At 38.5% G+C, this 72,089-nt stretch overlaps 3 protein-coding genes across 3 annotated transcripts; 2 read left to right on the forward strand and 1 right to left on the reverse strand.

The window, feature by feature from the left end:
* Nucleotides 1-20,830: 20,830 nt before the first annotated feature.
* On the reverse strand, nucleotides 20,831-23,957 carry LOC113359015. The gene is made up of 6 exons (XM_026602715.1): nucleotides 23,892-23,957; nucleotides 23,392-23,458; nucleotides 22,674-23,239; nucleotides 22,345-22,624; nucleotides 21,225-21,865; nucleotides 20,831-21,094 (listed from the first exon to the last, which is right to left on the reverse strand). Exons 1-6 carry the CDS (start codon nucleotides 23,955-23,957, stop codon nucleotides 20,831-20,833), a joined length of 1,884 nt encoding a protein of 627 aa, XP_026458500.1.
* A 1,172-nt stretch (nucleotides 23,958-25,129) lies between these two features.
* Nucleotides 25,130-29,060, forward strand: LOC113355314 (indole-3-acetic acid-amido synthetase GH3.6-like). The gene is made up of 5 exons (XM_026598144.1): nucleotides 25,130-25,193; nucleotides 25,270-25,467; nucleotides 25,549-25,642; nucleotides 26,882-28,309; nucleotides 28,409-29,060. Exons 4-5 carry the CDS (start codon nucleotides 26,986-26,988, stop codon nucleotides 28,966-28,968), a joined length of 1,884 nt encoding a protein of 627 aa, XP_026453929.1. The 5' UTR covers nucleotides 25,130-25,193; nucleotides 25,270-25,467; nucleotides 25,549-25,642; nucleotides 26,882-26,985; the 3' UTR covers nucleotides 28,969-29,060.
* An 842-nt stretch (nucleotides 29,061-29,902) lies between these two features.
* LOC113360926 (purine permease 3-like) lies at nucleotides 29,903-31,082 on the forward strand. Its single transcript, XM_026604348.1, has one exon. It carries the CDS (start codon nucleotides 29,911-29,913, stop codon nucleotides 31,021-31,023), a length of 1,113 nt encoding a protein of 370 aa, XP_026460133.1. The 5' UTR covers nucleotides 29,903-29,910; the 3' UTR covers nucleotides 31,024-31,082.
* Nucleotides 31,083-72,089: the final 41,007 nt, after the last annotated feature.

Consider the following 72,089-nt stretch of genomic DNA (forward strand, 5'->3'; position numbering starts at 1 on the left):
GGGTCGTAGAAACTCTTAGTTGTGGGTGAGATCAGCTAAGGCAATCAAGTGCGTAGAGTCCTCCTGAGATCCAGAGACTTAAGGTGCGCAACTGTACCTTGATTAGTGTGAAATTCGTTAGGACTCAACTACATTCCAGTCCGAAGTTAACTTGGAGTAGGCTAGTGTCTGTAGAGGCTTAATACAGTGTAGTGTTCAGATCTGGACTAGGTCCTGGGGTTTTTCTGCATTAGCGGTTTCCTCGTTAACAAAATTTCTGGTGTCTGTGTAATTTCTTTTCCGCGTTATATTTTCTTATATAATAGAAATATCACAAGTTGTGTGTAGTTCAATCAATTAGAGAATCCAATCTTTGGTTGTTGATTATATTGATTGACTCTTTAAAATTGGTCTTTGGTACCGTTCAAGTTGTTTCACATAATAATCAGGCTCACGGATTTCTATCTGTTTGATTTGCTGATTAAATTGTGAAACAGAGATACAACTCTTGGATATATTTTCATTGATTGAGTCTGACTATCTAGTTGATTCTATTGAAATTATTTTGGAGTTTGTCCATACATATTGCTAAGCGAAATATTGGGTGTGGTTGTTAGACCCCCGTTTTTCAGCCTTCGATTGTACACATTTGATATTTCGAGTTGAGTTTAAGTCGCTTACATATTTCTCGAAATATGTGTTGGTAAGCTTTCGCTTTAACCAAGTTCATCTTATATTCTTGAGGAAAGTCAAAAGATGATCATGTGAAAATCGCCTGGTAACATCTTACATGATTTGTGTGAGACAGTCATTTGATGTAGACTCGGAATATTTCGTATTGATCATTCGATCACTTGAAAATTTCTCTGAAGCTAATAGTTTATATGAGACAGCTATTCCCGTCTTCCGAGAATATTTCAAATGGTTGAAATGAGAGTTTAGAACAATTGGATTTAAGCATAGTATGCGTACTTGCATATATTTAATCCATGTCCGGGAACCATGGTATGCATACCCGTATGCGTACTTGTTGGTTTTAAGAAGTCCGGGAACCTGGTATGCGTACCCTTACGTGTACTGGCGTAAGGTTCAGGTCCGGGAATTTCTGCTGAGTTTGGATGGTATATGCATACCAGTTCCCGTACTGGCGAAACCCAAAATTGGTCCGGCTACTTAGGTACGCGTACCCGTATGCATACCTAAGTGGATGATGTTCTTAAATCGGTTTGTTCATGAACTAATACATTTATATATTAAGGAATACAATCTTTTGCAAACCGTGGATATAATGTTCATGACTTGATTCGATTAAATCAAAACTGATTTTTCTTCAATTGTGTCTTGTATACTTATATGAGAATATAAACAATTGAACAACTCTATAAATAGTTTTATTTGAGTCATTTGAACTAGTTATGGTTAAGATGAATGAGGTTGATATGAAAGTGTTCATACGGCTAACTTCGGTTAACTATTGTAGAGCCAACAAGGTGTACACGTTTAGGTACGGTTACTCATATCTAAATGAAGTCCCTTTTCATTTGTGTGTAACAAGCTAAGTTCGATCTAACGGTTGAAACATATTAGCTTGAGTCTAATCGGGTTTTCATCTAACGATGAATATTGAATGCTTTGTTACCAAGGTAACATTGATTGCAAACCCTGATTTGTAGACTATATAAAGGAGAACTCTAGCAACTGGGAAACCTAATCCCCACAGCTCTTGTGTGATACTAGTTGCGACTAGAGTCGATTCTTCTTTAACCTTAGGTTTTTCACGAAACCCTGTAGGTTAACGACTTAAAAGACTTCATTGGGATTGTGAAGCCAGACCCAACTATTTTCTCTGTAGTTGCATGATCTGATCTTGTTGTTTCCATCGTGATTGAGTGTTATCTTCTCTAAGATTGGCTCGAGAATTAATCTACGATAGGCAAGATAAAAAGTATTCACAAACATCTTCGTCTCATCGTTTGTGATTCCACAATATCTTGTTTCGCTACCATATGATTAAGATTATTGTGAGGTGATTGATATTTCTAGGCTGTTCTTCGGGAATATAAGTCAGGTATATCAATTGGTTCCTTCTCACCTTGATTTATCAAAAGACAGAACAAAACTCATAGGTTTATCTGTAGGAGACATATTTATCTATACAATAGACTTTTCTGTGTGAGACAGATTTGTTTATCAAGTCTTCTAATTTTGGGTCGTTGCAACTCTTAGTTGTGGGTGAGATCATCTAAGGGAATCAAGTGTGTAGAGTCCTGCTGGTATTCAGAGATGTAAGAGCGCAATTGTACCTTGACCAGTGTGAGATTGGTTAGAGCTCAACTACATTCCAGTCCGAAGTTAACTTGGAGTAGACTAGTGTCTGTAGCGGCTTAATACAGTCTGGTGTTCAAATCTGGACTAGGTCCCGGGGATTTTCTGCATTCGCAGTTTCCTCGTTAACAAAATTTTTGGTGTCTGTGTAATTTCTTTTCCGCATTATATTTCGTTATATAATAGAAATATCACAGGTTGTGCATAGTTCAATCAATTCGAGAATCCAACCTTAGGTTTTTGATTATATTGATTGACACTTGAACATTGGTCATTGGTACCATTCAAGTTGTTTCATATAATAATCAGGCTTACGGATTTCTATCTGTTTGATTTCTGATTAAATTGTGAAACATAGATACAACTCTTAGATATATTTCAATTGATTGAGTCTGACTGTCTAAATGATTCTCTTGGAATTATATTGGAGTTTGTCCATACAGATTGCTAAGCGAAATATTGGGTGTGGTTTTTAGACCCCCGTTTTTTCAGGATTTTCCTCATTCTAGAAGTTTTATGGAAGGACTTCAAGTTAACTGTGACTTTGTTCTTCCTTTTATTATTTTCATGCCCTGACTCTTTTCTGAAAGTGACTTTATTATGATTAATGTTGATGGGTCTATGTAGATGGTGGATTTTCGACAAAGGCTAAATTCGTAAACTCATAATTATACGAAGCTCTGATTCAGCAAATCAGACGTGAGTATCGAGACACGGGTCTCTCATCGAATTCTCAACGGAGAGTACTTTCTCTCAGAGTACATGTGGATATGTAGTCTCACGACTGGACAACGACATATCTCATGAATACTGAATACTTTCAGTGATTATTTCTATATAGCATCACGTGATGGATGGCTCCTAGACAGCTTGCTCTGCTAGTATAGAGCGATAACGTCTTCAGGAACAAACAACAAGTTTACCCTGACTGTATAAAGGATATGACTTACCGGCAAGATCGTATTAGGATAATTAATGCTCCTAGACAGCTTGCTCTGCTAGTATAGAGCCACAAAGTTAATTATTCCTAATTACAATCGCTCATATTCCATGGTAGAATCCACGACTGGTCTTATGGAATCACAATAACAATTGTTCTCATTCTATGATCGAATCCACAGCTTGATCTCATAGAATAGCAATATTATCTCATTACTCCGATTTCATGATCGAATCCACAACTGGTATCATAAATGGTAATAGATAAACCTTAATTACTCCGATTTTATGGTCGAATCTACGATCCCATGGAATGGTAATGCTCACTTTATTATTCTGAATTCGTAGTCGAATCCTCAGCTAATCCTATGAATTAATAATAAACATCTTATTACTCAGTTTTGTGAATTATTCTCTACTGAATTCCGTAATTAGTAATAAATAATCAACAACCGGGCGTCTGAGCTACCTCTAAGTAAGCCCCGATTCAAATGGTGAAGGTGTATTCAACGATGATACACTAACAGTCACCGCACGAACGAGTATTTCAAAAATACAACGAAACGATGAACCTATGCAAAATAGAGAAGAAAATAATAAATAACTAAAAATATTGACCAGGGTGCTGGGAGCACGGACACACGACCGACCGACCGTGTCATGGTCAATCCCACTCCAGTTTTATATTTTTAATGCATTTTTATTATTTTCCATGATTTGATGAAAATCCTCTCATTTTATCAAATCTCCTTCGTCTCGAGGAAACTCCTCGATTTCATGGTACTTCCATAAATCCATAAAAATAATATAAAATTAAGAAAAGGAGTGTGGGGTGTGACCATTGGCCAACCGGCCATGCCTTGGTCCTAACCGGCCCCACCCACGGTTCCTTATTATTTTATTATTATTATTATTATTATTTCTCTAATTTCATGAAAAAACTCCTTGATTTCATGGTATTTTTGCACAAATCATCAAATAATAATAAAATAAAATAAATTATGAAAACTTGTGGGACCGGGCCTTGGCCGGCCGGCCATGCCCTAGCCGGTCCCACACGCCCCTTTGTTTTATTATTTTATTATTAGTTTTCCTTGAATTCATCAAATTCCTTGATTTCATGGTATTTCTCTCAAATTAGGAAAAATTCCCTCAAATCATCAGAAAATACCTAAAAAATATTAAAAAATTAAGAAAACTCGTGGGACCGGGCCCAAGCCGGCCGACCATGCCTTCCACGGTCCCACACACCCTTGTTTTATTATTTTAATATCTTTTGCTTCCTTGAACTCATGAAAACTCCTTCAATTCATGGAAACTCCCAAAATTCATCAAATTTCTCAAAATTCATGAATTTTTCATAAAATCATCAAAATATTATAAAATTAAGAAAAAGGCACCACAGGACCGTGGTCACGACCGGCCGACCATGCCTTGATCACGGCGGTCCCACGCCTCCTCATTCCTTATTTTATAATTATTTTTCATCATCTCATGGTGTTTTTCTCAGTTTCGTCGAAACCCTAATTTTGGCATATTTTCTCGAATGGATGCTCAATTGCACGCCAGAAAATATCAAAATTCTCAGGACTGAGACACGGACGCCTTGGGGACACGAGCACGCTATCTTGACCGACCAAGATTGTCTCTTTGGCTCACGGAAGCCGGTCCCATCAATTTTCATAGTTTTGACCTAATTTTCACAATTGCTCGTATTAGGTCCAAACTCTCCCAAACACTTTGGATTTTCATGAAGTGATCGTCAGGCGGTCACGGGACAACCCAGGGACGGTTTCATGACTCCATGGTCGGTCCCTAGCCTTGTCATAATCAATTAGGTTTTCTCACCTAAGGCTCAGACGAGCATTTTCGAATAAATGATTAAACAAGCATTTAATCATTCTTTCACCAACAAATCGTCAACTCTTCAGGAGTTCTTCGTATTCTCTCACGTGAGCATATGGACACTACATGGTTGATCCACGATCCCACGTAGTCGCTCCCTCCTTCGTCCCATGGTTGAAATTCTGACGAACCATGAATTGATCATCAATTGATCAAATTAGGGTTTCTGAATCCAAGGATCATCATTCCAGATTCTAACCTTAATAATTTTACGACGACCTCATGTTCATTAATTTTATTAATTATGCTCGGTTCAACGACCAGTATTCTAATTAATATTTTTGGTACGCTGCCAAGCAACACATGCTCAGACGATCAAATATTCAACAATTCATCACATGAGCAACACTTGCTCAGATGATAAATATTTGTTCAAACCAAGGAATATTGGTTCAACAATCAATATTCAACTATCCACCGAATGAGCAATACTTGCTCACTTCATCGTAAGAACTATACCTCTATCTCATGACATGTTCAAATCAAGAGTTTCATAACATCATGTTCAACTCAACGACTACATGGACTCATCGTCGCATCAAACCACAAAGTCATCAATTGACTAACAAACCACGAGACGTCAATCGTGTCATTTGGGGGGATATCACTTAGGGTTTTGGTCTGGCGGTCTACGGCACGTGTGTTCAAAAACACGATGGAATGTGAGCAAGTCGTGCAATCAGTTGAAGGAATTCACGAGGTAGTGGGTGGAAAATCGACCAAGTCTCCACACGTTGAGAAACTGGTTTCAAACACGATCTCCACTTCCCCACTCCTTGATTCCATCAACTGTCACACTTCATGGAATCATGGTGTCTACAATTCCAGCAATATAAATACGTCTCTGAATCATGATCAGCATCATCAATCTCACGTCAAACTGACAACACGAGATCATCAACTCATCAATTGAGCAACTACTCTCAATTGAGCAATTTCAATCACTCAGAGCTTATCGTATTCAGAATTCACACACTCACAATATTTGATTACCATTGATTCTACATATTCCTCAGCTTCCCTCCTAATGATCAACCCATCCTCTCTTGTGACCGAATTTACTCTGGAACGGTCATTGTCTTGATTTAGGCCGGACACTACAAATTGATCTCTCGAATCTAAAGCACTCCCTTTGCAGCGGTGCATCTGTGTGAGGTTTAACATTTCGCTCGGTTCGAGGAGTCTCCTCCGTACGGTCGTCTCCTCAATCCCTTAAAAACCAGCAAATCGTTTTTCCCCATCTACAGTCTAAAAGACTTCTTACTGGTGGGGATGTTCTTGCTACTTCCAAGGGAGCTGGACCTTCTATTTCTGTTAATGCGCATGAACTGCAGGGTGTTGAGCTTGGATTTAATCTGGCCATTGTGAGGGGCTTTAAGAAATTACATTTGGCTATTGATTCTATGTTCATATACTTCTTACTTACTAAGAAGGATTGTATTCCCCCTGGAACTTGATCCAAATTTGGAGAAGAGTGGAAAAACTAAGGTCTTCCTTCAAGGTTTTGAGGACTTCCCATGTTTACAGGGAAATGAACAGGGTTGCGGATCTTTTAGCGAGTTACCATCCGCCTACCAAATGGGTTGATGTAGGAATTGAAGACTATTCTCCTGAGTTTTGTGAGATTATTAGGGAGGATAGAGAGGGGAAGTTGTACCCCCGTAGTTATCTGTTTTTTGTTTTGCTTTTGTTTTTTTGCTTCGGTTTCTTGGGGCGGGGTCCCCTTAACCCCGACTAGCTAAAACGGGTATCTAGCTCAGCTGGTCATCCCCGTTCCCCAAAGTTTCATGCGTTTCAGGAGGTCCGAGGTTCGATCCCTCGATGGCGTGATATTGCAGAAATTAACATGAAAGGTAAAGTTAGTTTCCCCCCTTGTGACACAATCTCATCCCCTCATCCGCTTCGGCTCCCTTGGGTAGGTTATCCATGAGGGTCGCTGGTAGACTAGCACAACAACCTGTTCAATTAATGTAGTCGTACGTTGTTGGAGCTTAGCTTGGAGTCCTGTTAATAAGAGGGAAATAATTGATTTGAAGAGGGAAAGATTACGAGGAGGGAATTAGAATTTTAGGGGAGGTATTGTCTTTTTAAATAAAATAATAAATGTTCAATGTGTCCTTGAAAAAAATTCATTTCCTTCATTGTCCGATCAAAACTAACCTAAATCCCAAGCAAATTTATAAACCCTAAATTTCTTATCTTCATTGTAACCATGGTAACAGCAAATAACACTAAGAAAACGACAAAATAGACACCAAATATTCTTTACTTTGTTGTTAATTTTGGCGAGGTTGGTTGTTGTTTCTAGCAAGAAGACTAGTAAAAAAGAAGGTCTAGAAAAAGGCCATGACTGTTTAACAAAAACAGTCTCTAATTGTGTTAAAAGAGACGTTATATACATTGTAGAATAATGTTTTTCTTTATTGTAGAAAGAGGCCATGACTGCTTAACAAAAACAGTGTCTCTAATTGTGTTAAAACAGTCTCTAACTAGTTAATGTAATACTCTTTATCCAATAATTAAAAATACTTTGTAGTAGAATATTAGGGAAAGAGAAAGAGGCGGGGAAAGAGAAGCATTTCATTCATAAGAGTTATATATATTACATGGATAAATTATCCTTTATATACATGGAGAGGGGAAAAACAAAAGACTTCTGTTTTGGACCGCACATCCATGGGCATGGGCCCTTTAACACTCCCCCTTATACGGTTCAATAAAACTTCATATGCAGTGCTTCACATATAGGCTTCGAATGTTGATCTTCAAATGTATTTTTTATCTCCTTTATGAAAATTGTGTCAAAATCAATTGCCTTACTAAAACTTTGACAAGGAAAAACCCAGTGGGATAAAATCTTGGTACAACTCTTCACATATAGTACTTCACATGTTGTCTCGTACTTTACATGCAGTTCATCACATGCAATACGATCTTTAAAGATCGACGATTCTAAGTTAATTTCCTCGTTAAAACTTCGTTAGGCTAACCCAGAGGGACAAAACCTGAACTAAAGTAAAAGAGTACAACATTAAGCAAACTTAGGACAGAGTTGGACTCGAATATGTTGCACCATTAAAACCTTGACAATGAAAACCCAGTGGGACAAATCCTTGACGAAGGGAAAAGAGTACAACGTGACAGATGCAAGTAAAGGTGATCTGTTACAGATGATCACTTTGCTCCGTTGAAGTTGATTAGTTGCTTCACAACTCCTAAGGCAGAAAATCCATGTGGGAAAGAATATATCCTTAGTTGGGAAATTACTTCCCAGTGTTTGTTGTTATCTCATTAAAAACCTTGCCGCGTAACAAAATCATGTGGGAAAAAGCAACCTCGGTGAAGGAAAATAGTTCAACGCACCATTAGATGCTCCCCCTGATATCAGACAGATTTCATTAGTCTAATGCAGTTGCAAGGAGTTTATCACACTTTACTTTGGTGACTTGAATATTTATAAGACCATGTTGTTGATTCTGGAAGTTACGTTGCTTAACAGACTATCGCGTTTCATTTCTTTGATCCAGATATTTTCAGTGATATCAATGCGATCTTTATGTCTTCAACGTTCAGCATACTTGATGTTTTTAGTGTTGTCTCACTAAAAACCTTGTCGAGTAACAAAACCCTTTGGGAAAAACTATTCTCGATTGAAGGGAAAAAGAGTACAACACAGCTTCAATTTCGAAGTAAAATATGTCAACATCATATCCTTGGATCCTCCCCCTGATGTTGGCATCTCTCTCTGATTAAATTCAGAGTTGTTCCAGACAGTTCCTTTAGTCATGTACTTTTCGAAATTGAATATCGGTAGTGACTTAGAAAATAGTCTATCATATCCCCCCCTTATTACTTTCTTTGGAAAATAGATTATTGTTCCTTCATAATAACAACTTTTGGATTGCTTAGCATTCCTTTTTATGTCTTTGTAGAGATAAAACAAATTTATGTCAATGGTTACTTTTAAGTACATGATTACATTTACTATACCATTTCAATGACATTGCGTTGGCGCTGAGCTATATCTAGCTAACAAGTTCTCTGAGGATGTAAAATTTAATCGAGTACATTATTATACTAAGTACAAAATTGCGTCTATTGTACTTAGATATGGGAATTTCATCTCCCAACACATCTTCGTCATCTTCCTTTAGACAAAATGGTCTCTTACTTACATTTGAACCTCGACTAATCATGGGGGTGCTATCAAGATGAATGTTTTTGTTAAATTGCCTGACAACTTTCGACATATGCAAACTGGTGGAATAATATACCCAAGCTCATTATTCGGTCGAGCTTTCCCCAGACTTTTCATCTCAACTTCGAATTTCAAATAGCTTTTAAGTTCTCTTATTACATCAAGAGTACCCATCATGTCTGTACCATCGACATAGATAGCTACAATTCCAAATCAGGAACTTTCTTGTGAATATGCAAGGAAAAATTACCTTACTTGTCTATCCCCTCCAAATCAAATAGTCACTTGGACGGGTATACCACATCCGCCTGATTGCTTCAATCTATAAGTGAGCGTTATATCTAACTGTAAACGCACTGTTTGGTTTAGAGTCACTTGATTTGAGAAACAAAAGTCTATCAAGTACTTTTGTAAATATCTGTTATCTCTTGATTCTTTCAGAGATACTTAACAACTACATACATATGTTGCATTTCAAGTCCCTTTGAAATTACCAAGCTAACTAAGTAGCAGAACGCTATAACGTTCATTACAAGAGAAAAATTCCAAGGCTTTGTGAGAAACCTCGCGCCACAAGGCGAGTCTTTATCCTTTAAGACTGATTTCTTGTCATTATGCTTTGTGAAAAATTAATCATGTATGTCCAATAGGATTTACACTTGGTTGGTTAGAACTACCATACCAAATACCTGTATATTTGTCAAAGAACTAAGTTCTACTTGGGTTGTATAGGCGAAATATGCTCTTCGTGGATATTAAGCAACAAGGAGCTTGGTTCGATCTTATCTTGATCTATTTTCTTAAGCAAGTGTATATGAAATTAATCATAAATATGCTCGCATGATCTTTCCATTGATCCGTGAGCATTCTCATAATCCATTTGGGATGTCAATGTTCTCTGGAATCATTAAACTTCGGAGCGTCCTCCAGTTTGATTCATGTACATATTCAAAGAAAATCTTATGAGATGATTTCAGATGATATAAATAAGTTGTTCATTGCTCACCTACTTCCTTTCTAGGTGAGGATTAACCGAACCAAGTGGTCTCTCCAACTTCCTTTATGGAGCCACGGCCTCAACCAAACTTCCCCCAAGTGTAGTTGCAATACCTTAGTCTATGGTGTATATCCTTTATTGAGGTTTCCTAACCTTGCGCAGGTAGGTTTGCAGCTGGTATGTGTGATCTCATCACTTTAGCAACATCAGTGTACATTCTGAAAATCGATTATTCTTTGTTACTTCACATTTACATTTGTGGAGTACATGAATCAATATGAGACATAGTGGGAACATACCACGACAATTCCTATCGTTCCCTTAGAAAATACTTTTTCTTATCTCCCCCTAACGACGGGAAGACTGTCTCATTAAAGGGATAACCCGCAAATCTAGCGGTAAGAGATCTCCTGCCAAAAGGTTTAAAATGCGAATAATTGTTGGGAACTCATTTCCAATATAACTACTTAACAGTTTTAAAGACCCATCATAGTACGATGTAGATTCGTAATGGCACATATATAGTGCAACCAAAAATGCGTAAGAACACGAATGTCAGTCTTAAATCCAGTTACCAACTGGTACACAGAAAAGGTTGACTAATATTGGCTTTTAAAACGAATTAAGTAAAGATGCGTGTAATATTGCATATCCCCAAATCAATAAAAGGTAGGTTGGTACGCATAACCTATTCCTTAGACACCATCTGTAACCTTTGATGGTAGTCTCTGCGACACCATTGGGTATAAGATGCTCTATATTTATCCTAATTAATAAACATGCAATATTCATCAAGTCCTTTTGATTTAAATTCTCTAGAATTAACAAGGTGGTGAGCCTTTGCCCTTTGCATTGTGTAATATGTGCTAGGAGTTTTACAAAAATTAAACGCATCGTTTGTTGTGAGCAATAACTGATTCATTGCATCGAATCATCCACCATACCCATAAATCACTTGAATGGTCCGCATTCTGCATGGATATATGTTCAATAACAACATTGTATTTCTTTGAAGAATGAGTTATTTACCATTTGCATCTAAGTAAAATAGGATGGTCTAAATCATGTTTTACTAAAGAAAGACTTTGTAAGATGAGTGGTGTGCTTTCTTACTTTAAAGCATAATGGGGAGAGGCAGTGCAATTATAGTAACTTTTGAAATCACTAATTGTGATAGATGTCGTAACTTCGCATTCTATTAGTTCATTGTCTTGTACACTCAAATAATCGGTGATGCCCGTGTTAGTACTTTCAAAGCGGAACATCGTTTGACAACCAATGTGCCTTATAGTTATGTTAAAGTCTTTATGAATTAATCTCAGTCAGTTAGTTGTTGAGGTTAATATGGATTCATTAATTCAAGTTCAAGTGATTTACAATTCACTAGATTGACACATTAATTTTCTAAGAATATGCTTCCTTCTACATTAATTAGAAATAATTTATAGATGCAATCAACTCCATTCTCACTGTAAGTTTCCAAAAAGGTAGGCAATAGTTCACGCATGAATACCCTTTGCACTTAATAAGATGTGATTATCCCTTAGTACATAGAGCTTCGACATTGAGTCTTGAGAGTTTTAATAAGTGGTGTGGCCTTATTACGTAAAAAAATTCGGATTCAACTAAATTACTTTAGAGTAAATAAATGTTACGTTTCATACAGATGTATATCAAGTGCTTTAGAGAATTTATGTCTCGTGGGAATGATGTATTTTTCATTCCATAAGCGCGTACATTTGATCTAGTTCAATTAAATAGTCAATTGGCCAAGCAAAGTTCTTCTTGTCATTAAAGTTGATGTCTAAAGTATGACATCCTCTAAAAGTTGGTTGCTACTATGATACACACATTACATTGTATATACCAACACCTATGACCAGTTGCATTTCCAACTCTTTCATTTATGATGGGAGCTAGAATTACATTTTAGTTGATCTCATGTTCAATTGATACCTGTACTTTGGTATCATTACTGCTGGGAAAAAAATACATTTTTGTTTCATGATATATATGTCCCTTTTCACATGTTTTATATGAGTCGGTACGTTTAACCCTCATTACTTCGGGGTTCATTCCATTTTCAATTTTGCTACATTTAGCTTAATTTGAGAAATTTCTTTATCTCAACAAGCCAAGAGAATCTCACTACACATGTCAACCACTTACTTTAGGTTGAATATATTACTAAAGACAGTTCTCTTGTTGTCATACTTCAACATATACTGGTTCGTTAGTATCATGGATGAAGTAGAGAAATAGAAATTTTCTGACTCATATCATCTTTTGTGAGTTCTTCCACAAAAATTGGAATACATGTGATTTTATTTGAACGTATATTTTGAAACTACTGACAGATTAATAGTCGAGAAAGTTGATTAAATTCCACGGAACATTCAAATTTTGGGAAGAAAATATCAAGTACGCAATAATGGTGTTCAAATACTTCTAAACCCCAAGTAAATATATTTTAATTGAGTTGGTACAATCAATTGGACAAAAGACACAATTGAACTATAGCCGATATCATATTAAAGAGAACAAAATAACTAAGACCAAAATTCTCATATTTTAAGTTGACCGTATATATGATATGAGCTTATCTTAAGACAATAGAAAAATAACTACACATGTTCTAAAAAGAAAACAAATAACTAAGCCCAGTAGTTACATACCTCGAGTTTTGGTTCCCCCTGTACATAGGCAGGACAAGAACAGGCTTGGTCGCGCACCTCCCGGATCCAGAACAGAACATGACAGGAACCACTCGACCATGACAGCAGCAGGAACCAGAACGGACAGACGCGGATCAGGCAGGAACCAGAACGGACGTACCCGGATTTCACTTCACCTCTTTGGATTACGGAAAATTTCATTTTTCGCATGAATGGATTTTCACAACCGACCTATTTTCATCTTTCTCTGTTTATCACAGCCGACCTTTTCTGTTTATCACAACCGACCTGATTGGGGTTGGCTTTCCTTCTTCTGCTCCTTTCCCAGAGAATTACACGGACGAAGATCATCAACCGACACACAGAAAATTGTGATCAGAGTCGAATCAATCCTTATGCCCGAACACATATGAATATGAATATATTATTTTAATTTCATTTATAACATAGGAATACGAGTAGAATAAATTATAAACAAAATATAATCACTCCCTCAATCATGGTATGGAACAGATTTCAATCAATTTTCAGAGTATGCCCAAATCAAAAGATGGGGTTAAAAAAAAATTATAATAAAAAAAATTAATAAAATACATATGACAAAACAAATCCAACTTTTCTGATTTGATTCCAGCAATTGCAACACTAACTTGATGTTAATCCGTGTAGGAAAAAAAATAAAAATCAATCAATTCAATCTAACTCTACGGTATAGCTTCGTGCATGATAATGTTTTGTAGTAGAATATTAGGGAAAGAGGCAGGGAGGGAAGCATTTCATTCATAAGAGTTCTATATTGTCCTTTATATACATGGAGAGAGGAAAACCAAAAGACTTCTATTTTGGACCACACATCCATGGAGATCATCCACGTTCCCCAAAGTTTCATGCGTTCCAGGAGGTCCCAGGTTCGAGACCCCAATGGCGTAATATTGCAGACATTAAAATGGAAGGTAGAGTTAGTTTTCCCCCCTTGTGACACAATCTCAGCCCCCATCCGCTTCGGCTCCTCTGGCTAGGTTACTGTCTAGCACAGCAACCTGTTCAATTAATGTAGTAGTATGTTGTCAGAGCTTAGCTTGTTAGGCTTCCAACTAGTTAATGTAATATTCTTTATTCAATAATAAAAAAAAATATTTAAAATAAAATAAGATAATACCAATGTATTCCCTTGGCTTCTGTCCTCCAGCTCTCTCTAGAAAGTTAGAAACCCAATTCTTTTGGGGAAAAATATCATTTGGTCCTTTTATGTCTGGGCCCACATCAGTTTGGTCCTTTTAGAAAAACATTTTTCATTTGGTCCACAATAAAAAAAACACAAAACAGACAATAATACCCTTACCTACCTGTAACCGCCCGTCATAAACACACGTCTACCTAAAAACGCGTTAACCTTCTCTCTCTTCCGTGTTTCCATTTTCAGAGAAGAAACTGTTCGTTTCCATTTCAGAGAAAGTGCTTCGTCTTTTTTTCTTCAAGATCCAGAAAAACAACAAAAAACAACTGCAAAAAGTACAAAAAAAAAGTAAAATCATTTCAATCTTCACAATCGAAATCAAATCAGTCTTCAAAATCAGTAGAACAAACCCCCAAATCAAAAACCCGAGAAAAATTAGAGAAATCAAAACCCTAAAATGAGGAGATCGAAGGGCAAACAAGTAGTAGAATCATCTTCTGACGATGAAGTTGAACAAGTTGAAGAAAGAAACAACCAATTAGTTTAGTTTGAAGGAGTAAATCAAGTTGAAGAAAACCAGTTTCAAAGAAATCCAAAGCAAAGAAACCAGTGAAAGGTACAAAAAAACCCTAATTCGAAGTACTAGAAGTCCATTTTCGATGTTTATTGTTCTTCTGAAGTTTATTCTTAAAATGAATACTCGTCGTGTTGCATGTTGATTTTGTTAGGCATGAATGTTCTTGTCGGAGTTTATTTTGTTGAATGAAGTTCTAAATCGCATGAATCTTTTCAGAAATGAAGTTGTAGATCTATTTGATGTTTGATGTTTGACTGAGTTCATTTTCTAGCATGAATGTTCCTTCTTTGATGTTTTGCTGGACTTCATTTCTGGAACAAATTCTAGAAAAACTTGTACAGTCCATGCCATAAAATGGACTTCATTTCTGGAATGAAGTCTAGAAAAACTTGTACAGTCCATGCCATAGAATGGACTTCATTTATGGAATGAAGTCTAGAAAAACTTCTACAGTCCATGCCATAGAATGGACTTCATTTTTGGAATGAAGTCTAGAAAAGTTCTACAGTCCATGCCATAGAATGGACTTCATTTCTGGAATGAAGTCTAGAAAAGTTCTACAGTCGATCCCATAGAATGGACTTTATTTTGTAGAATGAACTGTAGTATTGGTCCTTCAATCTATACTTTATCTTCTTTATATCACCTAATATTTAAAGAACTGTAGAATGGACCATTAATGTTTTTTTGTTTTTCTTTTAAAAAATGTAAATAAGAAGATAAAGTGTAGATACGCTGGAGGAATTGCACTTGTTCAAAAGATTAAAGCACTAAAGGATGAAGAGGCTTTGAACGCATAACGGAGAAGTGCTTTGTATAGGAGTCCATTGGGTAATGTAGCCAAAGTGTTTCTGGAAGAGACCATTGTTGCTACTACATGGAATAAGTCACTACCTTCCTTCCAAATTATATGCAACACACATCAGTTCATTCCTGAAACAAATGATCATGTGTTCATTTTCAAAGTAGGGAACAAACATATGTGCTAAGATCCTCACCTGAAGAGTTGTCATTAATATTTGGAATACCATGCATCCCTGGAGGTGGAATAGAAGAAACTTTCTTGGACTCAAAAAACCAGACAGACTACACTTGTGGAAGGTTCTGGAAAACCTACAAATTTGATCCACCAAAAAAGAAACCTTCTGATATAAAGAATACAGAAATGAAAGATAAAATCATTGAGTTGATTAAGAATAAAGGACCTATTGAAGATCTTGTAACCATGTTTGAACTTTTCCTATTGTCTACCATCTTTGTTACTACTGGTGATGGAGGTTCCATACACTCCAGGTACCTAGCTTGCCTAGAGTCAGTAGGTAGAGTATCTTTGCCGCATCTCATACACAAGCATTTGATGGAAAGCTTGAAAAGAGGTTCTTCTGAAGGATGTTACCTTTACTTGTTGGTGAGATGAAAACTGTTAGATACTTGTATATTTCATAATTATTTTGGCAGTTCATTTGTATATTTCTTCATTTTGGCAGTTCATTTGAAAACTATTGATAACTGACTAGTGTAGTTCTTGTTTTTACAACCATGGTTTTCTGAGCATTCAAAGAAAATAGGACCCAGGTGGAAAGTGCAAAATAGAGTAGGCTACTGTCCAAGGTTTGCAAGGTGGAACATTGAGAACCTTTGCAATCACATAGAAATGAATGTTGATGATTTTGGAGAGGTAAAAAACTAGATTAAGATGATACTGTTATATTGCATTCAATTCTGTAATGAAAATAAGCAACTTTAAAATTAAAAAATTGTTAATTCATTATACAAAATGAACTCTGACTGTTAATGTTGATTGCTCTGAACTTGTAGTTCATTCCTTTTAATGAATTCAAATTATGAATGAGGAAGCAATTAGGGTTTCATTTTGTGAAATGAAAATCTAAAAAAATGTTGATATTATCTGAAAATTTGAATTTTGTGTGTGCAACTATCAGAAAATTCATGGAAGAATATACTAATGCTGAAAACAGGCTACTGCAACAACAAAAAGCCAAGACAAGAGCTGAGTTGCTCGAGGAAGAATTCAATATTAGTCTGAAATCTACACATGTTGGTGAGATGGAGAACCTGAGAGTTAAACATACTCTAGAGATTAAAGAGTTGACAAGAAAGCATTCAGAGGAGATGGGGAATATTTTGTTAAAGCAACAAGAACTTGAGCACTCACTTGCAGAAGCAACAACTTCAAAGACACTTATTGACAGGAAGATGGAATCCCTTGTAGAAAACTTGTCTTCTAAGCAACCTGAGGTTGATGCATTGCTAGCTAAAGGTGGAAATGTGGAGAAATTCATGGCAGAACAAGCTTGTGAATACATGCGTACTGTTTTCCCTGATGAGTACAAGAGTTCATTGTTGAGTGATGAAATAAACAATATACTGAATCAACAAGTGGATGAAGGCATGGAATCTGGTGGAGGGAATGTGAATGAAAATTTTGTAATGGATGAAGGAATGCAAGCAGTACCAGATGCTGCTATGGATGAAGAAACGCAAGCAGTATCAGATGTTGCTATGGAAGCTGCTAGAAGACCTTCTCATATCTTCCCCTTCTTAACTATTGAGAATACATCTACTAAAGTTGATACAAGTAATATTCAGGAAAAACTACTTGATAAGATGGCTGAATAAGAGCTACCTTTATTTCCAACAGACAGCGCCGGAGTTCCTTTAAATATGGATCAATGTTTGAACCTAGGTAAATATTCCAACTATTCATCTCCCTTTTGTAAAAAAATTATGCTTTAGAGGTTGGACTTAATTTTTGGAATGAAGTCTAGAAAAACTTTTACAGTCCATGCCATATAATGGACTTCATTTCTGGAATGAAGTCTAGAAAAACTTCTACAGTTCATACCATAGAATGGACTTCATTTCTTGAATGAAGTCTAGAAAAGTTAGGGTTAATATCATTATTCTATATTGAACTTCATTTTTGGAATGAAGTCTACAGATTGGACTTCATTTTTGGAATGAAGTCTACAAAATGGACTACATTAATCTTGAAATAAAGTCTACAGAATGGACTTTATTTTTGGAATGAAGTCTAGAAAGGTTGGAGTTAGGGTTCATTCTGAGGGGTGAACTCTGACTTTTGATGCACAATACCATTATTGAATTGTTTTTTATTTATGTTTTTTGAATTATTTTTAGCAGCAAGAGACAGAGATGATATGTTCGTCAATGAAGAGCATGTGAGTCTGCAGCTTATTGATGACAAGAATGAGAAGAATGAAGAATTGAATGATGAAGAAGCTGACACCATCATCAAAACTAGAGTAAATCAAATCAACTGTATTCCTCCTAGTTTCTCGATTGGGATGACACATATAGTTGTTGAGCCAGCAAACAACATTTGAGACAATATCACAAGATTTGAATGATGAAGAAGTTGTTGAGCCAGGAAACAACATTGAGACAGTATCACAGATAGTTGCAGATTTGAATAAACATGGTCTTGGTTCTTCTTCCACTGATAAAACCCCAATTAAAGTTGTTGAAAAACACAGGATGACTACAAGGAGCAAAAAACCAACAAATGTGCTTGGAAAAGAGTACATCAGTGGATCAGATTACAGTGCATAGAAACTGAAACTGAAACTGCAAAGGAAAGAACAACTAAATGAGGAGAAGCTTGCTGAGCAGAAGAAAGTTGAGTAGAAGAAACCACGGGTGAAGAATCAAGCAAGCAAGAAAGTTGTTTCAAAGAGTCCTCCTAAACCTGCTGACCAGGAGAAGAATGCTGAGCAGAAGAATAGAAAGAATATACCTGCTTCTATCGAGAAAGAAAATCAAAAAGCTGCAGCAATCAAGAAGAGAAGAGGAAATGAACTAGAAAATCCTCCAGCAGAGAAGAGAGAGCAAGAAAAGCAGCTGAGAGCGTACATGCCCATTGTTCCATATATGGGGGACCTGAAAAAGTCTCCATACTTCTCCAAATTGGACAGAGGTCAAAAGAAACTGTCGGGTACCTTCTACAAACACGCTATGCAAAGGTAAGAAACACACAGAAAATGAACTTCTATTCATTTATGTTGAGGTTTTTGTTTATATGTTGATATTATAAATGAACTTTTATTCATTAATGTTGAAGTTTCTTTTATCCTCCTATAGTCAAGCGGCTCGGGTTATAGATGATGCAGCTAACAAGGCTCAGTTCGGTGTCCAAGGAGAACACATTAATGATCTAATGTTCAATAAAGACCTTGATGTCCTAATTCTTTTCTACTACTGCTACAAGAGGAAGATGGCATCACAAAGGGAGATAGCAAAAAAGGATAGCAAAGACAGCCAAGATCCACCGAAATACATCCACTTTGAGATGATGGCACCTACTGCATTTGTAAGTCCTTACTTCCAGAAATTTAGTGGCAACTCTTCATTATAACTATTGATGATACATAGTGATCTAAAGAAAACAGTTGATTCATTTAGCAAGATTTTAACCTGTCAGTTCATTTCATAATATGAAGTAGTTTGACAAAAACTATCATTCCATATTGTTATTCAACAGTTCATTTTTATGATGAAACTGCTTTCTTGATGGTATTGTGAAGTTGAAAATTTATATATATCTTTGCAGACATATTTCCATGAGAAGAAAGTCGATGATAGGGCAGGTGAAATTGATAACTTCATAGCAGATATGCATAGCAAGATTCAGAAGATAATCATTCCGATGAACCTGCCTGCTGAAGGAAAATTAGAAGGGCCTATGGGTTTACACTGGCACTTGCTTGTTTACGACATCGGAAACTATCAGTGGGAGCATTACAACTCACTCAAAAAGTAGAAATAGGAGAAAGATGTTCAAAGAATGCAAGAAAAATGGCCACCTACTGTAAACCACACATTGATAAATGGCTGGTGAAACATGATCAAGAAAGAGGCGCTGACTTAAACATTGAGCAAATGCAGGTACCTGATCAGGGAGCACATACAGATTGCCTTCTCAATACATGTTATTGGATAAAGCGAAGTTGCAAGCCATTTCTCCTGAAATCTCAGCATATGATTCCAAGAGATGAAATGATAAAAAAGATGCAGCGGTGGAGATACAGAATGGCGTGCAAGATTCTAGATGATGAGAAAGATGAATTAAGTTGGAGTGAAACAACTAATGAAGAATATCTTAACAATAAACTGATTAAAGAAGGTTGCAAAGACTTAAATGATTAAACCTTAGCTTCTCTAATGTCATATATAATCTGATCTGTTTACTCTTTTAACAATAGTATTTTGGACAGTCGATTACTTCTTAGTGCAACAGAAAACTTTTCTAAATATGGTATTTTGGACAGTAGATTAGCTTCTAATGTAATTGATACTCTAATATGTTTTATATTTTCATCTATAATATTTTGGATAGTGGATAATATCAATGTTTTGTCTTATCTTTTGTCTTACTCTCTTATTTTCTTATGAATTTTGTAGCATGAATGTTCCTTCTTTGATGTTTTGCTAGACTTCACTTATGGAATGAAGTCTATAAAAACTTCTACAGTTCATACCATATAATGGACTTCATTTCTGGAATGAAGTCTACAAAACTTATACAATTCATACCATAGAATGGACTTCATTTCTGGAATGAAGTCTAGGAAAACTTGTACAATCCATACCATGGAATGGACTTCGTTTATGGAATGAAGTCTAGGAAAACTTCTACAGTCCATACCATAGAATGGACTTCATTTCTGGAATGAAGTCTAGGAAAACTTCTACAGTTCATACCATAGAATGGACTTCGTTTCTGGAATGAAGTCTAGAAAAACTTGTACAATCCATACCATAGAATGGACTTCATTTATGGAATGAAGTCTACAAAAATGAATTGATATATATAATACAGTCCATTCTGAACAATGAAGTACATATCCAAAAAAGAAAGGGAAATGACATTTCAAAAATAGCAGTTCTACAAAAAAAATGGAGTTCATTCCAGAAAGTGAAGTTAACAAAATAAGTGCATATCCCAGAACAGAACAAACTAAAAAACACCAATTCATATGAAAACTAACACCAGAAAACGAATAAAAGTTCAGGCATATTACTCCAGCATTAATACACGACAGGAAGCTTTGTTGTGGTTCCCAATCTTCTTGTAATTTGAGCATTCCATAGGCCTCCTCTCCTTATCATAAGCACTACGAATACGCTTCTTTGGTGGTTTCCCTGGAGATGGCCTTGGAATACCAGGAAGGACTCTCTCTTTAGGTTCATACGCTTCTGGCCTGTCGTAGTTGGGAATGGGTCGAATTGCAGGAGCATAAGATTGCGAAAGTGGTTTGAACCAAAGTAAGGATGAATGAACCTAAAAATCTCGTACCAATCATAGTAATAGCAGCAGTGGCATGAGCACATGGGAAACCAAACACTTTCCATCTCTGGCAAGTGCATGTCATCTGCATCAGATCAACAACATGAGAGCTGGGAGAGTGAACCTCATATATACCATTACCTGACTCGGTAACATTCCATGGACGACCTATATCGATATGTGACTTGAGTAAAGCTTTGTAGATGGGAGTCAAATTATCTTGATAAGTTCTACCAAGCTCACGCCTTTCTGAACTCATCCTCATAATCTTTATCCTGAGCTCATCAACAAGAGTAGCTGGAGGCAGATCCCTTTCACGATGAATCCAGTTATTGAAAGACTCTGCAATACTTGATGAGTGTGTGTCATACCTACATCCTACGAAGAAAGCATTTGCCCAGTGCTTGGAATCGATATTTCTGATGTACTTGGCAACCCAACCACATCCTATGGTGCACATCTCATTCAAAGTATACTCATATTTGGCAACACTGTAGCGGTATGCAGCTTTATGGAACAAATCCAGAACTTGTTTATACTTCTCATGTCCATTCTTGATGGGGAGGTTATTCTTCAAATGATAAAAACAGTAACTATGATAAGAGTTGGGAAAATACTTAGGAACACTTTGCTTCAGCCCTTCATGACGATCAATGATAAAGGTGATAGGACGAGAGTCAACACAATGATGCAAGTTTTCCATGAACCACTCCCAACCTTCAATATCTTCCGAAGGAACTAAAGCAAACGCAAAAGGAAATAAACCTACAGAATGAAAAGAACACAAAAAGAACTAAAAGTGTCAGTTCGTTAAGAAATCAATGTATACAAAAACTTAAACAAAAAAATGAAGGTTTAATTCTTAAAATGAAGACCTTCTTCTTAACAAAATAACAAAGTAACAGATAAACAAGCAGCAGGAATACTTCTTAACAAAAAGTAAAAGATAAAACAAAGTAAATGAAGACCTTAACAAAAGTAAAAAGATAACACAAAGCAGCAGGAGTTCATTCCCACTTATGAACAATTAAAAACTTAACAAAAATAAGGGTTTATTCTTAAAATGAAGACCTTCTTCTTAACAAAATAACAAAGTAACTGATAGGAAATACTTCTTATTTAACATAAAAGGAGTTCATCCTAAAAAATGAAAGCCTTAACAGAGAAACTTCATTCATTCACATTGCTCTTAAAAATCAAACAACAAACTAATATGAGTTATACAGAAAAGAAAGTAAATTTACCTTGGTTTCCATCCACACCAGTGGCATCCATCAATGTTCTCTTGAATCTCCCAGTGAGAAATGTTGCATCACAGTAAAGCATAGGGCGGATGAACCGGTATCCTTCGATACAGGCATCAAAACATATGAAAAGCCTCTCAAAACGTTTAGTTTCTTTATCATATTCAAACTTAATATAGATTCCAGGATTGGTAGCCTTTATTTCTTCAACATACCAAACAAGATCTGTATAACTTTTTATATCATCACCTTTATATCTCTGCCTTAGATGCTTCCTTCCCTTTATAAGCATGATGGTATTTAATGTTAATACCGTAACAACTCTTCACCTGAGAAACCATATCATTAGGCTTTATCGACGGATTTGACTGTATTTGATCATTGAATATATGTTTAATCAATTTCTTCTTCACAGGGGGATCCTTCAACTTATAAGCACCACCACATTTATGCTCCCCATTGAATTCCTTGATAGCAAAGACATTTTTCGCGGTATCAATTGGAATACAGTGCAGATACCAAGGACATTCTGCATCCCTACCACACTTTCCTGTGAACCTAAGTCTGTCATTCTTAACCTTTGTAACTGAATAACCAGACTTGCTGCAATATTTGTTGACAGCTAACCGAACCTCTTCAACACCAACATGAAAAACTTGATCAACACCTTTAAAAATGTCCTCCCAACCGTCAGATAAAAGAGTTTTTAATTGCTCATGACCTTCCGTCAGGTATTTAATCTTTGAAGTCTCAATGAACCCACTATATAATTCATCGTCACTGAGCGACTGCGTGGAAATACCAGATGAAGAGCTGGAAGCACAACCATTAGAAACCTCCTCAACAAACAAATCAAAACTTGCAAATTCCTTTGAACAGGTAACGACAATTAGACCTTGAAGAGAATAATCACAGTTGATGACAACTTTATTACAACCTTGGCCATGCCTAAACTTATGTTCCGAGGAGTCAAGTTTCTCCAATAATCACAAACAAATATTTTGAAGTCACACATCATAGTATCTAAAGAAACTTCCAATGGAATACCATCCCCTTTGTAATACATAATTGCATTACAAAGGGGAATTGTGAACCTGAAAGGGCTATAGTGAACCTGAAAAATGAACACACACACAAAATAGTTCATTAACATTTTGTGTTTATTTGTTTAGGATGTTAATGAATGAAGTCATTCTGTTAAGGCTTCGTTCTTGGAATGAACTCTTTATTCATTCATCCCCTTAGAAAGGCTTCGTTCTTGGAATGAACTCTTCATTCATTCATCCCCTTAGAAAGGGCTATAGTGAACCTGAAAAATGAACACACACACACAAAATAGTTCATTAACATCCTAAACAGATAAAACAAAGCATCAACACTACTGCTTCCTTAACAAAATAAAGAGTTCATTCCAAGAATGAAGCCTTAACAGAATGACTTCATTCATTAACATCCTAAACAGATAAACAAAGCAGCAACAGTACTTCTTCCATGACAAAAGAAGAGTTCATTCTCGAAATGAAGCCGTAACAGAATAACACTAATACCTTCTTCCTTAACAAAATAAAGAGTTCATTCCAAGAACGAAGCCTTAACATAATGACTTCATTCATTAACATCCTAAACAAATAAACAAAGCAGCAATAATACTTCTTCCATGACAAAAGAAGAGTTCATTCTTGGAATGAAGCCGTAACACTATTAATAGCTTCTTTCCTAATAAAATAACGAGTTCATTCTAACAAATGAAGCCTTAACATAATGATTCATTGCTCTTAAAATTCAAAAAAAAAACTAATCAAAGAAAAACTTAGCTGATCTATAGAATTACTTCAAATCAAGGAAAGGATTAGCGTGAAAACTCACCAGCAACAAGAAGAATTCAAATCAAACTCCAAAAAAACACTGATCTCCGAATCTGTAACTCCAAAAAATCAACTCCAACCGAATAAATCTTCAAAAAGCCTCGAATCAAATCTCCAAAAGCCTCGAATCAATCTTCAAAAAGCCTCGAACCTTCAAAAGATATGTAATTCCAAATCAAAATCCGTAATCAAATTTCGTCTGTAATCAAATCAATCTTCATATCCAAGTTAATCTGCTGTAAATCAAATCGATCTTGGTATCAAAAACGAAATCGAGGAAGATTTCGTAAATCCTAGAAAAAAAACTGCAACAAATGAAGAAAATCGAGATCAGAGTAGGAGAGAGAAAACAATCTGAAACTTAAACTGATTATTGTTGTTTCTTATTTATATATGTCGATAAAAGGACAAAAAAGAAAATTTAGGACCAAATGATAAATTTTGCACGTGCATGAGTGTTTTGTAACAGAACAAAATATTCCGTGTGGGTGGACAAAACCCTAAAACCAAATTATAATTTTTAGGACCAAACTATAATTTATAATTACAAAAAGGACCAAACACACAATGTCAATTGGACTAGAGTCTCTCTAATATATTATTCCTAGTAAATATATATTATATTTCCTACATTCTTTTGTTGTCGTCTAGAGAGATACAAACACAGAAATTTTGAAATCTAGGTTCCTTCGGTCCCAATTTTTCTCGGTAAAAAACAGATAAAATCTGTGCTTTTATCTCAACTCAATTCATGCAAATGTCATTCAGTCTCTTTCCTTCTTCACATTATTTGTTCTTCGTTTTATTTTGAAAAATAAAGTTAGGGTTCTTCACGATTAAGAGACCTCTATGCCCATTTTAATACTACATTTTAATTTTTACTCCTGCTAAATGCCAATTTCTTGTTTTTTGCAGTTACACTAAATTTGGGTTTCTTTTGTCCATGCGCAAGAGAACTAGTCAATTACATACTCCTTCAAAATGGTGGGCAACATTTGGTGTTTGGGTTTAAATTGATTGGTTTTTTGTTTTACATCTTCATGGTGGTTTGTTTGTTTAGGATAATGAGGAATCAAGTGATAGCTGGAGTTTTAAAGATGAAGACGACGATCCTCAGTCATCATCCTACGGTTATTCAAGTTTGGATATTCCTAATGGAGGAGCTAGTTCTTCAAACCCAGCACGATCGTTATCTCAGTAATTGAGGAAAATGGGTTAGCACATATCCTCATAAGATATTTCCTAATAGTTTCTGGATGTAAGTAGCTAATTCTATAAATTTGTAGAAACTTTCACTTTTGCTTAATGATATTCATACTTTCTTGTTCCTGACTAACAGATGTGTTGATCAGATTTGCTGTGAGAAAATTAAACACGAGGGAGAGAGTTGTTGGCCTTCAACCTCGATGACCAATTGTTTGTTGGATTTACAGGTAACGATTTAGATTTATTAAATGACATTTCAGACTTGCAACACGTTTGTTTTTTCCTCTATATAGGTAGAGTGTTCTATATAGAGGTTATATCTATATAAATATCACTATATAATTTCTCTTAAAATTATGTTTGTTTGACCACTATTTAACAACTCTATATTGTGTACTCAATTTTATATATTTCTCATTTTACCCTTATAATATTCAAAAAATCCATGAATATCCATTACAACCAAAGATCAAAAATTCCAAAAGAAAAAAAATGTATTAGAAAATACAACCAAAGATATTCACTTTTTCTGAAACGGAGCGAAAGTATAACTTTTTTCTGAAACGGGGTAAAAATATCACTTTTTCTGAAACGGATCAAAAATATCACTTTATCTGAAACGGGCGAAAGTATCACTTTATCTGAAACGGGCGAAAGTATCACTTTATCTGAAACGGGCGAAAGTATCACTTTTTCTGAAACGGAAAAAAAATCACCTTTTCTGAAACAGGCAAAAATCACTTTTTCTGAAACGGGGCAAAAACATAACTTTTTCTGAAACAGAACGAAAATATCACTTTTTCTGAAACGGGGCAAAAATTTCACTTTTTCTGAAACAGGGCAAAAATATCACTTTTTCTGAAACATAGAAAAAATCACTTTTTCTGAAACGGAGCAAAAATATCACTTTTTCTGAAACGGCGCGAAAGTATCACTTTTTCTGAAACGGGGCGAAAATATCACTTTTTCTGAAACGGCGTGAAAGTATCACTTTTTCTGAAACGGGTGAAGTATCACTTTTTCTGAAACGGGGCTAAAGTGTCACTTTTTCTGCAACGGATCAAAATATCACTTTTTTCTGAAACAGCGCGAAAATATCCCTTTTTCTGAAACGGGCGAAAGTATCACTTTTCTTGAAACATGTAAAATTTTAGATTTTAAATTAAGGAATTATTTTTGGACATTATAAGTTTGTTCGAGCATATATTAGTCATTTGAAGGTTTAATAGAGGTAGAGGCTCAAAGATAGCATCTCATTGGTGCTATTTGATTTCCTCTATATAGATAGAGATTTGCCTCTATCTTTGTAGAGGTAATGGAAAAAACAAACACCAAATAAATGGGACCCACCACTATATAGAGGCTAATAGAGGTTACCTCTGCATAGAGAAAAAAACAAACATGATGTTACTGTATTATATATCTTTAGATTCGTCTCAGTCCCAATACTATATACTATATTACAGAACAACTAGGGGCGGTGAACTCGATGTTGAGATGCAGATCTCAGCTTAGATAAGATGTATTAGTACGTCCTTCACTCTCCCAGAGAAAAACCAGATCAGTGATAATGGACACATTAGCTGCAACAGATGATTCTGTTGCCGTCGTTGAAAATAGTAGTATTAGCGAAACCTGCATTAATGCTACTGCTGAACATTACCATGAAGGGAATAGAAGGAAAATACTTCAATTCATAGAAGAAATTACAACTAATGTGGATGAAGTTCAAACACAAGTTCTCTCGGAAATCTTATCTGGCAATGCACAAGTTGAGTACTTGCAAAGACATGGTTTAAATGGGCACACAGATCGCGAGACATTCAAGAAAGTCATCCCCGTAGTTTGCTATGAAGATCTTATTCCTGACATCGATCCTCTCATCGCCAATGGTAATAGTATCACATCTTCAATTCTCGGCAGCCGACTTATTAAACAGTTTATTCGTAGCACAGGAACTTCATCTGGGGTGAGGAAACTAATACCATTAACACAAGAACAAGAAGATAAAATATGGCATTTCCAAGACTTGGTAATGCCGGTCATTAGTCAACACGTTCCCGGTTTGGACAAAGGGAAAGCGATGCATCTTCTGTTTGTAGCTCCAGATAGTACTACACCAGGAGGACTGATAGCTAATTCAATAGTTCCGTTCATGCACAAAAGCTTACATTTCAAAAATTTGTTTAGAAATGTTGATCCATACCGCAACTTCACTAGTCCCATTGAAATCATTTTATGCGAGGATACTTACCAAAGTATGTATTGCCAGTTACTTTGTGGGCTCTACCAAAACAGTCACGTACTTCGACTAGGATTTATTTTTTCTTCTGTTGTTGTCCAAGCCGTTAAGTTTTTGCAGGAACACTGGATCCTTCTCTGTGATGACATCCGAAATGGAAATATAGCAGTGGGCAACACCAAAATCACTGACCAAACAGTGAAAAAGGCGGTCATGAACATATTGGTTAAGCCGAACCCTGAGCTTGCTGATTTCATCGAAAGGGAATGCAAGAGAGATGAATCATGGAAAGGGATCTTATCTCGGTTGTGGCCTAACGCTAAATACATTGACGCTATTATCACTGGTACCATGTCTCATCATATCCCTATCATTAACTTCTACACTAATGAACTTCCCATTGTCAGCCAAGCCTACGGGTGTTCAGAGAGCGTATTAGGTCTAAACCTGAACCCTTTATGTAAGCCCAATGAAGTTTCCTACACTTTTATCCCTACAATGGCGTATTGCGAGTTCTTGCCAATAGTTAATGAAGATGTTCAGCAGAACAACAACTGCAACCTGGAGGAGGAACAACGTCATCAAGAACTAGTTGACCTTGCCGATGTTAAGCTTGGTGGGGAGTACGAGGTTGTCATCACCAATTATGCAGGTAATTTGTATAAGAGAGAACAAGTATAGGTAGTTTATATATTGTATATATCGTTGATTACTGTAAGAATAATTGCATATACCTATGTAATATCTGTAGGACTTTATCGCTATAGAGTTGGAGACGTTCTACAGGTGTCCGGGTTCAAGAACAATGCTCCTCAGTTCAGTTTTGTGTGCCGTAAGAATGCAGTTCTGAGCATTGATCATGATAAGACAACTGAAGTCGAGCTCCAAAATGCAGTGAGAAATGCGTTTGACCAGCTCATGAGTAAGCTAAATGTATCTCTTGTTGAATACACTAGTTTTGCCGATGCATCAACTAATCCAGGACACTATGTAATCTACTGGGAACTTCAGTGCAGCAATAACAATGCATCAATTTCTGTGCCAGTGTTTGAGAAATGTTGTCTCATAATTGAAGAATCACTTGGCGCAGAGTACCGTTCTTTACGTGTAAACAATAAACATATTGGACCATTAGAGTTGAAGATAGTCGAGACAGGAACATTCGATAAGCTGATGAATTATGCTATCAACCAAGGTACTTCAGTTAGTCAATACAAGACACCTCGCGGTGTGAAGCTTGGTCCCATATTGGAGCTTCTAAACTCTCAAGTTATTTCGAATTACTTTAGCCCAAAATGCCCAAACCCTTGAAGTAGAATTCGTCATTTACTTGCATGTATTAAGAGTTAAGACATCTTATTGTTCATTTTCGTGTAGAGTATGCAATCTCCTAGTTTGTTTGTATTTTTGTCTTGCAAGAACTTGCTTTCTGCCAATTAATATTCTTGGTTCTTCAAAATATGTTATTGTGTGATTTGATTTGATTCGTCTCGCCGGCTCCCTCTTTAGTGTCAATGTTCATGAATCTGATTATCAGTGACAATGGTTAACTGGTGACCAGGGGTTCTATCTAGTGTGAATTTCTTCAAAATATGTTACTTTTCTTCATATAAACTGTCAAGAGGTATTTCAGAGTTTTTTTCTTGGTTATAAGCTGTAGCCTTAATGGAGGAGTGCCTATGTGAACGCCTTTTCACGCCTCGCTAATGTAGTAGTAATTCGGCTAGTGACAGTTCAGTAAATTAGCAAGATCTCAGCATGTGATTGTGGTGAATCAAATTTTAAGGGCCTTCCGTTTTTAAAAAAAATCGGTTTCAGTCTGAAAGAGCAAAACGTCAGCAGTTTAGACAGTTCCGTCAGATGAGAAAAGTCAAGTGATGCTGCAAAGAATACTAGTGCATACGACAATCTACTTGGAGTGAACTGCGTGCAACAAGTCATTTTCGCTGTTCAATCAAAGATTTCCAAAAAATTTAATTAAAAATAAAAAAAGACTTCAAAGTTGACGAGGTTGAGAATCATAGGCTTTCGCCCTCGGATGACCCACCGTTTGTCGAGAGCCGGTGAGATTCGAGACTGGCATCATTACTCGTCCCAGTACCTGCTAACGCGTATTCCATTGTCCTTTTCGGAATCTATTTATAAAATTTCCAATATTAATATGTACACTTGACTTGAGATCTACTCGGCAATACAGAATATATAATTTGCTGTGGCAGGCGGCTAGGAAGAGAAGTGTATCCAGGAGAAGAAATGGGAATCAAAATCGACATCATAGAAGAAGGAGATTTAACCAAAGCAAACGATCGCAGTAATGAAGATGAGGATTCTACAAAAGTTAAGTCTGCTCCAAAAGTAATGAAATGGGGATTACTCCTACTAAGCTGCATACTGAATTTTTCAGGAATGACAGGAGGACCGATACTTCTTCGACTCTACTTCTTACATGGTGGTAATAGAAAATGGTTATCTAGCTGGTTGCAGATGGCTGGATTCCCTATACTAATAATTCCACTCATGATACTCTACTGTCAACGCGATCGAAGTCTACCAAATATCAGCTTCTTTGCTTCTCGGAAGCTTTTGTTCTACGCTACTATTATAGGCGCAGCTCAAGGAGTAGACAATTTTCTGTATTGTTACGGTTTGTCGTTCCTTCCTGTTTCGACTTCGTCTCTTCTTGTAGCAACCCAACTCATTTTCACTTCCTTTGTGTCATTCATCTGGGTTAAGCAGAAGTTTACTCATTACACGGTTAACGCGATTATAGTCATGACAATGGGATCTATACTACTTGGTATCAGAAGAGCCGGGGATCGCCCTCCTGGTGTTACGACTTCTCAGTATTTGCAGGGTTTCTTTATAACTATAGCTGCTGCTGCATTTGTAGCTTTCATTCTCGTAGGCACCCAGGTTGCTTATGCTAAGGCAAATCAAGCCGTGACTTACCCCATCGTGTTGCAGTTTCAGCTTTGCTTGGCCCTCTCTGCTACTGTAACTTGCACTATTGGAAGCCTGATAAACAAGGAGTTCTCAGCAATTCAAAGTGAAGCAAGTGAATTTGATTTCGGAGCGAAGACTTACTACCTCGTGTTAGTTTTGAATATGATAGTTTGGCAGCTGATGTTTATCGGAAGAGTGGGGATTATTTTTTGTGCATCTTCTCTATTTGCTTCAGTCACCTCCGCAACTTTCCTTCCTATCACGCAGACTGCTGCTGTGATAACGTTTCATGAAAATTTTCCAGCAGAGAAGGGGATGGCGTTGGCTCTAACACTTTGGGGATTCACTTCTTACATCTACGGTTCATACATGACAGAACGAAGAATAAAGTCACTGACCCAACTCACCTCAAACTCAAAATAAGTATCTATATTTTGACTTCGTAAACGCATTTTTGTTTTCCTTAATTAAATAAACATTTAGTCCAGTTGTTGCCTATGTTGTAAAAGGCGAGCGCCTTTAGAGCTTAAGCGCCAAAGGCGCACTAAGTGCGGGGCTGGCGCCTGGAATAAAAGGCGCCTAGGCGCCAAAATTAGCCTGCAAGATGAGTTTTCCAATTTTCCCGCGGCGCCTAGGCGCTCTAGGCTCCAAAGTTAGCTTGCAAGATGAGTTTTCCAATTTTTCCACGGCGCCTCGCCTCGCCTAGCGCCTAATACAACATAGGTTGTTGCATCTGGTCTCTGTACCTGGCTGTGAAACTGTACTTAACGTGAAAGGCAAACTACATTCCACCGTAATAATGCCTGGATCCGGTAGTATTAAAATGACGCTTGACACATGAGAAAGGTCTCCTAGAATCTGTCGAATTAAACGCAAAAAACAACAACAAAAAACTACGTCCAAGAATCATTTGTAAAATTTGAAAATTGAATGTAATGGATGGCAGTGAAATTAGTCTGAGTCAGACATCCAGATTCAGAATGGAGCGACTAAAACACCTTTTTTTTGTTATATTTTTTTTATCGGCAAGGAATTTGGTGTTGGTGTTAGCGAGTTTTGAACTGCCGTTATTGATGTCATTACTCAGTGACTTTACCACTATACTAAAACGTATTTTATCTATTAACAGTGAATCTAGATTCCAAAATCATAAACCATTCTGATAATTACAGGTCTCATATAAAATCGTATTTTATCTATTAACGGTGAGTACTTGATTCCAAAGTCATAAACCATTTTAAAAAGAGGGAGGATCCCTTTGCACTCTTATTTTCATACTATCTCACACGATGGGAGATATTTTTTTAATCAAAACCAAGCAGTAACGTATTTGAAGCTAATATTTTGGGGATGAGCTCATTTTTTGTGGGTATGTAGATCATTGTAACACGAACATATCCCCAAAATATTAGCTTCAAATATGTAACCGTTAAATTTTGATTAAAAAAAGTGTCTCCAAACATGTGAGATAGTGTGAAAATAATAGTGCGAGGGAATCCTTCCTCTTTTAAAAATTGTAGGTCTCATTCAAAAATTATGTTCACTTATTAGTAAATGTCATGTAAGTTCAGGAATAATATGTATTTGTGCACATTCTTTCGAAAAGTGCTTAATTTGACATGTATATCGTATATAAGTCAAGTCGGATCCAAATGAGCAAACTCAGTTGAAGAGCTAGCTAGTTAATTATATTAATTTGCAATAAATTGATAATCTGCTAAAATAATATTTTTTAGCGGTCCCAATTTGGGCCAATGTGCTAATTAATAACTTAATGTTCATTTTTATACAATATTGGAATCCATTTTTAATTTTTTCGTAGTCCCTTGATAATTCCTCGGTGCTTTTGTTGTGTTATCCTTCTTATTGTTTTTATTTTAACATCAAATTATATACATTTATATACATAACATTCAATATATCGTATCTTTATGCCATTAATAATTAGAGAATTATTTGGATTGAAACAAATCTCAAGATATTTGTTATTATAAGAAAAATCATCTACACGCTTATTTTTTAAACTAAAATTTGGTATGTTTCGATATATTAATAACTTATTAATTTATACATAATTTATTACTTCACTAAGTTGGTAAAAATTAGCAATCCCAAAATTATCAATCTATCGAACTTTTACTGTAAATGCTTAAACTGGTTTCCTCTTAAATAGCTCTGTCGTGACTTGTAAGTCTATGGAAAACAAAAAAACAAGGATCATAACAAAAAAGAATACCATTAGGGAAAGGCTTTTCCTTTTCCCCGTGTCCACTGTACGGAGGCGAAATCCCCAGTACTAATAATTCAGCCAGAGGCTGAGTCAAGATTTAAAGGTTGGAATGTAATTTTTTTTAAGGGTACAAAAAAACAACATTGAACTTGTAAATATAAAAAAAATATGTAATTATGCACAAGTTGGGCTGGGGGTGCAAGTGCACACCCCTACACTGGGCTGGCTCCATCTCATGTTCCAGATAAACCTACACCATATGAATTCAAGTACTTGTCAAATATTGATGATCGAAAAGGTCTTTGTTTTCATTCGCCTACTATTAATTTTAATCGGAAGGTATTAGAGATAAACCTTTTTCTTGCATGCTAGTAGAGATAACATTGATGATATCCTGATGAAGGCATTAGCCAATACACTTGTTTTTTGAAAAAGCGGGGGTCTAAAAACCACACCAATATTTCGTTCGCAAATCTGTATGGACTAACTCCAATATAATTCCAAGAGAATCAACTAGACAGTCAGACTCAATCAAGGAAAGATATCCAAGGTTATATCTCTTTCTCAAATCAATCTGCAAATAAACTTGATGGAATCCGTGAACTGATTGGTATGAGAATAACTTGAACGGTACCAAATACCAATATTTAAGTGTCAATCAATTTCTATCAACAACCAAACGTCGGATTTACCAATTGATTGAACTACGCACAACCTGTGATATTTCAATTATATAAACAAATATAATGCGGAAAAGAAATAACACAGACACCAGAAGTTTTGTTAACGAGGAAACCGCAAATGCAGAAAAATCCCGGGACCTAGTCCAGTTTTAAACACCACATTGTATTAAGCCGCTACAGACACTGGCCTACTACAAGTTAACTTAGGGTTGGAATGTAATTGAGCCCTAACCAAGTCTCACACCGATTAAGGTACAGTCGCATTCCTTACGTCTCTGAATCCCTGAAGGACTCTGCGCACTTGATTCCCTTAGCTGATCTCACCCACAACTAAGAGTTGCTATGACCCAAAGTCAAAGACTTATAAACAAATATTTCTCACACAGATAAGTCTATTATGATAGATAAATCTGTCTCCCAAAGAAGTACCTATGAAGTTTTGTTCCGTCTTTTGATAAATCAAGGTGAACAGGAACCAATTGATAATCCGGTCTTATATTCTCGAAGAACAGTCTAGAAATATCAATCACCTCACAATAACTTAACTATATGGTAGTAGAAAAAGTTATTCTGGAATCACAAAAAATGAGACGAAGAGCTTTGTGATTACTTTTTATATCTTACCCATCAGAGATAAATCTCGAGAAAATATTAGAGAAGACAGTACTCAATATGATAGAAGAAGTAAGATCAGAGCACGCAACTACAGAGAAAATAGTTGGGTCTGGCTTCAGAATCCCAATGAAGCCTTTACGTCGTTAACCTATAATGGTTTTAGGAAAAACCTAGGTTAAAGGAGAATCGATTCTAGTCGCAACTAGTATCACACAGAAGTGTGGGGATTAGGTTTTCCAGTTGCTAGAGTTTTCCCTTATATAGTCTTTAAATGAGGGTTTGATAGCTTAGAAACAAATCAATAAGTATTCACCATTAGATGGTCTTATCTTGTTACACACAAATGAAATATACCTTCATTTAGATATGAGTGACCGTACCTAAACGTGTACATTGAGTTGGCTCAATAATAGTTATCCGAAATTAGTCATATGAACACTTTTGTATTAACCACATTCATCTAAAACTTCTAGATCAAATGATAATCAAATTAATCTAATTGTGTTACTCATAGAGTTGTTCAATTGTTTATATTCTCATAGAAGTATACAAGACACAATTGAAACAAAATCGGATTTGATTCATGATTGTACAAAGTACTTATTCAAACAATCAATTCATGAACATTAAGTCACGGTCTGCAAAGATTGCATTCCTTAATTCATTAATATATTTGTTCATGAGTATGAAATCATATTAAACTGAGTTTATAACATTAACTATTTAGTTTGCAAATGGGTACGCAAACTTAAGCTCCGGATTTTGGTATTGTCCGACAGTCGCAAACCGGTATGCATACTTTCGTCCCAGACCTAACTCAGGTAGAACCGTTCGCATACTGGTATGCATACTTGGTTCTCGGACTTTAACAGTTAAAACCGTTCGCATACTGGTATATATGCAAACTTGGTTTCCGGACCTGAATCACACTACAATAGTTTGCATACTGGTATGCATATTGTGCTATATCCAGACAAAGGTTAATTGTTATAAACTCCCATTTCAATTATTGAAACATCCTTAGAAGATGACAATAGCTGTCTCACACAAACTATTAGATTTTAAGTAATTTTCAAGTGATCGAATGATCAATACGAAACATTCCGAGTCGACATCAAATGACTGTCTCACACAAATAATGTAAGATGTTTCAAGGCAGTTTTCACATGACCATCATTTGACTCATTGTTTATTTTCCAACAAATAATTGTATCAAACTAAACTCGGCAAGAATAATGATGAATGTAGCTAAAGCAAAAAGCTTCCAACACATATTTCGAGAAATAGATAACCGAGTTAAACTCATGTCGAAATATCAAATGTGTATAATGTAAAAGTTTATATAGCTATACGACTTAGTCTCAATAGGAGATAAAATAGAATAGACTTCTGAGTGATAGATAAGTTTTAGTCTCCACATACCTTTTGTTGATGAAGTTCTTCCAAGATCTCCTCAGTAGATCTTCGTCTTCAATCGATGAACGTCGTGAAGTCTAAATCTTAACTACACATTTTATCCTAATCCGAGACATAGCTATAAGTATATTAGAAATCAAGACTTATATTTTTGATAACCTAAACTTGACAAACAAGCTTGAAATAGCAATGCTTGCGAGTTCGACCGAGTAGTGCTGTAACACTTTTTACTACTCATTTGCTTAGAGAAGTGCTTGGGGGTAAATTATATGTAGATTGTGCTGACCAAAGTGTTATTTTGGTCAAGGATGCTGATGTTACTTTTGATCAATTAGGTGGTGATTACTTAAGACCTAGATTTCCTTGTTTTGAACAAGTTATTTATAGCGCATCATATTCTTATATCCTCTACTGCCTTTGTTATTCGGATAGGTGAGACAGTTCACTATGAAATTGTTTAAATGTGATGCAACTTTGATACTTAAACTAACAAACATTTTGATTTTAAACGGTCTGAGGTGACTCGTCTTATGTGTGGAGGGTTCATCTTAGGAGTTAACCACAATCATACTGAAAAAGTGGGGGTCTAACAACACGACCCAATATTTCGCTTAGCAATCTGTATGGACTAACTCCGAAATACTTCGCTACAGAATCAACTAGGAAGTCAGACTCAATCTAGATAAACAACATCTCAAAGAGTTATTATCTCAATCTCTCGATTTGATTTCTACTCAAGATAAAATCAATAGTGAGTCTTTATCAAAGAGAGATAACTTGGACGGTACCAAAGACCAATGTCCAAGGATCAGTCAACTACAATCAACAACCAAAAGTTGGATTAGAGAAGTTGATGATAACGAACGCACAACCTTTATTATTTCTATTAAATAAAATATAATGCGGAAAAGAAATAACACAGACACCAGAAGTTTTGGTAACGAGGAAACCGCAAATGCAGAAAAATCCCGGGACCTAGTCCAGATTGAATACACACTGTATTAAGCCGCTACAGACACTAGCCTACTCCAAGATAACTTCTGACTGATCTATAGTTTAACCCCTAAAAATCTCCCACTGATACAAGGTACAGTTGTATTCCTACGCCTCTGATCCCATCAGGACACTGCGTACTTGATTCCCTTTGCTGATCTCACCCACAACAAAGAGTTTCTGCAACCCAAAATCACAGACTTGATAATAAACGAATCTGTCTCACACAGAAAAGTCTATCAAAAGGATAAATATGTCTCCCACAGATAAACCCTAGGTTTTGTTCCGTCTTTAGATATAAAATCAAGGTAACATGAACCAATTGATAATCCAGACTTATATTCCCGAAGAACAGCCTGGATTAATCAATCACCTCTCTACAATCCTTCCTGACTACACAAGCGGATTGTCGAGGAATCACAAACAGTGAGACGAAGATGTTTGTGACTTTTTTACTTGCCTATCGGAGAACTCTCACGATCTCAAGCCAATCAAACGATTGTACTCGTACGATAGAAGATGCAAGATCAGATCACACAACTACGATAAAAGTAGTATCGGTCTGGCTTCACAATCCCAATGAAGTCTTTAAGTCGTTCACTCGAGTTTAGAGAAGAAACTCAAGAGTTAATGGATATAGACTCTAGCGAGAGCACTAGTAGCACACAGACGTGTGGGGATTAGGTTTGCTCAATGCTAGAAGTCTCCTTTATATAGCCTTCAAATCAGGGTTTTGCCTTAGGTACAAAGCAAACCCTATTCACCATTAGATGAAAACCTGATTTAGATTCAATCCAGTATCTATCAACCGTTAGATCGAAAGACATAGATTGTCATACACACTTGGGTACACGTTTACTGGGTTTGAGAAAACCATGCCCAAACAAGTACATGTATGTTGGTTCAACATGATAACCCCAAAGGTCAACCATATGAGCATCTCATATTAATCATGTTCTTCTTCACCATAACTAGTTCAATTGACTCAAATGAACTAGTTAAGCGTTGTTCAATTGCTATGAGATCTTATGTAACTACACAAGACACAATTGAAACAAACATGATTCGATTCGATTAGAATCGGCTCATGAACATTATAGCCACGGTTTGCATAAATCATTCCTTAATAATTAATGTTTCATGTTCATAGCACATCTTTAGATCATAACCTCTTAAGCTCAGAAACAAGTTCGCGGACTTAAGTTAATCGGTTGAGTTTTCCAAACTCAGCAGAAATTCTCGGGTCAAGAACTTCCGTCAGTTCGCGGACTTAGCACAAAAACGAGTTTTGGAAATCCCAGCAGAAATTCTCGGTCGAGAACTTCCGTCAGTTTGCAGACTGAGTCTGCGGACTTGGTTCGCGGGCTTGGCAAGCCAATTCCACAATCCTACCGATTTCTCTTGATCAACAAAGTTCGAAAACTTCGGTTCAATGAATACATGGTTATATAATCTAAACTCTCATTTCAATCATTGAAACAGTCTCAGAGGGCGATATTCAGTCGTGAAGAACAACAGACCTTTCTCTCAGAGCAATTTCCAAAGTGATTGAAACTTTCATGACTTTTGTGACTTGGTGAAGATAAATCTGATCAAAGCGAAACGCTTTACCAACACATGATTTCGAGTAAAAGATAAGCAATGAATACTCAGCTTGAAATATCAAGTGTATATGATCTATTCTATATAGCATACGACTTTTGTCTCATAAGAAGTAGGAGAAGAATAGATAGACTTTCGAGTGATAGATAAGTTCAAGTCTTCACATACCTTTTTGTTGATGAAGTTCCATGGTTCCTTGGTGTAGATCTTCATCGTTGTCGTTGAATCACCATGAAGTCCTTGAGCTCAACTACACTTTTCCTATCCTAGTCCAAGACTTAGCTAATAGGATAGAAATCAAGACTTTATAGTTTTGATCACTAACATTGACAAACATGCTTGATATAGCAACGCATGCGAGGTTGACCGAGCTATGCTCTAACAATCTCCCCCTTTGTCAATTTCAGTGACAAAACAATTAATACATATGGAATACAAAAAAGATAAACTTTTTAGTGGCTCCTATTCCATAGTCCAATCTTCAATGTTCCTTGAAATCTTCGTCCTTCCAAGTACTCCAATGATCCCAAAGGTTGTAAGTTTAGTATCACCATTGTTGAAGATCCATAGCTATAACAATGAGATAAATCGAGATTCTCTATCATTATTATACAGTGTCATAGTATTATTATGAACATCAAAGTCCAATTGCATCACAACTTTAACAATAATACTATGGTGATATGTATCACTCCCCCTTAGTCAATACTCCATTTCGATCATGGAAACCACTCCCCCTTATACAATGATCCGAAAACCATTTGTAGTGTGACCTACAATATTTCTCCCTTTGTCAATAAAATTTGCAAAGGTACAAGAACGGGTTCATAATGAAATTTCCACAAGAGACATTTCATGACCAAAAGAAAGACAACATATCATTTTAATTTAGATGCAATCTTATAGCCGAAGCTAACAGCATTCATCAAGGAGTTTTAAGACGCAAGATAACCCCTATAAAATTCCACAACCGCACTTCCCGCAAGATATTACCATTAAGCACAAGTTCAAAAGAACTCTCCCTCATTTGATGTCATTCCCAAAGGAACAACAAGAGCGACCTTAATTTCGAAAGAAAAGAAGGATTTTTATTTGGACACCAAAAACCATGTGAATGAATTTTTATATCCAAAACTCAACCAAAATACTCACAAGTAAACCCATGAATATTCTAATTGGAATACGCAATTAAATCAAAACCACAAAAGTGATCAATTTAATTGAAAGTGCTCAACATAAGTAAACTCACGGAGCAACAGGATACGACTAAGTTAATCATATGGAGGTGACTAACTTAACCGTTCAAGTACTCAATATAAGGAAAACCTTACGGAATACGTGACTACATTAACCAATAGAACATGATATTGTAGTCGTTCATATACTCAACACAAGAACTTGTGGAATATATGAAAACTCAATTATATCAATTACAAGAGAACCTATAATTAATCTAATCGGAATACAAACAAATAACTAAACTAATCACCGAGGTAATCAATTTAATTATTTTGGGCTCAACATAAGAGATTATGGAACCCCGACTAAGATTATCATAAGACATGACAACCTTAACCGTACATGTACTCAACACAAGAAAGAAGACTTATGGAGTACAAAACTAAATAACTAAGGATGATTAATTTAGTTCATAATGCTCAACATATAACATCTTACGGAACAACCAACAAAGCCAAGGTTAATCGACTTAGTTGTAAGGTGCTCAACATAAGACACACAATGGAGCCTTCACGGTAAAACATAGCAAGATAGATCAATGAAGATCAATACCGTGGATAACATACAAGGATCTATTCTATCTTTGCATCTTTGCGTTTAGGAATAGTCGAAACCTTCTTCCCATCACTCTCTTCTAGAATTCTTGGAAGAGAATTGGATTGACTATTCTTTTGCAAGTTAGTCTTTCTCCAATTGGGAGCATCGGATCTTGTCTTCGTCTTTACGAAGTTATCCTTTTGATAACCATTACAATTATGGAAAGGATTCGTACGGCGTTTATTGGAAAATCTAGGTCTATCATAGCACTGATTCCTTTGCCTAAAGGTTGGACAATTACAACCTGTAACGTTAAGAGGATCAATCTTAATGTATGATCTTGGTTTCACAACTTCTTGTGATGCACAAACAAGAACATCATGAAGTTTCTCATTCCTTATAAGGAAACGACATCTCCTTTCCAGGTGACCTTTATTTCCGCAATAGTGGCAAATGTAAGGAATGTTCTTACCTCGATCCATGTGTGCTAACTTTGGAGGTTGATAAACTTTGCTCTTTTGAACCTTAACTGTCGGAGAAGGTATTTCACTTTTACCATCAGTGGAAACCTTTTGTTGAGAAGAATCACTAGCCTTGACAAATCTTGCCACTTTTCTAGTACTTGGAGCATCTATTCCATTATAGCCCAATCCTCGTGTATCACGATGACTTTTACTTGCTCCTAGCATAGTGGCTAATTTGTTTGAACTAGTATTGAACTTTTTCAAGTCATCTTCCAAAATCTTGATTTTATCAAGAGCAGCAGCTAAATCAGCCTCAAGGCGTTTTTCTCAAGTGAGATAAGCGCTTTCTCTGTCGTCAAAACTTTTTGCTGGGAGTTAAACCTTACTTCAGATTCTGCAAGTTTCTCTTCTAACAAAAAATACTTTTGATAAAGATTATCACATTCAAGTGACTTCATACGTAGGTTTTCCTCAGAATCCTTGAGGATCGATTCGGTAGAACGATTCGAAAAATAAACACCTGCGTAACATCTTCTCAATTTCTTGTTTTCTCGACAGAGAGGAGTCAGAAGAGGCGTGACATGAGAAGTTGTAATCTTCTTCATATTCCACGAATCCAAAAACTTAACATACTCTGAGACTTCCTCATCAACATCTCTATCAATATCTGAATCACCTTCATCAGAAAGTTCATCCAACTGTTCTTCTAAGAGAGTTTCCCAATCAACAGTTTTTACAAGAGAATGTTTAGATATTGACTTAGATGTGACAGTTCTCTCAGATGAATCCAAGCTTTTAGAATCATCTGGAAACTTCTGAACTGGTACGTTATCAGAGATAAACTCGTCCATAATCAGATCGCTACAAACACAGACTTATAAGGTCTTTAATGTGTTTTCCTGGCTCTGAAACCAATTGAAAAAGCGGGAGTCTAACAACACCACCCAATATTTCGCTTAACAATCTATATGGACTAACTCTGAAATACTTTGCTAGAGAATCAACTAGGCAGTCAGACTCAATCTAGATAAAAAGTATCTCAAAGAGTTATTATCTCAATCTCTAGATTTGATTTCTACTCAAGCTAAAATAAATAGCGAGTCTTTATCAAAGAGAGATAACTTGGACGGTACCAAAGACCAATGTCCAAGGATCAATCAACTACAATCAACAACCAAAAGTTGGATTAGAGAAGTTGATGACCATGAACGCACAACCTGTATTATTTCTATTATATAAAATATAATGCGGAAAAGAAATAACACAGACACCAGAAGTTTTGTTAACGAGGAAACCGCAAATGCAGAAAACCCCCAGGACCTAGTCTAGATTGAATACACACTGTATTAAGCCGCTACAGACACTAGCCTACTCCAATCTAACTTCGGACTGATCTATAGTTGAACCCGTACCAATCTCCCACTGATACAAGGTACAGTTGTACTCCTACGCCTCTGATCCCATCAGGACACTGCGTACTTGATTCCCTTTGCTGATCTCACCCACAACAAAGAGTTGTTGCAACCCAAAATCACAGACTTGATAATAAACGAATCTGTCTCACACAGAAAAGTCTTTCAAAAGGATAAATCTGTCTCCCACATATAAACCCTAGGTTTTGTTCCGTCTTTAGATATAAAATCAAGGTAACATGAACCAATTGATAATCCGGTCTTATATTCCCGAAGAAAAACCTAGATTAATCAATCACCTCTCTACAATCCTTCCTGATTACACAAGCGGATTGTCGAGGAATCACAAACAATGAGACGAAGATGTTTGTGACTTCTTTATCTTGCCTATCGTAGAACTCTAACGATTTCAAGCCAATCAATCGATTGTACTCGTACGATAGAAGATGCAAGATAAGATCACACAACTACGATAAAAGTAGTATCGGTCTAGCTTCACAATCCCAATGAAGTCTTTAAGTCGTTAACTCGAGTTTAGATAAGAAACTCAAGAGTTAATGGAGATCGACTCTAGAGAGAGTACTAGTAGCACACAGACGTGTGGGGATTAGGTTTTATCAATGCTATAAGTCTCCTTTATATAGCCTTCAAATCAGGGTTTTGCCTTAGGTACAAAGTAAAATTTATTCACCGTTAGATGAAAACCTGATTTAGATTCAAGCCAATATCTCTCAACCGTTAGATCGAAAGACATAGCTTTTCATACACACTTGGGTACACGTTTACTGGGTTTGAGAAAACCATGCCCAAACGAGTACACGTATGTTGGTTCAACATGATAACCCAAAAGGTCAACCATATGATCATCTCATATTAATCATGTTCTTCTTCACCATAACTAGTTCAATTGACTCAAATGAACTAGTTAAGAGTTTTTCAATTGCTATTAGATCTTATGTAACTACACAAGACACAATTGAAACAAAGATGATTCGATTCGATTAGAATCGGCTCATGAACATTATAGCCACGGTTTGTATAAAGCATTCCTTAATAATTAATGTTTCATGTTCAGAGCACATCTTTAGATCATAATCTCTTAATCTCACAAACAAGTTCGCGGACTTAAGTTAATCGGTTGAGTTTTCCAAACTCAGCAGAAATTCTCGGGTCGAGAATTTCCGCCAGTTCGCGGACTTAGCACACAAACGAGTTTTGGAAATCCCAGCAGAAATTCTCGGTCGAGAACTTCCGTCAGTTCGCTGACTGAGTCTGCGGACTGGGTTCGTGGACTTGGCAAGCCAATTCCACAATCCTACCGATTTCTCTTAATAAACAAAGTTCGAAAACTTCGGTTCAAGGAATACATGGTTATATATTCTAAACTGTCATTTCAATCATTGAAACATTCTTATAGGGCGATGTTCAGTCGTGAAGAACAACAGACCTTTCTCGTCAGAGCAATTTCCAAAGTGATTGAAACTTTCATGACTTTCGTCACTAGGTGTAGATAAACCTGATCAAAGCGAAACGCTTTACCAACACATGATTTCGAGTAAAAGATAAGCAGTGAATACTCAGCTCGAAATATCAAGTGTATATGATCTACTCTATATAGCATACGACTTTTGTCTCATAAGAAGTAGGAGAAGAATAGATAGAATTTCGAGTGATAGATAAGTTCAAGTCTTCACATACATTTTTGTTGATGAAGTTCCACGGTTCCTTGGTGTAGATCTTCGTCGTTGTCGTTGAATCACCATGAAGTCCTTGAGCTCAACTACAATTTTCCTATCCTAGTTCGAGACTTATCTAATAGGCTAGAAATCAAGACTTTATAGTTTTGATCACTAACATTGACAAACATGCTTGATATAGCAACGCATGCGAGGTTGACCGAGCTATTCTCTAACACATACCGTTTGTTATGCTCAAGGTGTACATCGATTTATGAAAACAGTAGCAGAAATTTCTCAAGGCAGATCAGGTCTGTTTATTCTTCTGGTTTGGAAAAGACACTTGTTGAATGCTCGAGACCCACCCCGACTCACGTTTGCTCATCGAGAGTATGATGTTATATTAAATAAAAAAGACTCCCATAAATATCCATTCTCGATGACATGGTTCAACATTCCTTCTTTTTCGGCTCCAATAAAATAGCATCCCTTAGACAACATGTACCTCATCATCTTGAAGCATGCACCAACTTTGAGTTTCTCACAGCTTGGTTATAGAGATGTCGTACAACAGCAGTCGGATGTGATCCCAAGGACGAAACTTGCATCGTAATTGCTATTAATGCACGTGGAAAATTTGAATCACCATTAGGCTTTGTGTTATGGACCTTAATATTTCAAGATTCAAGCTTTGAACCGTTACAAAAGCGTGTCCAAGTCCACACTTCCATATAGCATTCAAGAAGCTGCTTGAATGCAATCTGGAATTAACTCATGAGCGCCATATCGTTTGGTAGCTCCAAAAAATACTTTAATGCCCAATGGTTTGGCGATGCGTAGAATATTCCGCACGAATATGTTGGTGAAAGGCCAATGGGAAGGCTCCATGCGACTAACCATAGGGCGCTCAACCGGAGCGCCAAACCATATGGTGCCCGCATTATACTCCGCTCACACTCGTACGAAATAATCCACACTGTGATGATAACTCGTGTTATGGTCGGATATAAAGGTACAACAAGTTGAATCAAATACATTGAGTTTACCTAAGAAGTTTAAATTATTTTATGGTTTTTAAACTCAACATAAGATAACATATCATTTAAAATCCGGCTACACTATAGTAAAGGCTTGAATCTTTCCATCACCTTGAAGATTTTGAAATGAGATTTCTACCGGAAATTTGACCCTTTCCACCTCTGCCAATCTTATAGAGCTCTATATGTAACTTCATCATCAGTTGCACCCCTGGGTCCATATCGATTGACATTGAATACTAAAGCATTGAATTCATGAACTGCATTGGCTATGCCTTACATGTCGACAGAACAACCCAGTTGATACCAACTGTGACAGATCGGTAAATTCCGCTAGTGCGCCAGGGGGAGCAGGCCATAATTCCCATATGCACTACTCTGATGCTACTAAATGGGCCTTAAAACTAGGAAAATGCATGTTCATTTTCCCTTGCAAACATGCTCGTCGAGCATGATGCGGCTAACTTAGATTCCACACTATTCCAACTTACCCTTATTATGCAAAGGGTTTAAAGTCATAGAGGCTGATGTCGATTCATTATTTCAAGCATCACTGTCTTTCAAGTCCATTCTAGGCATAGAACATGCCTTGAGTTTACGCGTAGGGCTTTACGGCCTATTACTAGCTTCTTTACCTAACTTAGGCATTGATGAAAGCATGCACTTGTCTTGATCGTGCCAAGGGTGAAGAAATCAGGCTCATGACGTACTTTCCTTAGGCTTATGCAAGCTCCGTTAACTTGCATCTTTTTGTAGCTTACTTTTCTGGCCATGCCGTTGTTTGGGTTACCGGTTTCAGTTCAAAAGTTTTCATGTATGGTCCTCCAATGACTTTGACTGGGGACACCATTTATCATGCATTCTTCATCCCTCTTCGGGTAGTACAGTACCAAGTTCAAATAGATAAATCTTTCTCCAAGGTAAACCCCACCGAATTTATGTAAGGTTGAGCCATCTTTCAGAAAAGTTTAAGTAAAATCAATAGTTTCTTGCAGGATACAATATGTGAAGATTTATGAAACTCCTAAAATTGGATCGGTAGGTATATATTGTAGGTTGAGCAATGGCCATATTTTTTGAACATAACGTCAAACGACTATTTTCTAGAGACTAATTATATGATGATAACATCCATCAACTTTACGAACATATTTATTTTTGAATTAGAATGTACACTAGAGGATTGTCCGTGCCATAATGGCACGGGATTGTTGAAATTGTGCTGGGAACTTTCATAGTTGATGGTAGGAGTGGCCGTGGTGCCACGTGCCTTACTTTCTGGACTTTGTACAAAAGTTTGAAATTTTTTTACAGTGCATTTCTCATATGTGTGTGCATATTTCACCATCAACCACGTGTTTATGAAGAAACACGTGGAAGGCATGCGAATCGAGCCATCAAAACATGATGAGACACGCTTATAACCAAAAAGCATATCCCATCAACAACAGATCTTCGTCCAGATAATCCGATGGCAGAAAATTAAGGTGTACCGAAGTATGATGTTACTGCGGAGCACCAAAATAGCTCCCAAAGGTTAACTTTCTCTTATCCCCAGAAAGAGCCAATATCAACGACGAGGAGAAACCTGACTGACACAGATGTGACTGGGGCAGAAGAAACTTGTCTGACACGAGCAAACGTCTCAACTACCATAAACACTCTGAGTAGTGTACGTGTCAATCAACCCATGGAACGAACGAGGACAACCCTTCGAGATCAAGCATGGAACGCAGGGGCATCGTAAAGGACAAAGACCTCTGCGTGATGGACACAAAGCACAAGAAGATAAGGTTGCAACGTCTCTCAGAAGTAGGTCCCACGGTCCAACCCTATAAATACTCCTCTCTACCAGGAGAGAGGGGGGTCGACCAAGTTAGAGTAATTAGAGGAGAAGATAGGAGAGAGAGAAATAGGAAGAGTAAGTATATCCTTTATCTCCGAAGACCTATGTACAATCAAAAGTCATTCGACTATCTCTGTAACCGTTTAATACATAGTGAAACACCAACCCCCATGGATGTAGTCCTTAGTGCCGAACCATGTAAATCTCCATCTTATTTATATTTCAGCACTTTTATATTCATCGCATATCCTTTATCTTTCGTATTTATGTTCGTGTTCGTTTTCTTACTCATTATATGATCAACTCCTGATATTACTCGACTAGGCAGTGATGAGCCCGAAGGCTTTGAGTCGATGAATCGATAGTATCATCCCTTTATGCATCTATCATATTTAATTCAAGAGTCTTTTGTATGTGCGAACTTTGTTTGTGAACACGTGGACTCCCTCGTGATTTGTGTGTTCACAATCTGGCACTAGAAACAGGGACTTTGTCCCGGTAAAAGATTTATCTTATCCTGTGATTTCACCTTAAACGCGCACTATGGCTTTGCTCTATTATTTTTAGCAGCAGTTATCTGTTTATTATCCAATTAATATTAAGGCTTCAGCGTGCTTTCAAAACCTTTTTTATTCTGGGTTTACTGTCTTTATCTTCAGGGACACCATTTCAAAACAGACAAATCCACGGTTATCTATCACAGATATGCACGTTCGGCATATTTTATACTAATGAAAAGACTTAATGATCAGATTCACGGGTATTCGCTACGGATCTGCCTTTTCAAAATATTTTCTATTTCTATCTTCACTACGGATATATATCCATGATCGTTTATTAGAGGATTTGTTCTGCGAAAACAAAACCGTTGAATTCTTTATGTTTTGTTTCTTTTATTAACAAAGAGGGATATCTCTGGTTCTCTTTATTTCTTCTTAAGGTAAACATTTTTTATTCCATACATTTTACGAGCACGAATAACACTAACCCGATCCACGCGGATATCTCTGGTTCTCTTTATTTGAAATTCCCCTATGCAGAAGGACCCAAGATGGAAAAGACACTAGAGGAAGGAAAAACCAAAGCCTCATCAAGGGAAACACCGAGGACTACCCCGGTCATGACCCGAAGTAAGCAGAAAGAAGACAAAGCTAAGACAACTAATCAAAGGCAGGATGCTGCGGAAATCACCTCACCTATGAACACTAACTCCATTGCAGCCGCGGCTCTCAAAGCAGCAACGGCGAAGAGCAGTGCGACTATTGCGGCCCTCCAGGATGCAGAAGCTAACAAAACTTTGGATACAAACCAAGTCCATCAACAAAGAGAAGGGGTGGAAGAATCTATGACACATCATCCCGCACACCCGCCAGCCTTCGGAATGTCGTCAATGAACGGTCAGAATCAAACTATACCAGTGGTTCTAGCACCGCGGGTGGAAACTCAACCGAGGGGACCCAACTTGGAGATACCAACAATCGAAGCTGATCCTCTACCACCCTTAATACATACAATAGATGAAGGGGGGCACCATGGCCGTAAGGGTACAAGCAGGAACTCCCAATCAGGGGTCTAACCAGTCCCATCAACTGATAGCAGATCTCGAAGAATTGAAGAAGAGCCAGCAAGTCTACGCAGATGCCGTAGCTTTGCTGACCAGAGAAAATCAAGACTTAAAAGATTGGATTTCCCAAAGCACGAAGACCAGCCAACAACTTGACGAAGCAAATTCTAAGGCACCAGAACCTAATCGAGACCGAAGAATCATCCTAGCAAACGCCGCTAGGGGAAGAAGTGCCTCTGATCCGGATTATGCCGCCGAAGACTCAGAGTATTACGACAGTGAGGATCGAAGAAAAAAACGCTCAACTGAGTATGAGAACGTGGGACATCACCGCGCCATGGAAGAGCTGTGTGATGAGATGATGGCTGAGATCAGGCAACTAAAATCCAGACAAGGCGGAGGAAGGCTAGAAGAGGTGATGAAAGAGGCTAACTCCACTCCCCTAAGTCATCGCCTGGCAAACACCCCCATTCCGCTGAAGTGCCCTGTCCCAACTTTCGAATGCTATGACGGGTCAAGTGATCCCGCGGCACATATACGGTATTATAATCGTATCTTATCCCGATGGAGTCAAAACGACGTTATCCTCTGTAGGTATTTCCTATCAAGTCTGAAGGGTCGGCTTTGTCTTGGTTTGAAAACTTTCCACCTGACTCCATCAATTCCTACGATCAACTCGCAGAGAAATTTTTGAGAACCTACATGTACAACAAAGTTGTCAACACCGGAATGGATAAACTCTTTTCGCTGGCAATCAGTTACAAGGAGAATACAAGGGACTACACCAACAGATGGCACAAGATCTGCCAAGCTATAAGGAGTGTAGATCCCGTAGTGAGCATCAACTGCTACAAATGGGGATTAGACCGAATGAGTCCACTGTTTGTTGAGATCCAAGGAAACGTACCTAAGACAGAAGGAGATCTTCGAATAATTATTGAGAAGCATGCTCGTCTTGAATAAATCCAGCGTGAGAACCCGAGGGCACATACGCAAAGGTCTCACCGTACCAATTCCGCAGAACAAACCAGCGGGGCGAAAAGGAATAGCTCAGTGGAACGACCGCACAAAGATAGGAAGGAACGAAGATATGATCGACAAAAAGGCAATCGAAAATTCGAAGATCGGGTTTATACAAATTTCAATGCTAGCTACGCTCGGATCTTGCGAGAGATCAAGGGACGGGAAAATTTGGAGTGGCCATGGTCTAAGGGAAAACATCCCCCAAGGACCTAGAAGTCAAAAGATTACTGTGAGTATCATTGCTTCAATGGTCACCAGACCGAGAAGTGCAAAAACCTCAAAATAATGATCCAAAAATTGGTTGATGCTGGTGAACTCAAGCAATACATACAAAAAGAAGTCACCGAGGATAGATCCAAACGAAGCAAGCAAGTCCAACTTCCATAGGGAAACCGCACAATCAACAACATTTCATGTTCCGAAGCCATATGACCCTCATTTACAGCGCAGATAGGAAAGAGGTTAAGAAAGCAATTCGAAGATTACTGCGAGTTATATAAGATTGATGGCGTAGAGGTGGACGAGCACGAAGAGTGGATGGACGCACCTATCACCTTCGATACTGAAGATATCGAAGAATATATGGAAGAACATAACGACCCTTTGGTCCTCACACTACCTGTGGCCGGATGTAACCTGAAAAAGATCCTCATCGACGGGGGAAGCTCAGTTAACGTTCTATTCTACGACATCTTCAAACGAATGAAGCTCAATGATGAGCAGATGATGCCCTCTTATTACACCATCTACGGGTTCAACGGAGCACCCGCAAATCCATTGGGAGACATCGTGTTACAGGTGGACGCTGGTCCCATGAAGGTAGAAACACGGTTCAGCGTGGTAGACGCCCCATCCCCTATAACGCCATTATTGGCCGAAAATGGGTACACAAACTCAAAGGAGTGGCAGTAACTTACCACCAATATCTCAGGTTCCCTACACCCGATGGAGTAATGGAAATCAAGAGAGATCGAGTCTCTGCAAAGGAGTGCCAGGCCACTCAAGATCGTATCAACAACGAACAGGAAGAGCAGCGAAAAACCCGAAGGGCCAAAAATAAAGAAGCTGCGAAAGAAAAGGCCATAACTTGTTCCTCAAGGAAACCGAGGGGAAGATCTTGACAAAGAATGATAATATTCTTAACACAGAGGCAAGTACTTCAGCAGCCAGCGAAGAGCAGGAACCTACCAAATATCAATTAAAGAATGTCCCTATCCTTGGGGACTCAAAGCCGATGTTTACACCAGTGGAGCCCGTAAAATAATCAACATAGGAACAGAAGAAAATCCGAAGATGATCAAAATAGGGAACATAATGAACGAAGAAAGATAAGCTTCCTTAACCAAACTACTTAAGGAGTACGCGGATGTATTCACCTGGAAGTTAGGAGACATGCCGGGGATTGATCCAAAAATAATCCAACACGAGCTACGCATCAAACCGGTCACGCCACCTTTCAGGCGAAAAATAAGAAAAGTTGCACCGGAGTATCACAAGGCAGTAGAGAAAGAGCTCCGAAAACTGCTAGAAGCAGGCTTCATCAAGGAAGTCAAGTACCCAACATGGATCTCGAACATGGTCATCATTCCCAAAAAGAACAGAGGGGTTAGAATATGCATCGACTTTACTAACCTCAACAAAGCATGTCCCAAAGACAGCTATCCACTACCGAGCATAGATCAACTGGTTGAAGCAGTGGAAGGGTACGGAGAGCTATCATTCATGGATGGATATTCTGGTTACAACCAAGTATCCCTGGCAGAAGAAGATCAACAACACACAACATTCTACACCCCGCACGGCCTTTATTGCTACACAAGAATGCCCTTCGGACTTCGAAACGCAGGGGGAAGCTTACCAAAGAATGGTCGATGCTATCTTCAAGCCATGGATTTGTGGTACCCTGGAAGTCTATGTTGACGACATGCTCGTCAAAAGAAGGCTGCGCAAAGATCACCACCAAGATCTGAGAGATATTTTTGAAGCAATGATAAAACATCACATGAAAGTAAATCCAGAAAAGTGCACCTTCGGTGTCACCTCAGGGAAATTTCTCGGATACCTGGTAACAAAAAGGGCCATTGAGGTAGACCCCGCAAAGATTCAGGCCATAGTGGAAATGTCATCTCTAAAGAATTTGAAAGAAGTGCAAAATCTCAATGGATCCTTAGCAGCCTTGGGCAGATTTATTGCCCGATCCTCGGATAAATGCAAACATTTTTTCAATATTCTCAAAAAAGAGAGTAAGTTTGAATGGACCACAGAGTGTGAAGAAGCCTTCCAAAAAATCAAGGAATACCTGGCTTCAATTCCGATCCTACAAAAACCTAATCCCGATGAGGTGTCGGCGTTGTACATAGCAGCGACATAAGACGCAGTTAGCGCAGTATTGGTCAAAACCAATATGAAGATAGAACAGCCTATCTATTATGTCAGCAAGACCCTCAATTCTGCGGAAAGGAATCACACGAAGATCGAACAACTCATCCTGGCACTAGTATAGGATACTCAAAAGCTGAGAACCTATTTCCTAACTCATTTCATCCACGTCCCATGCAAAGCACCATTGGAAGCAGTCCTCAAAAGCGCGGGGAAAGTAGGAAGAATAGCCAAGTGGAACACCCACCTGGACCAATTCAACATCATCCATGAAATTCAACACTCCCAAAAATCCCAAGTATTGGCGGATTTCTTAGCAGACCTCCCCCTGGACAACGATGAGGAGATTAGGGGCATACCAGAAGCTGACGAGGAAAATAAGGACCCGGTTGACGTCCTCGAACCCGCGAGCCAAAGACGATGGGAAGTCTTCGTCGATGGTTCCAAAAATAAGGAAGGTGCGGGAATAAGCATTGTCATCACCACCCCAACTGGAGAATGGATTGTACATGCACTCAGATTGGAATTCAAAGAGCATACTAACAACATCGTCGAATACGAGGCAGTCGTACATGCCCTCCGCTTGATAATAGAGATGGGGGTAACTGATGTAAGATTGACAAGTGACTAGCAGCTTGTCATACGGCAGATAAGGTTCGAATACAATGTATACGACGATACCCTCTCAGCTTACATGGCCTTGGTCCAAATGTTGGCATCGCAAATACCGAACATCAAGTTCAGGCACTTATGCAGGAGAGATCTCAGGCACGCGGATTCCCTGGCATATATATCATCCATGCTGAAGGAAAAGAATATCGAAGCTATCAAAATAACAAGAGTGTACGAGCCTTCAATTGCATCACAAGTTTCCTTTGCTACCAGTCAAGATACAATGGAATAAAATATTGAAGATCAGGTGGGAGAAGACATCCATAACGATTTCGACGAAGAAGAAACCCTGTCGAGAGCAAATCAAGACGAAGATTTCAGCAGCGAAGATGATTGGAGAATGGTGATTCATGCGTTTCTCAAGGATGGGACCTTACACGTGGATCATAAACAAGCCAGGAAAATACTCTCCAAAGTAGGAAGATATGATCTTCGGGATGGGGTCATGTACAAGAAATCTTTCCTCAGACCGTTACTACGTTGCTTATCCAGGAAAGAGGGGCATCGAATTCTAAATGACATTCATTACAGTGACGCAGGGAATCATAGTGGCATGAGACCACTAGCCGACAAAGCAAAAATGCAAGGATATTACTGGCCCACAATGATACAAGATGCCGCAAGAATGTACCGACGATGTGAAGAATGTCAGCGTTTCGCCAAAAAGATAAACGCGCCAGCAACAACGCTAAATTCTATGGATAGTCCGTGGCCATTTGCAAAATGGGGCATAGATATCGTTGGGTCTTTCATGGAAGGGTCAGGGAAAAGACGATTTTTGATAGTATCCATAGACTACTTCAGTAAATGGGTGGAAGCTAAACCCTTAGCCAGGATCAAAGATGTGGATGTGTTTACTTTCATATTCCAAAACATAAATTGCAGGTTCGGCATACCAGCGTAAATCATGTCTGATAATGGTAAGCAATTACAAGGGAAAAATATAGACATGCTCTTCGACACTTTCAAAATTAGGAAGAACAAATCCACACCCATATACCCTCAGAGCAACGGACAAGCGGAAGCTACTAATAAGACCCTCGCCCTTAACCTCAAAAAGAAATTAGACGAACATAAGGAGCGGTGGTGTGAGCAGCTACACAATGTATTATGGGCGTACAGGACAACACGAAGATCTGCCACCGGGGAATCCCCATTTCTCCTCACTTATGGAGCTGAAGCAGTCATACCAACAGAGATCCTCATGCCAACCACAAAGACCGAAGCATGGGAGAAAAATCTCACAACGGACATGATGTTAGAGAGACTGGACGACCTGGAAGAAAGGAGGGAAGCAGCATTGCAAAAGATGGAAAATTATCAACGAAGATTAGCGAGAGAATACAACAAAAAGGTTAAGCTTCGAAATTTTGTAGAAGGGAAGTATGTGCTAAGAACAATCTCGCGGTATCAACGAGAGAAGAAATGGGGCAAGTTAGCACCTACATGGGGAGGACCTTTTATAATACACGACATTGCGGGAAACAGTTCCTATTATCTTCGCAATCTGAAAGGCGAGGTTCTCCGACACCCTTGGAATGCTAAATGGCTCAAACCGTACTACCCACAGGAGCAACGCAGCTTTGCATCTACGTGAAGAATACCAGAAGAATAAGGCAGCGTAACCGCTCTATATGTTTCTATTCTGGACGAGGAGTAGCAGGCCTCAACCTATCAATCAAACAAACTTTTTGCAAAATCTTCGAGCAAACAAAATGGTCAAAGGACCCGCGGGGTGAACGCATGTACATTACATAATAAATTAACAATATTGGGGAAACTAGTTAATCTACAATCTCTCAGGGCTCCCCTATTAGTGTCTATGAGTGTAAGACCATGGGGAAGGCACCCAACAGAAAGAGATACCCAACCAATTTTAAGGCAGCGGTTCGACGGAATTGTTGCATGTAAATATTTCAAATAAGCATCCCATATCCTAGAACGCTGCCTCGGCCCCCACCGTTTGGGAATCCTCTGGCCCAGGATTCGCCAGCTGGGTGACAGGTCTCAAGACGATCACGAAGGTACCTACCTTCGGTGTCGCACCCAAACACTCGAACTTTTTACAAAGCAAGTTATTACTAATTTAACGCCTCACAATACTTAAAATAAAAATAAATTGATAACGCAGGTATGTCAAAAGGATGATTCATTCCATAAAGAGTTGATTACAAGTTCAGCAAATAAGATAGAGCAAGAAACACATCAAAAAATGATCTGAAACTATATAATCAACGAGGATCAACTTTCTATGACTAATAAAAGAAATCTACTTGGACGATACAGCTCCATCAACAGGGTTGTCTTTGCGAGATGAAGGTACGCTACCACCTGAAGAAGGCCCAGAAGAACCACACAAGGGCGCGGGTGGGGGACGACGCGGATAATTCTTGACAAGACCATGTTCGGCTTTAAGATCAAGTTCAATCTTGTCTAGGACTTTGTTGGTCTCCTCAGCCAACTGACATCGATCTTTATATGTGATAACATCGGTCCGCTGGTGGGCCTGAGACAATAATGAAGATAGGCGTTCCGCCTCTTTGGAGGCAATCTCTGCTGCTTCCTCACGAGACGCGGCCAACCCTTTAAATAGTTGGTTTGTCCCTCCTGATGCACTAAGGCAGATTGAGCTTTTTCAAGCTCATCATTTGCTGCGTGAAGCTGTCCCTCGAGCGCTGAAAAAAAGAAATACCAAGGGGTTAAAACAAAGAAATAACAGAATCACACTCGATAAAACGAGGTTATACCTTCGACATTAGCCGAAGCCTCTTCATACTCATTAACAACTGCGTCCCGTGCCTCATCAAGAAAGTCATACTCATCGGATAATTTCTTATAATCCATTTGAAGGTTCGCAAGAGAAAATTGACTCGCATCTAAGTCTACCTGCTTCATTGAATCCAAGTGACAAAGATGGTTGACTTCATCATTCATCTCCCCCATCCTTTTATAGAGTCGATACACATTTACTTCGAGATCTCTCTCAGACTCCACTTGGAGGGAAACATCAGCTCGGGACGCTGCTAGGGATTTACTAAGAGCGCCGATCTCGGCCCTAGCATTATCTATTTCTTCGGTAAGACGCAGCATACTATTCCTAACCCCGGAGCCTAAGAAGGAACGAGCCTGTCGTAACTCTTCTTCCAAAAGGCGCACTCTAGCCTCTAAGTCCGAAGCATGTCCTCGAGCTTCCCGCAGGTTATCACGCGTCCATAAAAGCGTACCATTGAACAGACGACGGTCATGGTTGTACTTATTTTGCATATCAACCATTTGTGTTCGCTTTTCACGCCACTCAGCTGCTAAGGCGTTGTGCTCATCAGCACGAACATTCCACTTTACGGCTTCGCTTTTCATTTTCTCCACCAACTCTACAATACGGGATTTATTTCGTTCCCTTTATTTCCGAAGCCATATCAATTTGGGGACTCCACCCACTGAAGATAGGGTGGGGAGACTCAGACAGAACACCAAAGTACAAATAGGGAATCACGAGGAGTGATAGATTGGTAAAATACGAACCTGTGAGGGACGAGACATTTCTGCGAGTCTGCTCCAATTCGTTATGGACTGCAGCAAGATCTAAACGAAGACTCTCCTCAGCGTTACCCAGCTGTTCTTTTTCCTTAAGGCGGCCCCTCAGTCCATTTATCTCCACCTCAGCCGCAGACAGTTCCTCTTCTCTATGACGAAGCTTAGCCTCCAACTTTAAAGACTTTTCTTTGAAGAATTGGTACAGAACATGGTTACCATGTTCGCTCCTCATCATCTATGTCTCAAACAACAAACATTATTACACCGAAGGGTTCGAATATCACGAAGGAAAAAAAAGTACAAGGATTTACCTCCAAGACACGCTGCTGGGGAAAACCGTACTGGTACCCATCATCTATGGCCATCATATCAGCAACAGATGATGGAGGGTCAACCACGAGGTTAGCTTCCGAAGCTCTCAAATTCTTCTCCCACATCTCCGCATCACGGTTCTCAGAAGACAATTACATCCTCTGACGAGTATAAGCGTCGGAATTCTTCTCACCAGTGACCACTGGGGCAGGATTAGGGACGAACATCAGATTCTTCTTCTTAAGCCAAGCCAAGATGGCATCTTCACCCTCAGGCATCAGAGAGTGAGGGAAATCCTCCGAAAGAGACTCAACCGCAGACTTCTCCCTGGATGTTATTTCCTCGTCCGCGCAAGTTTCAACATCACAGCCCCTGGCATGACCACCTGCGTTTTCAGCCTGCTGACCAGTGGCACCCTCTTTACCAATATTCCCAAGCACATCCCAATCATCATTTGGGGAAAGAAATGAGAAGTCTTCGGCAAGACCCATAGCAGCGTTTACATCAAAGGATTCCCCTGCGGAATATATCCTACCAAAGGAAAATTCTGGGGAAATAACAGGTAGAGTACCCACAACCTCATTCCCACCAGCAGCAAATCCTTCACCACCCACACCACTAGTATTATCGCCAACAGGGGCAGATCCCTCCTCGCCGGTACCACCTGCGGTAATATTACCCTCAGCTTCACCATCACCACCCACGTCAACTTCTTCCTCACCTATACCACCCTCGTCATCAGGGAGAGAAGTATCAGTGCGTTCTTCTCCATCGGACATTTCTTCATCCTCAGCAAACCCTTCGTTCACAGGACTAGTAACCTCCTCATAAACCTCAGCTTCACCAGTCACAACAGTAGAAGATTGCTTGGGTCCAATTTTCTTCTTCTTTGACACCTACAAACCAGTACACGTCCCAACAAAGGCTCATTTTCTCCCTCACTTAATTTTTTTTTTTTGCAACCAAGGGAAAAAATGGGGCAAATAGAATAGAGAATATAAGAAGAAACTGTACCTTGGCAGTAGCAGCACTTGGTAGGCAATTAAAGATGTGAAAATAAGACAATAAATGGATGCCTACAGTGATACCTGCAAGTGCACAGGGTCAGTTGTAGCTTGTGTGCAAGAACAGGGTCATTCCACAGGGACTTGGGAGTGTGCAATGAAGTTACACTATGCTGATAATTGATGCAAAACTAAATGCAAGGTCACAAGGCTGCAGTGACAGTGAAACAGAGATGGTAAAACATCTAACCAAGGCTATGAGCCAAGGGCAGGGAAGGCAGTGTACTGATTTCAGTGCACAGCAAGATGTGAAGTGCAAAAGCTAAATAAAACAGCAAGGAAAACTCAACTGAGCAATAAGAATAACAGAATTGGAGTTGCAAGTGACTGTAAAAACAAATTGTGGGCTAAGCTACGGCTTTGAATCCACCCTTGTGACCGAGCCAAATAATGTAGTTCTAGGTTGAATCCCTAATGGAACTAAGTGACAGTTAAGGCCAACTTAAGATCCTAAGCATACAAAAAGGGAATAGCAAGATAATCAGCTTGCTCAACTGATGTGCTCCTAGTATTGACTGTCTTTTGACAGTACAATCAATCACAAGCACTAGTGAGCACTGATTTCTCCCATTGCTCAATCAATTCAGTGAACTAAGGCTTCTAACCTAACATTCCACTACCTAACAGTCCACTAAAGCTTCATCTGATCCTCAGCTAGTGAGACTTATCTCATGACTAACATGCTAACACAAACATACATCATACAAGATAATTGAAACATGAATTCAAATATTGAACATAAACAGAGCATTGAACTACAACCCTTGAGACACTGGCTATTCCAGTGCTCTTGGGTGACACACTGGCTATTCCAGGCATACCCCCTTTCACACACATCACAACTCTATTTATAGTTACACCCAATTCTCAAAAATACCTAATTTACAAAATTAGGGTTTATCCAAAAAAAAATCCCAAAACAGTGAATTTAGGGTTTCGATTTCACCTAATTTGATGGGTCAAATCTTACCCACAACGTCGACCCAATCTTCCTCTGACTTCACTGCTTCATTCCCACACCTCAATTTCTTCTTTAGCTTCACCTAATTCATCAATCTCTAACCTAGGGTTTCAGAGATAGGAAAGGTGCGAGATTGATGAAGTAGGCGGCTAGAAAGATGGGGGAAATGATGGGTTTCGCTTTTAGGGTGGAGTAGAGTGGTTTGGTGGTGTCAGGGAATGGTGGTGATGATGGAGAAGGTGGTGACAGTGGAGTAGTTGCAGAGGGAGTGGGAGGAAGAAGATGGGTTCGATGGAAAGAAGGAGGGGAGTGTTTGGCGATGGGTATAGGTGTAGGTTGTTACAGTGTGAAGCGGGTGTAGCCAAATCGATGTCCAGCGAAGCTGAGCCGTGGGATGCGGAAATGATAGATAAATCTAACGGCTACAAGTGAAGAGGCTGGTATCGACCGTCGGATGCGTGATACAACGAAACTGACGGCTCAAGATGGAGTTAGGTGTTGTAGTGTTAGACAGGAGCTTCAGACTTTGATGTACTGGCGATGCTGCGACCATAGGATGCTGAGATGATCCAATCTGACGGCTAGAAAAGGAAACAGGTATGGATATATGAAATGGATTTGGGTGAGGGTTTTGGGCCTTGGGTATGCCAAGCCCATATCTTCTTTAAGAACAATTCTTCCTCTTCAAGCCCACTTCTAGCCTTTTGGTCTTGTGCACAACATTCTTCGCGGCTTCCTTGTGTAATTCCTCCCGGCTTTTCACCGCTTTTCTGCTCTTTTCCGCTCCGCTATTCATCCAAACTTTATTTATTACCTAAAAATGCAAAATTAGTTAATAAAAATATTTATTCTTGAAAACAATGAAAATACAGAATATGGGTTAAAATGGAGAATTAATGCACAAAAGATGAGTTAAATGCCAAGAAAAATATATAAAAATATGCACTTTTTAGCACTCATCAAATACCCCCAAACCTTAATTTTACTTGTCCTCAAGTAAAACAAAACTAAGGAAATCCTACCTATACCACTGTCGCTGGTCTCTCGAATGCATTTAGCGTATGCACTAAGCCTTTTAAACCACTAAGTGTCCCTAGTGGACGAGTGAAGTCTCGTGAAGGTTTGCTTAGAACGTACCTACAAAGTTCTAGGTCAAAATATAAGCTCATATTCCATCAAATGTGACATGTGCAAGACAGTTTAAGCTCACAGCAAAATGGAGATGTCAATCTAGCTATCAAAGGCACAATCCTAGCACTGATAACAAATAAAGACATGTGATAAGAGTGTAAAGTGTATCTACACATGTTTCTAAAATGACCTGAAGTTATGACTACTAACCACCAAGAGATAGTTTTTAGGCTAAGAACCGAATTCTAAGCCAAGCTAGCTGTCCGGCTTTACGAGAATTGTGAATGTTCACCCAATGAGTTGGTGATATTTCAGTTTACCCGCGTTATACATCGATGGATGCACCCTCCTTGCTTATTACAAGACTATTTACAACAAAAAGATGACTCTTTACATGACTCTTATTTACATTGATTACTCTCTTTTATTTTTGGAACAAGAGAGAACTATTATCTTTAACATGACAAAACATGGATAAATAAATACTTGATTTTTTTTTTTTTTTAATGAAATAACTTTGATCTTTACAACATAGTGACACTTTTGATACATGAACAAAAAGAAAAACATAATTACATGACTCTTAGCAAGAGGTGGCCCTTATCGAATGCATCCGGTCAAATTCTATGGTTGCTTTTCTTAACGTATTCTCCAACTTCTATCCCAGCCAACCAAAGAACAAGCTAGTCAAGTCTCATTCAGTATTCTAAAGTGATTGTCAATCTAACTTCCTATCAAACACCTTAAAGATCGAGGCTATACATGTATTGGTAGATCGTGCGCGTGCAAGTTTCTTATCACTATGTGAATTGTGCTAGAATCGGGGTGCCTAAATATCTAGACTAAGACTCCTAATAATTACATATTTGCACAAGAGTCAACATTTCAAGGTAAATGAGCTCCATTTTTTTTTTTTTTTTTTTTCAATTTTTCAATTTTTTTGGAATTTTTCAATTTTTTCAAAAAGATGGAGTTTTGTTTTCAATTATGGCATATTATCGTGGTATCTACTCTATACCCCCAAACCTAAACTAAACATTGTCCTCAATGTTTCAAAATATGAACAAAATTATAATACAACATATGAAGATGATCATGTTGAGTAGAGAAAAAGGAAAGAGAATACCCGATTTCGGCGAAAGCAAGATTAGACTCCGTTATTCAAGGAAAAAAATCCAACATATTTCAGCCGGGATCATATTGGATTAGCAAAATATATACAAAAGGAACAAAAGGGTTTTAAGAAATTTTATCTACTGGATTATGTACAAGAAAATTTGGTTTTTAATGGGATTGGACTTTTTGGGGAAAATTTGGTTTTGTCGGGAGACATTTGGTTTTGGCGGGAGACATTTGGAAACTTTTGGTTTTTTTTTAAAGGGAGCAAAGAGCTTTGTGTTTCTTGGGAATTTTGGAAAAGAAATTTGGTTTTTTATGGGATGAGGAAAATTTTTGGTTTTTAAAGGAAGCAAAGCCTTTTGGTTTTTAATGGGTTAAAGAAAAAACTTTTGGTTTAAATGGGATAAAAGGCCAAGCCCACTGTTGGGTTTTGCGAAGCCCAGCTACGTTTTTTTTTTTAAAAACAGGCCCACTGCTGGTGACTGGTGAGTAAAGCTCACTGTTGGTTTTTGGAATTTTGAAATTTTGGCCCACTTGAACTTTGGTTCAAGCCCACAGTTCAGAAACAAGCCCAGGTAACAATTTGAAATTTGGGCTCTTAAATAGCCAAAGGTCGAGGCCCAACTAGTCTTTGAAAACGTTTGCTGTCTTTGGGTCAAGCCCACAGTGTAAATGTTTAGTTTTCAAATGGATGTTAAGCCCACAGTCCCAGAAATTTAGTTGGCCTTTGGCTAGCTACTAACTAAAATATGAGGCCCAACTGGGCTTTCAAAAGTTCAGTTTTCTTTAATTCAAACAACAGGCCCAAATCAATCTAAAACCACAAGCCCACAAGAAATTAAACAAACAATCCCACAAGAAATTAATTACAAACCCAACAGAAAAATGGAAAAAATTATTACAAGCCCACAAATTAAAAATGGAAGCCCACAGGTTGGGTTCTCTTAATGGGTTTAGGCTTACTTGCTTAAGCACAGCCCAGCTGCTCAGTTTGGTTGCAAAAGCCCAGTTGGGCTTTGGATCATCCTAAGCTTTGGCTTCAATACTTAAGGCCCAGTTTGGCTTTGGTCTTTCTTCTCCTTCTGCAGCTTACAGCCCAGTTGGGCTTGGTTCAAATCAGTTCACTTCACAAGCCCAGTTGGGCTTTATCTTACACCAGCTGCAGCAGCTTCAGCAGAGATTGCAGCAGACTTGGCCTGGCACCAGCAGGAGCACCACAGCAGCACAAGTTCTAGCAACAATAGTGCAGCCCCAGCTCCACAGCAGCAGCACCACAAGTTCAGAGGCACCACAAGGCACAGAGCAGGACTTCAGTTGTACCTGCAGCTCACAGAAGAAAGTGAGGCACAACAACAAAATAGTAAGAACAGCAAGATATAATTGCAAGTGAGTATGCAAAGACAAGAGATGAATATGCAAGTTATGATGCAATAATGCAAAAAATGTTACACTGAAACAGGGAAGATGCAAATGCAATGGTTATGAAAGTTACACTAAGATGCAGTTATCCTAAGATGCAATGCAAAACAGTAAGATGCACAGCAAGTTATGCAAAAACAACAAACTAAGATACAAGAAAAAAACTTCAACACAACAGCAGCCAAGTCCCCGGCAACGGCGCCAAAAACTTGGTAGGCAATTAAAGATGTGAAAATAAGACAATAAATGGATGCCTACAGTGATACCTGCAAGTGCACAGGGTCAGTTGTAGCTTGTGTGCAAGAACAGGGTCATTCCACAGGGACTTGGGAGTGTGCAATGAAGTTACACTATGCTGATAATTGATGCAAAACTAAATGCAAGGTCACAAGGCTGCAGTGACAGTGAAACAGAGATGGTAAAACATCTAACCAAGGCTATGAGCCAAGGGCAGGGAAGGCAGTGTACTGATTTCAGTGCACAGCAAGATGTGAAGTGCAAAAGCTAAATAAAACAGCAAGGAAAACTCAACTGAGCAATAATAATAACAGAATTGGAGTTGCAAGTGACTGTAAAAACAAATTGTGGGCTAAGCTACGGCTTTGAATCCACCCTTGTGACCGAGCCAAATAATGTAGTTCTAGGTTGAATCCCTAATGGAACTAAGTGACAGTTAAGGCCAACTTAAGATCCTAAGCATACAAAAAGGGAATAGCAAGATAATCAGCTTGCTCAACTGATGTGCTCCTAGTATTGACTGTCTTTTGACAGTACAATCAATCACAAGCACTAGTGAGCACTGATTTCTCCCATTGCTCAATCAATTCAGTGAACTAAGGCTTCTAACCTAACATTCCACTACCTAACAGTCCACTAAAGCTTCATCTGATCCTCAGCTAGTGAGACTTATCTCATGACTAACATGCTAACACAAACATACATCATACAAGATAATTGAAACATGAATTCAAATATTGAACATAAACAGAGCATTGAACTACAACCCTTGAGACACTGGCTATTCCAGTGCTCTTGGGTGACACACTGGCTATTCCAGGCATACCCCCTTTCACACACATCACAACTCTATTTATAGTTACACCCAATTCTCAAAAATACCTAATTTACAAAATTAGGGTTTATCCAAAAAAAAATCCCAAAACAGTGAATTTAGGGTTTCGATTTCACCTAATTTGATGGGTCAAATCTTACCCACAACGTCGACCCAATCTTCCTCTGACTTCACTGCTTCATTCCCACACCTCAATTTCTTCTTTAGCTTCACCTAATTCATCAATCTCTAACCTAGGGTTTCAGAGATAGGAAAGGTGCGAGATTGATGAAGTAGGCGGCTAGAAAGATGGGGGAAATGATGGGTTTCTCTTTTAGGGTGGAGTAGAGTGGTTTGGTGGTGTCATGGAATGGTGGTGATGATGGAGAAGGTGGTGACAGTGGAGTAGTTGCAGAGGGAGTGGGAGGAAGAAGATGGGTTCGATGGAAAGAAGGAGGGGAGTGTTTGGCGATGGGTATAGGTGTAGGTTGTTACAGTGTGAAGCGGGTGTAGCCAATTCGATGTCCAGCGAAGCTGAGCCGTGGGATGCGGAAATGATAGATAAATCTAACGGCTACAAGTGAAGAGGCTGGTATCGACCGTCGGATGCGTGATACAACGAAACTGACGGCTCAAGATGGAGTTAGGTGTTGTAGTGTTAGACAGGAGCTTCAGACTTTGATGTACTGGCGATGCTGCGACCATAGGATGCTGAGATGATCCAATCTGACGGCTAGAAAAGGAAACGGGTATGGATATATGAAATGGATTTGGGTGAGGGTTTTGGGCCTTGGGTATGCCAAGCCCATATCTTCTTTAAGAACAATTCTTCCGCTTCAAGCCCACTTCTAGCCTTTTGGTCTTGTGCACAACATTCTTCGCGGCTTCCTTGTGTAATTCCTCCCGGCTTTTCACCGCTTTTCTGCTCTTTTCCGCTCCGCTATTCATCCAAACTTTATTTATTACCTAAAAATGCAAAATTAGTTATTAAAAATATTTATTCTTGAAAACAATGAAAATACAGAATATGGGTTAAAATGGAGAATTAATGCACAAAAGATGAGTTAAATGCCAAGAAAAATATATAAAAATATGCACTTTTTAGCACTCATCAGCACTCTTTGGAGGAAGGGTAGCACCAGAACCCTCCTCCTCATCTCCATCAACGACATCAAGAGCGAAAGGAAAATTCATACCCGCAAAATTCAGACGCCAAGGGCAGAAATCTCCATAACGAGCAGGAGGAGTTTCACGAGGCTTGCTGTTTTCAGAAGGACGCCAACCGCGCGGACCAGGAATCCAACCGTAAGCCCAAGGGCCAACAACTTCAATGACATTAGCATGCCACTCATAATCATGATCACGCTTAATCCTTTCACGAGCAGGAAAGAGTTTTCGTTTATCAGATCCCTCAGTGCTAGGAACATACTTCAGCTTGGCATCGCTCACCTCACTTAAAAGACGAATTTCACCCCGAGGAGCAGCAATGTTACGAAGACTAACACTCCACGGTTTACGGTTCCTACTGTTGACATAATCCCCAAAGGAGCTATTAAAATTTTGAGGAGTGTACCACTCTCTTTCAGCAGGATTTGGAACGTAGCAGGTCATCATCGTCTCCCCCTTGCTCCGCAGATAACATTCCTTCAGTGTGCACGAAGATAATTCCCAGATAATTGCGACACAGAACGATTATGAGTGTTTGTGGAAGAACCTTCACGACTATCCAGCACATCATAATAAAAGGAGTCACCCGACTTATACAGGGGCAACATGAGACCCGCCTCGAAGGCTCCAACCGTTGTCAGCAAATGAAACTCATCAAACTGATACTTAGAGATGAGTTCGTAAGTGATATCATCATCAGGGGCATAGAAGCGAACCTCAAAGTCTTGAAGCTCATGTTTTTCCTGGAACATCTCAAGATCAATATGCTTGAATGTGACCTTCTTCTTACCAACTGAAACGCTGCGTATCACTGGGGCAGCCTCTTCCTCGTCTGCGGAATCTGACGTGGGACTCAATTCTGAAGCCTTTCTTTTGGAAGGAAGATTTTTAGGCGGATCATCATTCAACGTAGTACCCTTGGAGTACTTCTCCTTGAAATAAACCGTTGGAGGAGGCGGCAAAGAACTCTGCAGGGGCACTGAAGGAGGAGCCATGGAACGAAGGGGCGGAACATCCAATGTTTCACTACGAGGAGGAGGATCCCGCATACTCCTAGAATCATCACGGGGGGAAGCCTGCGTACTCCTAGAATCTTCACGAGGACGAGAAGGAGCGCGGTTAACAGCGTACCTAGACCCAGAAGGACCCTTCGGCAGATCCCCTTTCTTAGTAGGCAAAGCCTTCGTACCAGAAGAAGATGAAACCCTATGACCACGAGGATCCGATTGCGAAGATTTAGAGGAACCTTCCCCAAGTGGAGATCTATCAGAGTCTCTACGCGGAGGGGATTTTGGCGGACTAGACGGCGGGGTCTGGTAAGGAACCCGCGGACGATCAGACATAGATACGAGGAAACGCAAAAACAGTTTAGAGGTGAATACGAGGGGGCCACCAAAGATCAAAAAAACCAATAAATTGACAGTTCATCTTAGTCTCTCCCAAAAACCCTAAAACTAGAGAACAATCAATCAATCGAAATACTGGCATATCCGCTTTGTAAAGAAGAACATGGGAAAGCATATATGCTTCGACATATGTGTTCTTCATCACAAAACAAACAAGTTACAGCAGCAGAAGATAAACAAGTCGATACAACAACGGAAGATGGACAAACCAACAGCAGAAAAAGTGAAAAAAACCCATACCTATATAGAAGGAATCCACAACACCGCAAAGAAGAAGACAAACACCAACGAACGGGCAAGGGCAGAAGAATCAGAAAGAATCAGGAACAAAGCGTGATTAATGATAGGAAATGAGCAATTAATATCTAGAGAACAAGGAGAAAGAACAAAAACCTCTGAAAAATATATGAAGACTGACAGAAAGAGAATGAAATTTATGTCTAGAAAATTTTCACATTCTCTCTCTTATTAATAAGCTTGGGAGAAGAACCGTAACCGTCCCCTCCCCTTAAGAGAGCAGTTATTACATGGGGTGGGAAACGTTCCCAAATATTTAGGGGAAGTTATTAGGAGAGAGATGAGGAATATGTAACGTTATTTTTCTTCTAAACTCCCACTAACACCCAAGTCAGAAGAAAAGGGGCAAATTGTGTGTACATATTTCACCATCAGCCACGTGTTTATGAAGAAACACGTGGAAGGCATGCGAATCGAGCCATCAAAACATGATGAGACACGCTTATAACCAAGAAGCATATCCCATCAACATCAGATCTTCGTCCAGATAATCTGATGGCAGAAAATTAAGGTGTACCGAAATATGATGTTACTGCGGAGCACCAAAAAGCTCCCAAAGATCTACTTTCTCTTTTTCCCAGAAAGAGCCAAGATCAACGGCGAGGAGAAACCTGACTGACACAAATGTGACGGGGTAAGAAGACACTTGTCTGAAACGAGCAAACGTCTCAACTACCCGCATTAAACACTCTGAGCAGTGTACGTGTCAATCAACCCATGGAAAGAACGAGGACAACCCTTCGGGATCTAGCATGGAACGCAGGGGGCATCGTAAAGGACGAAGACCTCTGCGTGATGGACACAAAGCACAAGAAGATAAGGTTGCAACGGCTCTCAGAAGTAGGTCCCACGGTCCAACCCTATAAATACCCCTCTCCACCAAGAGAGAGGGGGGTCGACCAAGTTAGAGTAATTAGAGGAGAAGATAGGAGAGAGAGAGAAATAGGAAGAGTAAGTATATCCTTTATCTCCGCAGACCTATGTACAATCAAAGTTCATTCGAATATCTCTGTAACCGTTCAATACATAGCGAAACACCAACCCCCGTGGATGTAGGCCTTAGTGCCGAACCACGTAAATCTCCATCTTATTTATATTTCAGCACTTTTATATTCATCGTATATCCTTTATGTTTCGTATTTATGTTCGTGTTCGTTTTCTTACTCATTATATGATCAACTCCTGATATTACTCGACTAGGCAGTGATGATCCCGAAGGCTTTGAGTCGATGAATCGATAGTATCATCTCTTTACGCATCTATCATATTTAATTCAAGAGTCTTTTGTATGTGCGAACTTTGTTTGTGAACACGTGGACTCCCTCGTGATTTGTGTGTTCACATCATCAGTATTAAAAAAGATGATACTCCCTCCGTTCCGATTTACTTGACGTTGTAAAGTTTTTCACGGAGATTAAGAAATATCAAAAAGAGTAAAATCTTTCCAAGTTTATCCATATTAATTCTTCTTAAAGATTTAGATGACCTAGTTTTTAGTTTGTAGATTCTGGGGAAAGTTATCAATCCCGTAGTATTTTACTTGGGATGTATTACCAAATTCTCTATCATTTTGGAACACAATAAAAATTTAGAGTAGATTTAAAATTAGAGTACTGATTTCAATAAAAATTAATAATATTGCGTAATTCCAAAACAAGGACAAATTAGTGAGAATATGAGAAAAATACCAAGACTATCGTCTATTTTGGAACATAGAAAAAACCCTAAAATATCAAGTAAAATGGAACGGAGGGGGTAAATGATAAGAATTTTATCCTTTCTTTCATCTAAAAGTGTTTTAACCCAAGTTTATTGATCTCTTACGCCCATCAAAAGTACGTACCTAAAGGTCTGTCCATCATTTTCTCACCTAATGAAATGTCCGTCGCACATTTTTGAGGGCACACACGCGCTGACGCGCATACGGCATGTGCAACACCGTTCATGTGAGGGGTTGGACTCTCGAGCCAATACACTACTGCAGTCTATTGCACAGCCAGAGACATGTGTCTTCGTCTATGACGCGTGGGTGGTATCATTCCAGAAATCAAGAATAAGTTTGTAATTTTGGAAGTAATGAGTAAAAAACCAAAACCTAGCCAACATCTCCGTTCTCCTCTTTCACATTTACAGCGGCACACGACCATTAACTTCATCTCCCATTCTGCGACGATCAAATTATCAATTGCATCTTTCTTTTGCAATTTTTGTTTCTAATAAAATCTTGCACGACCCCACGTTACCACCACCACACCACAGAGCATCCTCATGAGGGGTAAAATACTTTCCTATTTGATAAAAACCTAATTGAGTCCCCAACTCCAATAGGAAAATAAGTTCAATATCAGAGTTGTTGCTCCTCTGTGAATGAACGATAGTGGTGGTGCTGGCGACGGCGACGGCGTTTCATTCCTTAGTTGAAGGAATGATGGCGGTGGTGCTTAGAGGCGGTGGTGAATTGAAAGAATGGTAATGGTGTTGCTGTAATCATTTGAACCAATCTGGAAGTAATCGATGGGGGAAGCACTTCAATAATTCATTGACCCAATGGTGATGAAGATGCAGGAGGTGGAGATTTTGGATCGGAGATTTATTTCGCTTAAGGAGAGAATTTATTTTCTGAAAGGGGAAGAAGAAGTGTTATGTTATTCATACACCCCTGGAAATTTCGAAATTTACGACACAAACTGAAGGAGTGTCGAAAACACGGAGGGGTAATCACGTCACTTGTTGTAGCGTGTAATTCTCTTGTACCCCTTTTGTAAATATTTACGTAAATACTTCAAAGAAACAGAAAATTGTAGGGACAGCTTAGTAACTTCCAGGTGTCCGGACCAAAACTTTTGGTCACACCAAACAAATCATTTTGTGTTATATTTAGAGCAAGTCTTGTGGTGGAATCCAAAAATCATGGAATATCAAGTCTAATGGTTTTCAAGTTGGGGCTTTTCACAAAAAATCCAAGGAGGGTTCCATAGTTTGGTGGAAGGGTTCGTGGAATCCATCTAAACGCCAATAAGAATAGCGCTAAACTCAAATAAGATTGGCGCTAAAAAAACGCCATTAAGAATTGCGTTTTTTTTATCCATAAATTTAAAATGAGTTGTTGATTTATGGTGGAATCCATCCATCTTCCACGCCACCTCAGCACTTGGAACTGTGGATGGAAGCGCAAGTGTAATGGTGAATAATAGAAACGCTATTCTTAATGGAGTTAAAAAAAAACGCAGTTAAAAATGGAGCAAAAAAACGCAATTAAGAATAGAGCTTTTTTTTTCAGCCGTTAAATATCAACAACTCATTTTAAATCTACGGATAAAAAAAACGCAATTCTTAATGGCGTTTTTTTAGCGCCAATCTTATTTGCGTTTAGCGCTATTGTTATTGGCGTTTAGATGGATTCCACAAACTTTTCCACCAAATCATGAAACCGTCATTGGATTTTTTGTGGAAAGCCCCAACTTGAAAGCCACTAGACTTGATATTCCATGATTTTTCCACACTTGGAATAGGTTGGATTCCACCATAAGACTTGTTCTTATAGATAATTTTTTATCTAAAAGCATCCACAATCATTAGTGGGACTAAAAATCAAATGCCAGACCAAATTCCAAAATATAAGAAACACCTCAAACTTAGGCGTGGTTGTAGTGCTCGCGCGGTGCGGGACGTACGTATTATGGACGCACGGTGCAGGCGTGGCTATAGTGAACGCCTAGTGTGAGACGTTAATCAAATTAACGTACAAAAGTCAAGCGGATGTATTAAACTCATTTGGGAAAGTGGGATCATACTTTTCATGTCAAGCGCACTTATAATGGGAAAGTGGGATCATACTTTTCATGTCAAGCGCATTTATAATGACCGCCTGATTTCAATCGAACTTATAATAAAAGCTTGGTTTGGCGGACTTTATATCAACGTCCTGCTCAAACGCACATTGTATTAACGCTCCACTCTCAAACGCTCATTATACCCATGCCTAGTCTTAGACGTGTGTTATACTCACGCCTAACTTGAAATGCTCGTTATACCTACGCCCCATTAAATTTAGTTATAGTCTCGGCCGACTACTAAATTTAGTTCCAAACCCTAAAAACCCAGATCGAATATATCTTTAGTCAGTTCCACTACGCCTCCATTTCAGACCAAATTTGCATATAGTACCCAATTATGGTCGTGATTGTGGATGCTCTAAGAATCTCATTTTTCGAAAATAAAGTCCAACGCGTAGTATAAATTTCAATGAATACAAATAAGGTTTAAGTGATTTTATAAGTTATTTACCAGTTTAAGTTGATGGCAAAACATGTTGCTTCAGATCTTTAAATCTCCCATGGGCGGACTCCGCTGCACTAGTTGCTTCAGTCTTGAAGTGTCTATACCGGTTTTTCCATGCACGCACAAATTTTTCCTTCAACTTATCCAACCATTGAGTCCGACAATACCAGACGGCAGTCGGATAAACTTCGTTCCAATCGACAATAAACTTCTTCAATCTCTTTTCGTACATAACCTCGGTAAGAGACCAATAAACTTTCTCCCAATCTCTTAGAAATTCCAACCACTTTTTATGATTTTCCGCATGTTCTTTGTCCACTCGCTCCTTTATCTTGCCTATCTCATCTTCTTCGGGGGATAGTTTGTTCTTTCGAACATCTTCCTCTAGTTGAAAAATCATTCTCTTCTTATTATCCGCCTTAGTGGGTTCAAACAAGGCATGGCAAGTTTTTATGATATTTTGACGTATATGATATGTACATAGGAAATTTTGTGCGTCCGGGAAGACGTCGGATATTGCTTTCATTAATGCATCATCTTGATCGGTTACGATCACCCTCGGAAGTTAATTTTCCCGAAAGAGTAATTTCAATTATCGTAATGCCCAATGATAATTATAGTCCCTCTCGTTTTCCATTAAACACCAAGCCAATGTGAATGTTACCTTGTCCGAGGTTTGCCCCACGATGTTGAAAAACGACATATTTTATTTGTTTGTCTTGAAGGTACAATCCATCATAAGAACACCACAACATGTATTTGCCAATTGTGAAAACAAAGGATGCGAAATGAATATTTGAAGGGGCTTCTCTTCCGGCCCTCTTTTAATGATACGTGTGTAGTTGTAATCCCAAGCCATCTTCTCAAAGTCTTGCATAACGGACCTCCCTTCCCATTCCACCCTTCTAATAGTTGCTTGTGCGCTATAAATTGTACGTAGAGAAGACACGTTGGACTCATCCTTTTCCTTGAAGCCTCTGAGAATTTGTCTCGGTTTGATAAGTATTTTGGTCAATCTCTTTACATCCTCGAACTCATGAGGTTTCAGCTTCGCAACTAGGGAGTGACCAACAAAATATTTCGGATCCCGGTGGTAATGACAGCCACACAAAACCTCACAATCCCAATTGTTCATGTCATTTAAACGGAAAACAAGCTTAAACGGGAAATCATTCTTCCTCGTACGAGTCTTGTATACCCTATTAGTCTTCTTTGGATATACATAATCCTTTCTCTTGTGGCTATTCTTCTCCTTGTATTTCCCACTTCTCTCGCAAGCCACCTCAAAATACCTCTTTGAACGTTCAGTATTCCTCACCAACACACACATGTTCTTAAGAGCCGTCTCTTTAGCCTAAGCGATTGCTTTATTTCGATCTATTATTCCGTACATAAGATCAATTTCACATTCATTAGAAGGTTCATTACTAGCAATCCATTAGTAAAGTATTCTTTGGTCACATACCAGAGGTATTTTGTAGTATTCCGACATATCCTGATAAAGCGGCTTTGTATTTGTTGGATCAATATATGTCACCACCTAAAGATCGAACGGAAATTAGTTCCAAACGAAATTAAAACACTATGCCGGAAACACGTACCGGCATGCTCGACCAATGTTACGGCATTGTCGAACTTAGCCAAAACTGAAGACCAAATTTGAAACATATTCCGGCATACATTATTCATTAGACAGCAACGCCGGAAAACAAGGTGCCGGCACTGTCGTAATTTATTGTCCCAAGCCGGTACACGCTACCAGCATTCCAATTAATTGATATATAATGCCGGTATTTAGCTCTGGAAAACATTTATTCATGTATGTTTTTTGTAGGTACCGGCATTGTAAATTTGAAACTCAACAACGCCGGTTCCACTGCCGGCATTCTCGAAATTAATGGTACCACGCCGGTAACTGGTTCCGGCGTTGATGGTTATTAATTTTCCATGCCGGTTTTTGGGTTTACATGGAAATGTTTCCTGTATGTTTTTCATGCAGTTCCGGCATGGTAACCTATCAATGAACCCATGCCGGTTTAATATTGCGCAGTATATTCCTTGGTAGGTAAAAAAGTTAACTGCGTACCGGCATAGTTTTTTGGTAGAATACTGTGCCGGATCAATATTGAAATGGGGGGATATCGCTTTACCGGCATGGTCGTAGTATGAATACCATGCCGGTAACGTGTCTGCCGGCATGGTATTCATAGTACGACCATGCCGGCACCGAGGTTTTACAGTTGAAAAAAATCGATTTTTCAACCTCCTAGCAGCTTTACCTGTGTATTGGGGATGCTTGCATGTTGTGCAAGTTTACTTTCTTTTGTAGCTTCTTCGAAAAACTCTCCATACTCGACAA

This window comes from Papaver somniferum, chromosome 3 (assembly GCF_003573695.1).
Source record: "Papaver somniferum cultivar HN1 chromosome 3, ASM357369v1, whole genome shotgun sequence".
NCBI classification, from domain to species: Eukaryota; Viridiplantae; Streptophyta; class Magnoliopsida; order Ranunculales; family Papaveraceae; genus Papaver; species Papaver somniferum.

Bases quoted from the DNA above. Each gene is read 5' to 3' on its own strand.
- LOC113359015 (XM_026602715.1), bottom strand. From the start codon at position 23,957: ATGAATGAAGTCATTATGTTAAGGCTTCGTTCTTGGAATGAACTCTTT. The intron at 23,459-23,891 runs GTATTAGTGTTA...TTCATTTTTCAG, and splicing joins TTATTTTGTTAAGGAAGAAG to GTTCACTATAGCCCTTTCAG. The intron at 23,240-23,391 runs GTATTCCATTGG...ATTCTCTTCAAG, and splicing joins TATGTATTACAAAGGGGATG to GTCTAATTGTCGTTACCTGT.
- LOC113355314 (XM_026598144.1), top strand. From the start codon at position 26,986: ATGGACACATTAGCTGCAACAGATGATTCTGTTGCCGTCGTTGAAAAT. The intron at 28,310-28,408 runs GTAATTTGTATA...TAATATCTGTAG, and splicing joins TGTCATCACCAATTATGCAG to GACTTTATCGCTATAGAGTT.
- LOC113360926 (XM_026604348.1), top strand. From the start codon at position 29,911: ATGGGAATCAAAATCGACATCATAGAAGAAGGAGATTTAACCAAAGCA.